This window comes from Streptopelia decaocto, assembly GCF_964273445.1.
Source record: "Streptopelia decaocto genome assembly, chromosome: 1".
Lineage (NCBI taxonomy): Eukaryota > Metazoa > Chordata > Aves > Columbiformes > Columbidae > Streptopelia > Streptopelia decaocto.
Genome location: NC_138663.1, coordinates 39,806,652 through 39,876,041, shown reverse-complemented (window position 1 = coordinate 39,876,041; position 69,390 = coordinate 39,806,652). Strand labels below are relative to the sequence as shown.

Here is a 69,390-nt window from a genome sequence, read left to right as displayed (position 1 = left end):
GATGATTTGCACCTTCCTACCCTATGCTACTGCTTTACCAGGTGCAAGGCTTTGAAGCAAAACATTGTCGTCTGTGTTTTTTTCAGGTTTTTGTGGCCAGGATCTATGACGTAGCCCTATTTTCTTCCTCTCGGGCAGCGCCAAAAGCGGGTGCCATGGGGCAAAAGCCTCCGGGTGGGGTGTCAGGCATGTGCTGGGCTTTACTAACCTCAGTGGATCCAGGTAGCTGCAACCTGCCAGCCAAAGTCAGGGGGTGGAAAGGTGCTTCCCCATCACTTCTGGGTGAACCCAGCTCACATCCAAGGGGCTGTGCCTTAGGGTTTGCTGCTACAGACAGAGGTAACTCTGCCAGCCCCTTTTCTCAGAGAGATTATAAACACTTCCTGTTCAATTGCTGTTGTGCAGCCGGTTTTCACCATGTGGCTATTGCTGATAAGCAATTCTCAGGCTCCCTGTGTGCGAGTCATTTGACATTGGGTTAACTCCTTCACACTGAGTTACAGAGCCGAGTTAATGGTCACAGAGCCAAACTTTCACTGTCGCCCTTTCCCCAGAAGATCACCAAAAGGTCAACTCTTTTCCACCTCTTTGGGATTACAGTCTTTTTAACATCCTTTCCAGCTAGACTCCGCAAACAAAGTCCTCCTTTGAGCCAACCAGTCTTGAAATCCGATGCCCTTGTTCATTTTGCGCTGCTGGTGGCAGGGGAGGAAAACAGCAAAGTGACATTTCTATCGTTGATCACACAGCAAACAGCATAAGACAATGATATTTATCTCCTCCTTGGGCACTCTAGGGCCTCAGATCTCAAAAAAAATACAGTTACTGACAATCACCATTTCCAGCAATCAGGCTGCAGTCAAGCAAGCGGGAAGGTGAACAAGTGCAGGTACAAATGCTCAAGGATTAACTCTAATAACAGGAACCACCCAGAAAAGACGCCTTGTGTGTAACAGCAACAAACAAATGCCTTTAAACTTGCGCTGGTGTTAAGTAATGTAAAACTTTGCCAGATAAGGGTTGTTTGTGCTCACTTAGGGGTTTCTGGCAGCCCTGCTCCTTGGATTATTTGCTGAAATGCATTTGGCTCTTTTTCAGTTTGCGATCTTAAAGGCAAAGCGATCGAGTTTCATCCTCATCTCCTATGTGATTCTGGGCAGCATGAAACATCCAATCTTTCCACAGCTGGGAGGGCCAAGGAGGGTGGCACACACAGCACGGTTGCCCAGGGTGGCAGATGTGGAGGTGAGTGTCTGTGGCCACTACCGTCCCGCCTGGCCCAGGTCATACCACTTGTTCCTGCTCATGCCATGCCTCTCCAGCCTGCACACGTTTTAGCATGAGGTTATGTTTTGCTGTGTGGTTTTAGACCACTTGATGTACGGGGGCTTCCATCACTTCCTCTAAGAACAAAGGAAATATAAATAATAGAAAATAGAAATATAAATAATAGAAAATAGAAATATAAATAATAGAAAATCAGTGTCAGAAGGAGGTTGAAGGAAAAGGTGAGCAAAAATTTGGCCTGGCAGTGACAGATTATATCTCTACATAAATTTGATAAAAAAACGCTATGCGTTCAAAGAAAAGCATGTGCAGGAGTGGCTTCAGAGGCCTTTCTGCAGCAAGGAAGGTCTCTAACAGCAATTTGAATAGAAGCTGCTAAATTCATGTATACTGCAATTAAGTTATAAAAGATGTACCCATCATTAACCAGTTGGCATGAGATAAATGCTTTCTGACCCCCTGCAAAACGAGGGGATATTTTTCAAGTTTTAGACCCTTCTGCATGATGAGAGGGAGACAGAAGATTAAGTGATACATTGTTTAGAAGCAGAGTGCTTCGTTTATATTTAACTAATGCTTAATAGATGTAAGTAAGAAACTAAACAATTATAACTAATATAAAAAATTATTTTTTAGTATATATGTATTGTATGTCAAAATTTTTAAAAATTGTAATGCATATGTAATAATTATGTGAATATAAGCAACATAAGAGCATGCAGTCTTTGGAGCACTTATGGAGGATGATCTCCAGTGTTCCCTAGTGCTGATAAAATAAAGAATGCTGCTTAACAGTATAATTGACTCTGCTGTTGAGTTTATTTCTCCATTTCACAATCAGATATAAGCAGTGGAGAGCACTGGGAGACCTGGTGGCACTGGGCGCTCTTACTCTGAATCATCTTTTCTGAGTGTGACAGCAAGGCCCTTCTGGCAGAAGAAATGCTGCTTGGCTGGGAGCTTTCTGGTGTCTTCCCCTCAGGAGCAACAGCAAACAGAAAAGCAGATCGTCACCTGCCTTCATTTCTCCAGGTCTTGTCACTGCTTGAGCTCAGGTTAGCCTGCACCCTCCAGATTGCAGGGGGTTCAGTACCTACCAGCTCTCCCAGTGCTGGACACATGAATTAACAAGTCGTCACCACTTGGCCATGGAAACCAAATAAACTATTTTCTTTTTTACCTGCAATGTGCAGAATTGGCCAAAACAAGATAAAGGAGAAGTCAACAGGAACATGTCTCTATGAGTGGAAGGGGGTAGAAGGGCCCTGGGAAGATACTGGATGCACAGACGTGGGTGCAGCAGCCCTCCTTCGGCAGTGCACAGACATGTGGACCTCTGTTCCTGGAGGGAGGCAGTTTGCTTCTTCCTTTCCAAGGCGGAGTTTTGCTCTTCACACTTGGAATGTTAATTTAGTCTTGCAAACAAAATTATCACCACATAGGGGAGAATAAAATAGCCTGGAGAAAAGTGAATCACATTTACTTTCCCTCCTCACACACAGCACTTCTCAGCCGTCACCCCTGACCCCTCTCCAGATCACAATTAGTGGTGTTGCAGACACCTATGCTGCATTTTTCCCCACGTAACCAGGCTCAGGTCAAACTGACCCACCTCCCCACTTCTCCGAGCCCACTGTCTCCTCATCTAATGTGCCCCTCGCATGTCACCTTCCTGCAGTTCTGGCCCGGTGGGAGCTCCCAAGGGAGGGCTGAGAAGTACCACGGGGAAAGCAGGGGCGGCATGATGCAGAAAAGGGGCTTTTCTCATTTGCCGCTTGGATATAGTTTCCAGATTTCACCCTAAAATGGAGCTGTGCCTACACATCAGAGAAGGAAGCCCTGGTCCCACAGGGGTGCTGAGGGAGAAGGCAAGAACAGCACGTCCTCTCCCCAACCTTGCTGGCCTTAATCCTCACCCTGAGGCCTCTTCCAGACCTGGGTTTCAGCATCTCCGTGTCACATTACTCACCGGACACAGTGTCTCCAGGCACATTGTTCCCCCCTGGCAGGATCTCAGGCAATAACCACAGCCAAAATGAGGATACGTTGAGAAACACCTTTTTCTTTCAAAGCCCCATTCAGCCCAGCAGCAGCTGTGTGCTTGGGCGTACTGAGATGTGGTTTAGAATCTTTTTTACCAGCATGGGAGGGAAGGAAAATGGTATGCTGGTGCATTTTGCCTGGTGGCCACAGTCTGGACAGGTTTTATTTTGTTATTTCCACTCACTCCTGATGAATCTTCACCTCCATTAGCTTTTGGGCTGACCCTGATGCTGGTGATGCTGGCTGCATTAGGAAAAGCCCCGGTGCCACTGCACTGCAGGGGACATGAGTCTGATCACCGAGGGTCTGACCCATGGGCTGGGGGTCAATCTCAGTGTTTAATGCAGCCAGTAGCTCCTGGGTCTGAAGAAGGAAACCTGCAGAAATGCAGGAAGGTGCTGTCAGATGGGACATGGCCAAATCCTGGAGCCCACATCCTCCGCATGACATGAAGCCTGAGTTGTAGTGAAACTCTTGCATGTACCTGCAGCTCGGCTGTTTAGCCACAAACCCCGCCTGGTGAGCGGGGTGCTCTGTGTCTGCTGTCAGAGGGATGCGAGAGGCATTGGGGCAGCAAGCGGGTGAGAAAGTGGTGGAGGGATGGGTGGCTGGGCAGCTCCAGGAAGCACGGTAAGCTCACTGTGCCTGCAGCGAAGCAGCACTTAACTGTTTGGTGCGTGCTGTAGGGGCTTAAAGTGCTTGCCAGCAGCACAGAGAGCAGGAGGGATTTGCATTGGGGCACCCAGGATCTGGGGCATTTTCTGTAGGAGCTGGAGCTGTTGGCCAGGACCACACGGGCTCACCAAAGCCAATGGATTTTCTCTGGCTGCCTGCTATGTGGGGATGTCCCCAATGCCTCTGAATTGTGACTTTTGCTCCCACAAGTCAAAAGCGGGGGAGCCACATTAAACCACAGCCATTCCCATCCACTTGCAGAATTCCTCCTGGAATGGTGTTTTCTGGAGTTTACTTTCAAATTGCCTCTCCTCTGAGGACAGGCTGAGAGAGTTGGAGTTGTTCAGCCTGGAGAAGAGAAGGCTCCGGGGAGACCTTATTGTGGCCTTTCAGTACTTAAAAGGGGCCTATAAGAAAGATGGGGACAGACTTTTTAGCAGCGCCTGTTGTGATAGGATAAGGGGTTATGGTTTTGAACCAAAGGACGGGACATTCAGGCTGGACACGAGGAAGAATTTTTTTCCAATGAGGGTGGTGAAACACAGGCACAGGTTGCCCCGAGAGGTGGTATTTGCCCCATCCCTGGAGACATTCAAGGCCAGGCTGGAAGGGGCTCTGAGCAACCTGATCTAGTTGAAGATGTCCCTGCTCATTGCAGGGGGCTGGACTAGATAAGCTTTGAAGGTCCCTTCCAGCCCAGACTATTCTATGATTCTATGAATTGATGAAATATTCCCCATGGCCTGGTTCCCACCACAGCCTGTCTGAAACCACGTCCATGCCTCAACAGTCTCAGGTGAGGCCCCAGTCCAGCTCTTCCTGCTGCTTTCTCCTCCTTCCCTCTTAGCCCTTGATGCTGATCTGAGGATCCTTTTATTCAGCATCTTTTTTGGCATCTTTCCTCACCTCATCAGGATTATATCTGTCAAAGAGCCACAGGCTGGACTTTGACCCACCCAGCCATGCAGAGACATGGCGAATGGAGTTGGGGAGGGGATGAGGGTAGGGCCAGGAGCACTGTAGCCCCCCGTGCAAGGAGAGGCTGGTTCACACTGTGGCCATCATCCCCTGAAGCACAGTGGGCTTCCCTCATCCCACCTCCAACATGAGCAAAGGCAAGGTGGGATTTGCGGCTGAATGAGTTAAAATGCTGCTGAAAACGTGCTTCGGCTGGGGCTGGATCGATTTCCCCGTCCCCTGTGACTGATACAAGCATGTCCAGCCAGGGAATTGTAAAGAAAACAGGCTTGAAACCAATTCCATTGCAACCAGCGCCAGCTGCGTGTGTTGATAAGGCCTTTGATAACATTGCAGAGAAGAGTTATTGATGTTGGAAAGAGCTGTCTTGTAGCTATGGCTTCCTCACTGCTGGCAGAGGGGAGCTGGAGACAGGTACCAGCAAGCACTTAGAGAACCTGAAAAACATCTCTTGCAAGTGGTGAGGAGCTGGGCCAGTGGTCAGGATGAGGAGGGAGACCCCAGCCTGTCCCACACCATGCTGGTGAGCTGCTTGCTTCATCCCTGCTTGCACCTGGGTTATATTGACTCACTCATGTCTCCTCCATCTCAGGAGAAGATGGGGATGTGGAGCAGTGGGATATCTTGGAGGGACAATAGCGGCCTGTCCCTTCAAAGGGGACCCCAAGGATGGGGCTGTTGTCTACGTGCAACAGCCAGCAACTACAACATGTGCGTCATTTTCTCTTCCCTGTGTGCCTGTGCTATCAGCCCCTCATTTTATTGCTCTTTTCTGAAGTACCTGTGAGATACAGAGGCTTATCAATGCATCCCAGAGGTAACCATTCAGACCACTGCAGGAGGGGTGACAGGCACAAGCGGGAAGGCCAGCGGGATCACCATCAGTAAGACTGCCCTGACCCCACAGCCTCTTATTTGGTAAATATGGCTGCGTTGCCTTAACTGTTGTGCTCACCCTGGCTGCACTGACTGAACCACACGGCTGGGGCGTGAAGCAGATCGGCTCTCCCAGGCTCATTAATCTGACTAAACCATTAAACCCTGCTCAGGGTGACAGCTTATTGCAGGGTTAATGTGGTTATGCTGCCACAAGCTGCTTGCCCTGCCTGGCACGGCACGCTCTTTGGGGGACCCATGACCCGTGCCTGTTTGGGGGCTTCGCTACCCCGTCTGGCTCAATGGGATGCTGTGAGCAGGCACAGAGCACTCACCAGAGATTTACTCATCTTCCAAGCCAGGATGGATTCCTGATAGCCCAGAAATGCAAAATTAGGAAAACACTCTGAAAGCAAAACAAGACCTGGAAAGGAAATGACACCTAAAGGTCTGATCGCATCTGAGCTGCCTGCAGCTGGGTGAGGTTAAAAGGTAACCAAGTCTGGCGAGCTGTCACTACCAGCCTCCCCACCAGCAGGCTCAGCCTCCTTCCAGACACTTTCCAAATTACTGGTTCAGCCTCTCTGTAACCCCTTTTGCTCAAGTGACTCAGGTTAATTGTGACTGTTTTGTTAATCAGCCTTCGTTCGCCCAGCTCGCATTGCCTGCAGTGGGGCGGGCAGGGCTGCATGTGAGGAGGGCAGCTGGGAGCAGCATCGTCCTGGCCAGGGGGAGGGAGGAAGCAGAGACTCTTTTTGAGGTGCAGCTGCCAACAGATTGAGTCCTGTGGGTCAGTCTGGGTTGCAAAGGGGGCCTTAGTAGTATGTGTGCCTCAAAGTGCCACATGGGTGTGCAGGAGAACAAAAGAAGAGGATGAGCTCAACCTGCTTTCATTTTGTACTCCAGCAGAGCTGGAAGGGTGCAGGGAAAGCACCCCGTGAGCCTGGCATTAAGAACTGTGAAGCCCTGCAGCCAGGGTCCAGACAGGCTCACTCCATCTCGCACCCAGAGATGGAGTGTGGGACCTAAATGATTGGGGCCATCTCCATGGGAGCAACACCTAAGTGGGTGCTGCTCCGGCTGGTTCCTATGGCGGGGATGCCTGGTTGGGAGATGCTGGGTCTCCATCCAGCTCCCTGGTGGGAATGAGCTCGGAGCTGGGACAGTAGAAAGTGCTCCGTGCAACTGCTGGCCCCTGGGTGCAATGTGCTCCAGCACTGCTGGGCTGCCACAGGAACAGGAGTACCTCCAATCCCAAGGTCAAGTCACCAAAAAAGTTTGCAGAGGGCTTTGTGCACCCGTTGGTGGTGCTCCCGCCCTGCCTGGAGAACAGCTTTGGGATTCAAGGACAGCGCGGTGACAGCACCACAGAGGTGGGTATGCGGTGAGCAGGGCCACTGCCTTGGCCAGTGTTGGAGCAGAAGAGGGGGCTGGTATCGTCTCTGGATGCAGCGCCGTGTAACTTTAGCTCTGGGCCATTCCTATTTGTCTTTGCTTCTTGCATGTTGTGAATAGATATTAGCTCAAGTTCAATGGGCTCCACGCAGGTCTTGGAACCAGATGATTCAAGCTGGGATTTGTTCCATATCTTGTGTTTCACGTGTTTTCTTTAGTTGCGTTTTAATTGTGGCGTTTTCCTTTTTGTTTGGTGAGCTGTTCTACCCAGGTGCTATTCCTTTGCAGCGGTAAATATCCCAAATAAATACCCTTCCCTGCTTTTGCAAGGGCAAAGAGGAAGTGCCCTACAATGTAGCAGGTTAGGTTTTTATCGCAGCTCTTCATCTGGAAAGCCTTTGGGAATGTGTCCACAGAAAATGTCTGGCACTAGTCCGGAAAACAACATACAATGTCAGCAGAGCCCTAGAGAGAGAAGCAGAACATGGTTAAACAAAACCTGGATTGGGTTTATCTCACCTTTATTTCCACCTTGAACCACCGAACCTCTCCTCTGAATGCAGGTGAACTCAGGGACAGCTGGGGACGGTAAAAAAAATTCTCCTTGCTTTCCCAGCTGCCTGATTTTTTTGCAGATCAGTCCTGACAGGCTGCAGTAACCCACAGGCTGTGTTATACATCTTAAGCTGCAAGAAGCCAGGAAGAGGCTAGCAGCCAAAAATGAGTGGTCTGGCCCTATGCAGACCCATCAAACCTCATGCAATTAATTCCCATTTCCTGCTGCTTCCTGACCGACTGCTGTTTATCGCCACCAGCTGCAGTGGTTGTGTTTGGGTCATGGAGCAGGAGAGCAACTGGCGGGTATCTCTGAGTAGGTCCTGTATTTGGAGGACCCCCCTCCAAACCAGCACCATTTCCATCTACAGGCTGGTGTTGGGAGCGCTCCTGCCTGGCGAGGGTTCTTGTGCCTGGGAGATGAAGATGCTTGGGAGAGCTATTGACTCTATCCCTTGGCTGTTGGCCCATGCCAGCGCCAAAGCTGCTCCATCCCTGCTCTCCATGGAGTGGAAAATCAGTTACCCAAGCTGTGTGCACCCCGCATAGGGAGGCAAGAGTGTGTTTGGGCCACCAGCCCCAGCCCCACATTGCTGCATGGGGTCTACATCCCACCCTGGAGCCTGCTGACAGCTTGTCCAGGCACGTACGGGAGTTACCGGCACTATTAGGCGTTCAGGAGGGACTGGTTTGACAGGCTCCTCCTGCCTTTTGCTAACTCCCCCTCCCAAATTCATTTGAGGCAACTTGTTATGGGCTGCCCCATCTCATGGGCAACCCAGAGCTGGGTTTCCCTGGTGTGCTTACGAACCAGGGGCCGAGGGCCAAACTCCTTGGTGAATTATTGCTATCCTTGCTGATGGGCTGTTTTGACACCACCCAACGTGATACCAGAAATGTCACAGCCCAGGGAAGTGAAGGATTGTCTGGTCCCCACAGATTGCCCCAGAGCCACCCATGTGATGGCACCCAGCTTGGGAAATCATGGCGATGCATTTCTGGGGTGCTGGGGGGCATATGGTCCCCTGCTTCTCCTACCCTCGCTGTTGGGGAAGAAAACCCTCCCAAGGAAGGCGCTGAGCGAGGAGGGCTTTGCATCCCCCCATGCCCGCGGTGTCCTTGTCAGCCTGCTGGGTCCCAGCTGATGGATAGCTGCAGGCAGCAAATTTGAGCAGCGTCTCGATGCCAATTTAAATAAATAAATTAGTCTGAATGCTTTGCCTTGCAGAATGGCATCTCATTCAGCCGTTCAAGCATCAAATACCTCCGGGATTCTTTGGGTCTCAATTTGCAGAACTATTTCCCTTTTGAGTGCTCTTTTATTTTTCTTTTTGCTTATTTAAACCTGTTTTTCCTGTACTGAACAATCCTCGCAGGTGAAAGGAGGCAGGTTTTAGATGTTACTGGAGCTTTCCTCCAGATTTAAGAGGGATCAGCAGACTCTATTTAAAAAGGTCTTCCCCAGTCCTTGCTTCCCTGGTTGCAGCTGGTGAAGATGCAGAGGGACATTCACAGAATCATAGAATAGTTTGGGTTGGAAGCTTATCTAGTCCAGCCCCCTGCAATGAGCAGGGACATCTTCAACTAGATCAGGTTGCTCAGAGCCCCGTCCAGCCCGGCCTTGAATGTCTCCAGGGATGGGGCATCTACCACCTCTCGGGGCAACCTGGGACAGTGTTTCACCACCCTCATTGTAAAAAAACTCTTCCTCATATCCAGCCTGAATCTCCCTTCCTTTGGTTTAAAACCATTATCCCTTGTTCTATCGCAACAGGCGGTGCTAAAAAGTCTGTCCCCATCTTTCTTATAGGCCCCTTTTAAGTACTTAGATGGGTCACAGGAACTGGAAGGTGGGAGGAACGTGCATGTGTCCAAAATACCTTAAAATGGCCTTAAGGACAGAGCAAGTTCTGGCCTGGTGAAGTTGCCTTTGGGGAAAGCACCAAGCTGGGGAGGAGGGTGGGGAGGTGACAACCCCTGGCTGCAGCCCCCTGCTCTGCCCATTCTGCTTCTCTGGGAGCTTTGGGCCATGGAGGTTGCAAAGAACCACCTGGAGAAGCTACTCAAGGCACCTCAGAGGCTGGAAGAGCCGATCACAAATGGAAAGGAGCTGGTATTATTTTCTTTTTATTTTAAGCCAAACACAATAATATTAAGGGATCTGATTCATGGTGTTTGAACACCTGGGAGTGATACACAGCAGAGCCTTCTCAGAGGCACGAGATTTTCTCTGCGTATAATCTAAAACAAATGTCTTCCTAGCCAATCTCTAATCAAGGCCTTATGGATCAGTGAATAAATATAGAGGCTTAGTTAAATTAGCAAGATTCATGTTATTGTTGGTGGTGGTTTTATGGCTACCTCCTCCCACCTGCATACCCCGTTACATAGATCATCCTCTCCTGCCTTCAGGTATCTGCTTAATGCAGTGTCCAGGTATGGTGTTTTGCAGATATTTTGGAAGAAGCAACGATGTTTCAGGGCAGGACGTGCACACAGGCTCAGGCTCCTGTGAAACAGCTGAGAGCAGGTCTCCGAACGCCGTTTCCCTTTGCTGACACTTGCCTCTTCGTGCATTTGCACCACGCTTTTGTGTGCAGCGGTGCCGCTCTTGCAAAGCTGTAGTGGCCTTTTGCACTGGTGTAGGGGGATTGTGGCAAGCAGAGGGTTTGTGCTCGTGGCTTTTCTATGAGTGTCTGGTCTCTCTCTAGCAGCAGTCACCGTGGTCAAAATTTTGCACATCAGCCAGACCATAAATAAATGGTTTGGCCTCATATTTTAGACGGATTTAGTTATCGTAGTGCAAATTCTGCTGCATCCCTTCAGCTCCTCCATCTTCCTGCCAGCTCCCTGCGAGCCCCAGCTGCCTTACCTGTGCTGCAGATAATGGAGAATTGACTATCTCCATTGCCCATCCTTCCCAGGGGTGGTAGGTCAATGCTGTGGGGATGATACGCTCCCCATGGGGCTGATCTCCCCTGGTCTCTCTCATTTCCAGCCAGCCCGTGCGCTCAGCATAGCTGGAGCAAGGGGGAGCAAAAGCATCTCTCTGATATGCCTTGATTAGCGAACGATGGCGCTTGCTCCCTTGTGAGAATGCCACTGCTGCTGGAGTGATAAACTAGAGGTATCTGGGGATTTGAGGGGACAGCTAGGGAACCGGGGATGAGAGAGATGCTGCTGTACATCTCTGTGAACAAACACAGCCAGTGCATGGGAGCTGAGAAGTTCAGGAGACCAGGGAGCCCTATCCTTGGCTCTGCAGAAACAGGGATGCCACTGATGGGGTGGTCTGCACACCTTTCCTCAGGTCTCAGCTGTCAAAAGGGGACTGAATCCATTTTATTGTCCTCAACCTGCCAAGCTCTCCCCAGCTGCTGGCTGCGGGGCACACACTGGCTCTCAGAGCCCTTTGATGGCAGGAAACTCTGGGCACCTTGGCCACCACCATGAGTGGCCAGGACCAGGGCAAGCAGCCCAGGCGGTCACTCATGCCCTCTCTGCTCTCAGTGCCCATGCTGTCCCTTTCTACCCTCCTGTCTTCAGCCCTTTCCTGCCCTCAGGGGAGCAAAATCCAGTTTTGCCCACATCACCGCCCTGCCATCCTCGGAGATGTTTCTCACTCTGCCTCCTCCTGCAAGTGGTCCCTGCAAGGTACCAGTTCGGCAAGGCTGAGTGCAGTTTGCTACATTTTCCTTGTGTTTCCCAGGTCCCCATTGCACCCCTCCAGCCTGCTGTCCTCAGTACAACCCCCATGGTGGGAATGGTTCCAAAATCAAGCACCGTGAGCAGCTTGGCCACACGTGTCCATTCACCAAATCCAGCTGGGGAGCTGATCTGGATAAAAAAATACCTTTTTGTTTTGTTTTCCTTGCTTTATTTGATTGTTTGTTTTTTAATCCAGCTCAGCTACTCAACCTGGTTTCCTCCAGTTCCTCCAAAAGAGCCAAAGGGCAGCCTGTGGGCAGGTGGGAGGACAAGGATGCTGCAGAGTTCAGGCCACCAGTGATAAAGCTGCAACATCAGCTGTCCAAGAATAGTTCAAACACCAAATTCCAGAGCTGTTTCTTTCCTCCCTTCCCCTCTTCAGACCAAAAGCAGCATCTTCCTGCAGAAGGGCAGGTGCCTGAGGAGCACGGCCACTGCTCCTGGCTAGCAGGAGCTGGCTTGGAGACGAGATTCCTTCCCCTCTGCCACTGCAGCCCTTCAAACTGTGTTTACATACCAGACAGGGATAAAAGTCAAAATTACGTTGGTGTTTGGCCAGGGAATCATTCCAGTTTGAAAACCCTTCGTGGCTTGTTTTTTTGATCGTGCCAGCAGAAAAAAACGGAGGGACTGAAACAGGCACAGAGCGGATGCTGGACCGGGCGAGGCTGTTTGACATGGTGTGTCCTTCCAAACCCTTTTGGTTTCAATGCCCAGTACATTTTTCTAACATTTCAGAGGGTCGTCCCCACCAACTCCACAGGGCACAGCCTCCTTTTGTGCTACCTCCTGGCCACATCCCTACCCAAGATGATCCACTTAATGTCATTCAGTGAATGTGCCTTCTAATACGGCCATCACAACACTGATGTTGCTGCCTGGAGGAGTTTCTGCGGTGACACTGCTGCAGCTTGTGCCTCTCAGAGCTATTTTCCAGCACCAGGAATTCACCAGCCCTGGATAAGCAGGGAGCCTGGAGCAGCTCCCTTTGCCATCCTCCTTTGAACTCATTAGTAACGATGCCAAGACTTGACTAGATATTTAGTTCGCTGGCACTTCCTTAGGCCTCCATGCCCTAAATAGCACTCAGCAGTCATTTATCACTGCGGTCTGGGTCCTCCAGGCAGCGTTCTTGCGCAAGGCTGTATTTATAGCTATGCCAATTTTCTTTGTTTTTCAGAAATACAGAAATACTTATATTCTCTGCCAAAACTTCCCAACGACTCTGCCGCACTCCTGTGGTTCAATAAACATCAGCCACCTCTCAAACGAAATTTGTGACAACATATTGTTCTCTCGTCCCTTGATCTCTGCTCGCTGTGGCTGCTCTTCTTCTGGAAATAGCCCTAATTTCTCCACTATGGGCATGAAGTTGGATTTCCCAGTGGAAGTGGAGCCTGGCTAACACTCAGACCTCACATCTCTCCCCTGTCCCATGTCTTGGTTTGTATTACAGGGTACTGGCCTCCCTGCGAACCAGCAAAAGGCTTGGTATGGCAGCATTCCTCGAGCTCCCCTGCATGGGGGTCTGGTTAAGTCACAGAATCATAGAATAGTTTGGGTTGGAAGGGACCTTCAAAGCTCCTCTAGTCCAACCCCCTGCAATGAGCAGGGACATCTTCAAATAGATCGGCTTGCTCAGAGCTCTGTCCAGCCTGGCCTTGAATGTCTCCAGGGGTGGGGCATCTACCACCTCTCTGGGCAACCTGTGCCTCTGTTTCACCACCCTCATTGTAAAAAATTTCTTCCTCATGTCCAGCCTGAATCTCCCCTCCTTTAGTTTAAAACCATGACCCCTTGTGCTGTGGTAACAGGCGCTGCTAAAAAGTCTGTCCCCATCTTTCTTATAGGCCCCTTTAAGGTACTGAAAGGCCACAATAAGGTCTTCCTGGAGCCTTCTCTTCTCCAGGCTGAACAACCCCAGCTCTCTCAGCCTGTTCTCACAGAAGAGGTGTTCCAATCCTCTCACCATCTTGGTCACCTCCCTCCGCGTGCAGTGGCTTTGGCAAAGAGCCTGCGGAGCCATCTCTTTCTCCAGGAATCACAGCCCCCCTGCAATGCCCCAGCTCGAGAGATCGGTCTAATTAGAGGAGAGAGAAACGCTTCTCCTGCTTGGGGAGCTGCAGGTCCCCAGCCTACTTAAAGCTCCACATCAGCCCATCAGCAGGACAGCGTGTCTCCCCAGAACTACGCATTAGCTCGCACGCTTGGCAGGCAGCCGACCAGATGTAGCCAGGCTGTCTGGAGGTGCCAAGCGAAACAATTAACAGCCACTTTGTGGTAGGATTGGTGATGGCAGCTGCAAATCTCAGGTGCATTTGGCTGCCCACCTTGCTTCCAGGCACGGCATCGTCCTCTTGCACCTCTCTGAGGGGCACTGCCAGGGGCTGAGGAGGTGACAGTGAGGGTCCTTTGGTGACAAACAGCTGCGGGACCTCAGTGACTTACCAAAAGTGAAGTCCTATGGTGAAGGGCACCAGCTGATATGCATCTCAGCTAAATCATTGAATATTGTACCTTATTTCTGCCAAGGTGCTGTATCTGTTTGGGTTTTTTCATGCTGACACAAGCTGCAGTTCTGCAAGCACTGAGTAACTTTATCCAGGTGAACAGCCCTGCGGAGGCTGGGAGGGATGCTGCCACCTTCCTCGCTTGCAGCAGCAGGCACAAGCTGCTTTACTAGATCTTAATTACTTCTTTGCTATCCAAAAGTCTTGCATTTGCCACTAAAATCAGATAGAAATAAAAATGTTGCCCATTTGCAGCTCAGATATTTGCAGCCATGAATAATGCACTCACACACTCATTTACTAATGGATACACTTCTCTAGTTCTTTTCCCCCTCCAGACATTTGCAAAAGCTCTTTTCATTCCCATCACACCTTTAGCGTGCAGCAAGCCATTCTGGTTTTTGTTGCTCTTATCTTTGCTCTGGAAGCTTTTATTGACTGCTTGTTGGTTTTGTCTCCTCATCTTTTGTATTTCCCATCTAGCTTTTTTTTTTTTTTTTCCCCTGTTTTTGTTTCAAGGCTTCAGATTTCCAAGCAGTCCCTTGTGGAGCCAGTTTGGATATTTCTCATCACAGCAGCTGAGAACTCATGGAAGAGCTAATGAAAGGAGCAATAAGGAAAAGCAGAGTTGGCTCCAGAATATGTTTGGATTAGGGAGGGAATTCAGTAAATTATTGAACTACCTGGATAAAGAATTCATATCCAAAAGCTATTTTACCTTACTGCCTGACACTCATTTACATTTAAGAGCTGTAAGCGTTTTAAGGACGAGCTCTGAAGCTGCTTCTCTGTTTACTTCTTGCTTCAAACAGAGGGAAGAGCCTCTTCCCTGTTCATACAGCATGTGGCTGCAGGTAAAAAATGCTGTGGGTCACAGGAGGGCCAGCTGGGGCCAGTGGGGACCAGCCTCCGCGCCAAACCAATGAGCAGCGCCTGACAAGCCTGTTCAGAGACAGGTTTTTGTTTCTGTCCTTGTACCCACGCCACGGTGGGCACCCACCTTCTGCCTCGGAGCTGACGGATGCACCAGTTTTTTGGCCGTTTAGCTGAGCAGGTCTGCAGTCAGGACAGGGTTGAGCAATCAGGCACCGACCAGGGCAGGAGGAGCCCACGGCACGCAGGCAAATGAGAGCGGCTACCTGCTTTGCTTTGGCTGCCACTCGCCCTTGGCTGGAGCAAGGGACTTTCCGAATCGCTGATGCATGAAACCACGAACAGCTTGCCTTTGATCCCCCTACTTTGAAAAGAGTCCTGAATTTTCCAAAGCAAACAACTCTCACCAGAAGTCGAAGGCGGCCACGTTTGCCCAGGTTTGCTTTGGGCTGGGAGCTCTGCGCTGCGTGTTTGGAAATGCCCAACTACCTTGCGGAACCTCAGTTTTGGATGAGTGGTCTTGTGGTTGCTTTTGGCAACAAACCACAGTGGCTCCCCAAGATATTTTGGTGGCTGTTGGCCACCTTTATGCCACAGTCACCAGAAGGGCTTCATGCCCTCTACAACAACCTGAAAGGAGGCTGTAGCGTGGAGGGGGCTGATCTCTTTTCCCAAGTAGCAAGAGATAGGATGAGAGGAAACGGCCTCAAGTTGCACCAGGGGAGGTTTAGATTGGATATTAGGAAAAACTGCTTCGCGGAAAGGGTTGTCAAGCACTGGAACTGGCTGCCCAGGAAAGTGGTGGAGTCACCATCCCTGGAGGTGTTTAAATGACGCAGAGATGAGGTTCCAAGGGACATAGTTTAGTGACAATATTGGGTTAATGGTTGGACTCAGTGATATTGAGGGTCTCCTCCAGCAAAAATGATTCTATGATTCTATGCAGAAACATTTCCACAGCTCCCAAACGGAGAGGTATAGGGTTGCCTGCCTTCCAGAGCCTCCGGCTCTCCAAGCCTTTCCTTGCTACCAGTCCTTGCAACACCAAAGCAGCTGTTTTCCTGATGATCTTGCTCTGCAGAAAGAGGCTGGTGTCGCTCCCCACTATTGCTTGTAAGGCAGAGAAAAGCTCTTTGCCCAGCTCAGGCAAAACCGCAGAAGAAATGCAGAATTTCTAGGTCACGGTGTTCTCGAGAGATGAGTCAAAAAGAGAAAACAGGTTAGGAGATTCCAGGAACACCTAGCAGACAGAGCCAGGCTCAAGCATTGCATGGCCCAGAAGTCAAAGTCCTCTCTCAGGCACCCTGGAAACAGCTTGTTCAACCAACCTCCTGCTGTGGCCGGGTCCCTTCTCACAGGGCTTCTGCTGCTGGCTGCCCAACAAGCCTGTGGTTCAGCTGCTGCTGGTTTCGGGGAAGCACGGAGGGTAAGATTCACCCCTGAGCAAGAAGCCATAATGCTGCATCCATCCCATCCGCCCTGGCTCTCTGGAGCATTCCCAGGCTTTTTCTTTCCATGCTCCACTGGAGTCTAATCCTGCATGCAGAAAATTCCTCATGCTTTTTGCTCTTATTCCTCCAGGGCATCTGTTTTCTCTTCCATTCTGTCGGGCTGTTCAACAGCCTGAACTCAGTTACTCTAATCCCTCCATCTCCAGTGATGTTCTCGGCTCCACATAATAAATATTAACAGCTTACATGTATCTTGGGGTTCTTACGCAAGGACTCCAAATAGCTTTATGGTTCATATGCACATGGGGCTCACTTTATTTGCCAGCAAAATACAGCCACCGATGAGACAGCAGTTGTTTAGCAACCTACAGCGACAACACACAATAGTTAAGATGGCAAGTGAAGATAAATATCGTATCCATTTGAAACTCCAGGAGGGGATTTGACTTGGCAGAATATAAGTACTTGTGCTGAATTTTAGCCAGAATACTCTCAATAGCATTCCTATACTTACAGAAAGAGCTATAGGATTTAAAATACCTAACCCATCCCTGGTGGTTTATTTACAACTCATATTAACAGCACTGACGCTTTAGGATGCCAGCGACGCTCTTAACCGGAGAAAGGCGAGACACTTGAGCGATGAACTATACAGGATTACTCTAATGCTCTTCCTCAGAATTTCTAGAGAAGGAAAAATTGAACTATTACATATAAACAACTATCTATTAGCTATCAAATTAAAAAATATTTATATATTCTAGGCAGCTTCACCCTTCAGCTATAGCTGTCTCTGGCCCACAACAGCAGGAGGCCAACTGCAGGATTTTTTTTCAGCAGTGTCACAAACCCTCCTGCTACCTCCTAACACTCTCAAAAGCTTAACACGGAAAAAAAAAAAAAAGGAAGAGGGGGGAGGAACATATTCCTGGCTCTTCAGAGCATGGCAGCTGAGAGAACAGAGACTGGTCAAGGATGCTGCTTTGCTTTCCCCTTGCACAGTCCGGGGACCACTGGTGGCACTAAGTGGCACTTGCTTGCCATGTGCCTCCTTCCTACTGGAAAGTCCAGGTGCGCCAAAAGCAACCAGGTGCAAAGAGGTGAATGTGAACAAACCAGCCCATGTTAGCTTCAGCTGATGCCTGGGCTGCCGAATAAAACCCAAGTCCTGGATGACTTGCCCACAGACCACGTGCCAGAGCCGAGCATGAACTGCCGGCCACGAACCCTGCCCAGCCATCCTTCCGCCATTTAAAGATTTTCTTATAAACGGGTGTGCTGCTCAGCTAATGGAAAGCTTAAAATAAAGCTTAAAATAAAGGTGATCCTTCAGCAGCAGAGATGGTGAGGACCTCAGTTTTAGGTGGCACTGAAGGGTCCCCTGTGACTGCAGAACCCTGTACCCCGAGGAAGCCCAGGAGTTTGCAAGTCTCCCTCTGATGGCTTATTTCCACCCCAGGCTGAGATGGACAACCACCATTTTTTGGAAACCTCCCTTCCCCACTGATGCAGAGGCCCCTCTGCTTGTCCTGGAACTGTGAGATGGGGGCGGCGGGGGCAGAAGGTATGGACAGCTGTCAGCAAGGGCAACACTGGCCGAGCACCCTCCACTGGCACTGGGTGCTTCCCAACAGGCTGTTGGGAAGGTCTCTCAGGGGAGCAGAAACAAGGAGGGACAGAAAATTATGGATGGGAGGGACAATGAGGCATCTCCTGTCTCCCACCCAGGCACCTCCACTTGGTGAGGTGGTTATCAGTGGTTTGGGGAAGAGCAAGCCTAGAGAAGGCTTTTGGGGATTGCTCAGGACAGAGGTACTGCTTCAACTCCAGACAGACACAAGCCCTAGCCCCATACTAAGACCAGCCCCAACAAGGCCTCCTCTTTCAGTCGGCTCTTTCTGGAGGTCCTCAGTGGCAGCAGGGTGTCTTTCCTGGGTTTTCTCCATGCTCCTCATGTGCAGCAAGGAACATTTGGCTTCGGTCCTCCACAAGAGCACCCGGAGTCTTTGCATCATCTTCGGCCCTACCGAATCCTCAGCACGCAGCTTCAGCTCAGCTGCCCATGAGCATTGGGACCAGGGACCGGAGAAGGTCTCACCAGCCTGTCTCACCAGTCACAGCCTGAGCACCTCTAACCACGCTCAGCCAGCACCCACGGCTCGGGGACACATGGGGCATCCCTGCTGCTTCCATTCCAGGGACAGGGCTTCTCATTTCTAGCCTTGTCTCAAGGAGGGATAGCTCTTGAAAAATAAGATTAGCTGCCTTTATGGCAGACTTGTTCTGCATATTCGGATCTTAATTTGCCAGCTCCTCTCCAGCAGTCCTGTGGTCTGTAGCTGCACTGTTTTTCTCTCTTTCTGCCTAGGACTTGCTGGTGGTTTTGGATTTCACAACACTGCAAAAAGGCCCCTGCTCTTGTTTCTCCAGATCACTCTGGTTCCGACTTCTTCCATCCACTCCATTTTAAATGGGCAGGGGAGAAGAGGTTTTTCCACTGTTGTTACAGCCTGCATCTTCCCATTGCTCCCTAAGGACAATATTAAATACCGATATTTGCTTACAAGCCTTCTTCCCACATAAACAACATTCAGTCTGTTTCCTTGTCCTGGACTCCTAAGCCATTGTGCACATAGCGTGTACAGAAAACTGATTTTCCTTGTCTTTTTTTCCAGTGGCTGTACAGACACAGCGCAGTGCAATCCACTCACTCCTACCAACTTTGTTTTTCCATACTTCCCAAACTAGTAATTATGCCAAAGGGTAGGTTTGTTTTGAGTGATCTGCTTTATGTAAGTGCATTTGGCAATTCTTAAACTTGTATCTGGAGCATCCACATGCTGGAATATTTCCCATTGGAACTGTTCTTGGTATAAGCTACCAAATACCATAGATAAATGGGATGTGGGAATAAGCAAGAAAGACTTGTTTGTACAGCTATCGAAATCCATGCCAGGTTAGGCGACACAGAATAGGATAAAACCTCCTCAATGCCATTTTAGTCTGTATCGGTTTTGCACCATCCTATTAAATAGCCACAGAACAGCCTGAGGGAATGGACAGGGATCCTCAGGTCAAATGACATTCTGGAGTGGTCCTGGATAACCTGGCCAGGATGGGGTCAGATACCTGACCTCCCTGTTCCTTGAAGGGCAGAGGCAAGCATGGAGGGACCACCATCCCCTGCCTAGGGGGCAGCTCTAGGGATGAAGCACCAAACCTCACACAGCTCTGCTCACAGCTCTCCCCATCACTGAATGCCACATCCCTGAAAGGGCCTCAACATCAGGTGCCTCTGCCGCCACATACAGCCCACCCAGCCTTCCTGGGAACTACGGGAGGGCAAGGAAAGGAGAGTTTCTGCAGGCAGCTCAGCAGCCAACAACCCCACATGATTCCCACAAAACCCTACAGGGCACAGCCATGCTAGCAGGACCTGGCGGGAGCAGTGGCAGTGTCACCCATCTACCTGCCAAGAATGCCTGTCATGCCTTCTGAGGAAACAGGCGTTTCTTACTGCTCTGATCCTGCCCACATATTTCTCACTGAACTCAGATCTTGCCTCAGGGCGCTCGTTGCTGTTTGATTTATCCAAAGGGATAAATCCCTCTCTGCTCTTTTCTAAGCTAGCACACCATGAGTGCCCTGAACCTGCATGCACCAGGGCTTGGCTACACACTGACCTTGACTACAGCATCCTCTGCTACTTCATCCTGAACCCTTCCCATTACCCTTCTCCTTCCCAAGGTGACCAGCCTCCAAGCAAAAATAATTCTGGGAAGGAACCCAAGCTGTTTCCCTCACTGGCCCTTTTCTCTGTCATCTCCTCCAGCCTTTGCTTGGCTTTGCCCAGCGCTTTATCACACCTCCCCAGGGAGGCACCAGGCACTGCGGCACAGCGGTCACCCGGAGGCCTCCCCGTGTTTGCGGGGAAAAGGCTCCTTCCCCCGGGGAGCCAGCGAGGCCGGCTGAAGGGGAAGGAGGCTGGAGCAGGGAGGGAAGAGCCTCGCTTGCCGCCTGCTGTCAGAAGCCTGAACTGAACAGGCAGATGGCTGCAATCCCGACGCCTCTGCCAGCTCGTCCCGGCCTCAGCTGATGAGATGGGCAGCCAGCAGAGCAGCCGGACCCCTCCTCTCCTCACTGCCCACCTCTCTGCTCCAACACCAGGGTGCACGTCTGTGTCTTCAAAGCAGCCGCACTGCAATGTAGTTTCAGTCCCCGCTGTGCACTACCAGAACCCTCTACAGGAAAACTGCATTATAAACTCCACCTGCCCTCTACAACTCCGCAGGTAGCCTGCACTGAGGGAAACGGTGTGCATTTTGCCTACAAAAAACAATAATCTGAATTTATAGTTTAACTCCAAGCCATAATCCAGTGCCAAAACTCATTGAATAAATATAGGACAAAAACATGACACTTTTAAGTCACCTGCAAGGGCTCAGGCCGCTTTTGCTACAGCAGCTTGTCTGCTGCAGGGTGCAACCCCTGATTCTGGAGGAATAAAGGGTTTCACGAGGAAGAGCTGTCACGCCCACACATGACATTATAAGGAAGAGAGCAAGCCACACAGGTGCCAATGAGTGTAGCTATAAGTTATTTATTCTGGAAAATAGAGGTATCTTCTATGGAGTTGAACACTGGAATCACAGCATTATGAATCGAGTTGTGGAAACATTATGACAGCACACACACCCGCAGGCACACGCGCGTACACCTACACATACACACAGCCTTTGTACAGGCCCCTACTCTTGCATTATCCAGACAGAGCCCTCTCTGCAACTTTATTTGCAAAAACCTGCAGCGAGAGTTGCATTCAAGACCCCTTCCCCTATTCACAGGGCTTCCATGGGGAGGAGGTTGGTGGGGATTGGGTGCGTGGCACAGGCAACACGTGCTCACTGCTCACGCTCCCAGCCCAGAGTTCAGCACATCCTGGAGAGGAGTCAACTCCTGGCAGAACACAGCCCTTGATGGAGCGCTCACTTCTTGCCTCAGTCTTTTCTCAGGCAGCCAAGCACAGGGTGGCTGGAAGAGGCACCTTTCCACATTAGGATACAGTCAGTGCTCCCTGCTCACCATGGTCCATGTTCCAAAGCCGGTAAAATTCTGCAAAATCCACGTAGGGCTCCACGCGCCCATCTTCATCTGGCTGGAGCGAGTGGGTGGGTCGGGAGCGGAAGAGACCCCCATCTGAACTTGAGCTGCTACTCTGCGTGTGAGTGTTTGTGGACTGGAGTGTTACAGTTGGGCTTTGGCTATGGAGAGAGAGAGAACACAAGCATCTTTATTTTTCCCCCATCTCATGCTTTGCACAAGAAAAGCACCACAACAAATGCTGTCTTCTTCACTGATCAAGCTGTCCTTAACAAACAGGTAAAAGAAGTTGCAGTCTCTTGCTCTATCAGAGCACTCAAAGTGTTGAGAACTGCTTGGAATGAATGAATGCTAAAGATATTTGATGCACCTTTAACTAGAAGGCCTTAAGTATGACCAGGCATCTGAGGAACAGAGCAAGCAGGAAAAAAAATTTAAAAAAGAGGCATGCACTCTGCTGGCCTCCTCAGACCCGTATGGGAAGAGCCTGGAAGCAAGGAAAACTATTCTTGCACGATCTGCGTTGCAGCCAAAGCAGCGCTAGTGCGTCAGCTTCATTGTTTCTGGAGCTACCAGAATACAATAACCAGAGAGCTTCTTCACTTAGCAGTGTGTACACACACCACCCCGTGCCAAAGGCTAAACCTAAACCAGAGCCACCAACTAGTATGATCCTGCAAAGTGGATCCAAATAGGACCCAGTTCTAAACTTTATAGTTTTTCCTATCCTGGCCTCTGCCTCAGCTTGTGCAGTGCAGCCTCTCCAGCAGCCTAACCTGCAGAGCCCCTCTTCCTTATTAAAATTAAGGGCACCCACACTCCCTCCAGGCACAGCACCCAACACACTTGGCACACAAGATACAAAGAGCAGGGCTGCTCGCTGCCAGAGCGGCCTCTGCAAACAGCAGCAGATGCTGCTCCCCAGGCACGTTCCCAGCGCTGGCTTCAGAGCCGCTTGCTTTACTCATTCCTGGTCCTCACAGAATTGCTTTCCAGCGAACATGTTGTGCTGGCTGTCAAAACTGCAGTCAGGAGGGCCACGCTCCAGATAAGAGAATGATTGACAGGTAACTGACAGCTGTCTCTGCTTTTCAACCACTTGGCACAGTGTGAGGCACAGGGGAAGACTGTGGGTAGCAAAAGAGCAGGACATTTACTTAGTGAGCGTGGGGGTGGCTTCATCCAGAGTTGAGCTGCTGTGGGCACCGTTGACCATCTGGCCTTGGGAAGGCATGACGAGAGACAGCGTGACACTCGTCTTGCTTGTGCTTTGGGAGCTGGAATACGGCACGGAGACGGGGTAGACACGGCCTCCTGAAGAGGGAGAAAACAAGAATTACAAAATGCACTTGAGACATGAGTGACTGAGGGTGCACAGTGACAAAGACAGGTCAAAGGAAGGGCCAAAGAACCCAAGAATTTATATTAAGCTGCCTTTCTTAGATGCTGTACTGTATTCTGTCGAATTGTCACAGACTCTAGGTCTCAGGAGCCAAAAATTCCTTTAATAAGAAAATTCCTTCTGACTATCTCTTCTCCCAGTGTCAGGTCAGCACTGGATTGATGAAGAGATTTTATCTCCCATCCTCCATTTTGTTTCCTTCTCTCCCCAGCATACCTTGTGTTGGCGTCAGCGTGGGCTGGCTCATCTCACCCAGGGGGTACCCAAAATTCCTCACAAGCAGTGTCATGTCTTCATGCCGGGGACAGAACTTGGACCGTTCCCCACCACTGGCAAATGTGTCACAGTGGATCCGTTTAACCCGGTCCACAACCGCTTGTGCCACAGCATCCAGAGACGTCTGCTTGGCAAACTCTGTGGCGATCATGGCTGCAATTTCCTGAGCCAAGAAGGAAAACAATCAAACAAACAAAAGATGTTTAGGAGAACTTGGAGGAAACCTTTTCCATTCATCCAACCTCAAAGTTTTTACAGCAACTCATCCAGCTGTGAAGCTTGCCAGTCTCAGATACTAATACATGCCCTTGGGCCTTGAATCATCCCATTCCTTTTAATGGGCTACTCCTGAAGGACAGGGCAATTGCCCAGAAGAACTGGCTTGGCAAACCAGGTCCCGTATTATTATAGACTGGAATGGAGTGGCAGAGGACAGAGGAGGACGAAAATCTGTATGAGAGCAGTTGACACTGCTGGAGCAGGTGAAAAGTCAAGGGAACATGTCCCCAGCGAGCAGGCTCACCTGGTTGGCCTGCCCAGGCCCATGAGCTGCCTCCAGTGCTTTGTAGAGCCCTTCAGACATGAGCACCAAGAAGCCCGTCACCCCATCCAGCGAGTGCCCTCCATGGATTTCAGGCTCAGCTATGATGGGCTTTGATTTAGCAGCACTGGAAAGAGACGGTATTATTTAGTATTTGATGGTGACACAGTAGGTGAGAATTGGAGGGTCATGAAGAAAAGGAGAGCTGGAAACCACAAAGCTGAGTTTTTCTGACCTGAGCAGTTCAATATCAGTATAGCCGTATTTGACTTTGTAGTCTCCAATGCGCCGAGTGCTTTCCTGCCCTCGAATAGTTCCCACTTGTTTTATCTTCCCTGCATCCAAGCCTGCCAGATTGAAAAAGAAAAAAGTTTAAGTGACTTAGAAATTAGCAGGACTTCCTCCGATTACACTGTCAGGAGAAAAGAAATATCCATATCTAAAGAGAACTGTAAGCCAAAATGAGATGCCAGAGAATCATCAGAAGCCCATCAAGAAAAAAACGAAGAGCAATTTGCTCTGTTCCAAAGGACGCCCTCTCATTAATTGTAATCTGGGAAGGAGAGAGAAGAGAGAGATGCACACAGCCTGACGTTTGCACCATGAATGCAATGGTTGGCCCTGAGACAAAGCCCACATCCCAGTCCAAAGCCACCAGCAGCAGCTGGCCTGGGCACACAGGCATTCGCTGAAAAGGCAGAGGAACATCTGTGCCTGTCAGCTCCGGACTGTGCGATGGGAGGAGGAAAGCAGGAAGGGGGGAAAACATACATGAAGGATTCTGCTTTTTCTTCCACCTATTATTGATCCCTGCTCCTGAACTCCACCCGGTGATTTCACTAATATGCTTGTTTGCAGAGGGAGAACAGGAGAACTATCAACAAGAGCCAGTGAATTTGCTCAAGTGCTCAAATCGGCGTTGGCTACTCCTAAAATAAGGACAATGACCAAAAAATACTTATTCCAATAAAATTAAGGGGATATACCTCCACTTCAGTGTACAACTCAAATCTGGCAGGGGCTAGGAAGGAAATCCATCTTGAATAAGGTCCTAACAGGGACCATATGGGCGAAGCTACTATTTGAGGCAGGACTCAGAGCAGACGAGCCACTTACCTGGTCTGTTCTGGCAATTCCCCCTTCCTGGCTATACCTAAAGCTAATAGGCAGAAAAAATGTTGAGATTTTTATCTAGGGATGACTGCCCTCAGGACAAGGTGAAGGCAGGGATCCAACTGAAACTCTTTGAGTCAAACCCAGCTTCACCACACAGATGGCTCTGCACCTACCCCAGCAATAAGACACAACTCCACCATCTGCTGCAGACCAAGGCTGACTCACCAACACGGCCTGGCTCATTTGCCAGCTCCTGGCAGGGGATACACGCTGTCGACAGACGCAAACACAGGGAGGCTCACAACACACCAGAGAGGTTGTGTCTGCATCACAGTACCTCTCGGGGAGCAATGAACAAGCTGCAGTGCAATGAGAGAATAACTATGAAGGCGCCAAGACCTTTCCCCAGGAGAGGTGTGATACAGGCACCATCATGACAAACGCTATCCCTGCTACTTTTCATCGCTGTGCTTCAACCTAGTCCTACAACAACCTCTTTTGGGTCCCCCAAACAGCCTGTGCACACTAAGTTGTTCCACATGCTCTCTCTTCTGCTGGGACTGCCAGCAGGAGAGCCACTGCTGTGCCAGGTTAAGAAGGCCACTATTTCTAGTAGATCCCTTTTCTGCTGTGAAGTGCAGGTAAAATCTGCAGAGCACTTTTGGCAGTAGAAAGGCAGTCAAAGGGTCTCTTTCCCTGGATCCTTGTATGCAGTCTTCTGTTTCATAGCACATACCACTTCTGCAGGAGTATGAGTAAAAGAGGAAATTGAAGAGAAATGGAACAAAACAACACCCAGCAGCAGAAAATTACATGAACAGCCTCATTACGTAGGAATATGTCTACTAGGTGAACCTGATGAAGAATGCCAAGGTACGGAACATAAGTAACTCAGTAAGAAGAATTTGGTACTTGCAGTCACACAAGTGGTCTGGGCTAGTTCTAGACAAAGAAAGAAAACGTGAAAAGCTGTAAAGGAAAAGGCAAATTGCCTAAAGCAAAATGTCAGCATTAGAGTTCAATAGTTACTGATGTGAGAACAGTAAATGCCAGTGCTTAGTCTAGCTCTGTCTGAAGCTGCGTTTCTTGCAGCAGCTTGTACAGAGGCATATTGAAACGCATCATCCCGAGGGTGCAGCATCACACAGAACATAACCCAGCATCACCGCGGTTTGCCTCCAAAGGAGCAGTCACTTACTGTCCATCCTGCATCTACCCTCCGGCTGTGTGCTTCCACTCCTGCCTTCCTACTACCTCCAGCAATCACACAGCTGGAGGGCAAATCAATGTCCGTCTGGCAGTCAGACACAAAACTAACTCTTGAAACTTGAAAAAAAAAAAAAAAAACAAAAAAAAACCGGACAGTTTTCTGCTAGTTCAGTGAGTTGAATTTACTCTATAGCCTCGCAATGGCTAAATATGCAGAAAAAGGCAGTGCTAAACTTGTCACTAGAAACCACAGTAAGCTTCTTTTTGTGGTCATTTATTGCTTCCAGTGGCTTGAGTCATTCCTGGTGCCCCAGATAAATGGAACCATACAATGTTTTCAGACAAGAACACAACACCAAACACTCACCCAACTGGGAGAAGCGAAAAAGTTCATCCTCATTTTCTGTCGTATGGTCCACATTGAGCTGAGTCACCTGCAGCCCATCCACCGTGGACTTGCATAGCAGTGCCCGATTGGTACCTGCAGTGGGAGCAGCGAGATGAGGCACCAGATAGCTCTGCCGTTAAGAGGGAGAACATATCCAAACAGAAAAGGAACAGGAGAGTGGAACAAAGACAGAAAAGAAAAGAGAAGAAAGGCTCATATACTGTCCCATCGTGATCTCCAAACAGTAGCCTTGCTAGCAGCATAGCAGGCCTGCCAGGCAACTCTTCATCCAGGCCTGAGAGCAGGTACCTCACAAGAAAGCTCTTCCCTTCCCAGTGAACCTGCACTGTTGCCTCTCAGCCCACTTTCCCTCTACTCTTTGGTCATACACATGGCATCAGCCAACATCTGCAGAGATAAAAGGTGGGCTGGCTTCAAGTGCTCCTGTAAGTAAGAGGCCACAGACCAAAGAAACCATCCCCCACATTCAAATTTCTATTATTTCCTAGAACCACAGCCATCCTCAGGAACACCTCGACTGAGGTGCTAACGAAAAAAACACTCACCCACATTGGCGATATAGAGTCTGTTGTTGAGAACAACAGCCACAATAGCCATGGCTCCTCCAGAGATCTCCTGCTCTACAGCCTTCAGTCTCTCCACAATCTTCTGGTACTGAGGCGGCAGCTGGTGGTGAGGGACACCCTGGAACCCAAAATAAGGGAGAAGCTTAAACACACAGCCCATAATACAGAAACTACAGCTGGAATCAAAATGCTGTAGGGCAGGGACTCATCTTGGCATTTCTTAGCCTCATGCCAAGACTGTGCAAGATGTAAAATTATTTGTTCAATCCTAACAAATGACATGGTTCCAATAAGGTTCTGGAGACAACAGTTCAGTTCACCTGAAGGACACAATCCACATCTGCCCAGATGTTGTGCAAATCTGAGGCCTTGCCTCTCATCTGCGTCATATGGCTTTGTACTGGAAGAGCCATATATACAGATTCTTCTTTCAGTGGTGCCTAATGATGGGATGAGGGGCTACAGGCGCAGACTGAAGCACAGGAGGTTTCATCTGAATATGAGGAAAAACTACTTTACTTTGAGGGTGCCAGAGCCCTGGAACAGGCTGCCCAGAGAGGCTGTGGAGTCTCCTTCTCTGGAGACATTCAAAACCCACCTGGACAGGTTCCTGAGCAATCTGCTCTAGTTGAACCTGCCTTAGCAGGTGGGTTGGACTAGATGGTCTCCAGAGGTCACTTCCAACCCCAACCATTCTGTGATTTTGTGACTGAACTTCTCGCCATTATATTTTCAGTTCCCTACTAAGATAACCAATGGTAAGTCTAAGTAGTGCCACTATGAATAGTGGGAACTCTGGGAAATGCACTAAGACGCTCCACTTTATGCAAGCTCCCAGAAGAGAAACACAGAGAAATAACTTTCAATTACAGCCTCCTGTGGACCCCAATAACTCATATGCCAAAGACTCATCCAGCAGTCTGGAAGGTGAGAGCTCCAGCAATCTCTGTTCTCAAGGCTACATTACCTCTGGTAGCTGGGACTGCAGACTGGCCTTCTCTGCCAAAGCATCATCAATAGACTCCAGGAAACTTCTTTCTACCACATCAAAAGCCTAAAAAAAGCCATAAAGAGAAACTGGGTTCTTATTCAATACCTACAGACCTTGGAGGCTACCCATCTGCACCTCCCTAAAACTGGCTCTTAGTGGCTGATCAGTGTACATACAGACATTCAAGGATTGCTGTGTCACATTGAAACACAATTATTTTAGTGCAGCTAGATAACAGCTTGTAAAAACAATCTGCAGCTACTCAAAACAGAAGACAAAACCATAAAAATCACATTCAAAGCAATGTCAAAGACCTATCTGATTTTGCGTGTTGATGGTAAGAACTTGTCTATCACTCAAGAAAGCACACTCACAAATCCATCTCCCCACACATTAACCTCCTCCTTTCACTCACTGTCATCTCCTTCACTGGCTGACTTGTTCCTACATGCCCAGTGAAGACCAGCTGCAGTTTCCTGAAGAGCTCTCAGCACTGCGCTGACAGAGCCAGGGGGACAGATGGGTACGAGATGGGAGTGAAACAAAGCACTACAGCTGCTCACAATGAGCACAATCGCAACCACTGGCAGATGTTACCAAGCCCCACAGAAACCAGATGCTGCTCCCCTGGTGCCAAAAAGAGGAGGTGGGTTGCGTGAGGAGCAGGAACCATCCCCAGCCAAAGCTACTTTACCTGCAGCAGAACTCGACGCACATCAGCATCACTGTGATCTGCGCGCAGCTGACCCAGCAGCAATTCTGCAGAGAGCCTCTGACCCACAAAGTTGGTGACTCGATTGCCATCATAGCCATTGAAGACACCATAGAGGTAGCAGTTGTTCTCACTCCTGTCAAAGAGGTCACAAATGTCTGGGATGATGTCTGATGTTAGATATGTAACAAGTTCCTCCAGACACCTCCTGCATACTTGCACCCCACCCTCTTCTTCAAAGCCCTATCTGACAAACTAAATGCCACTTTTACCTGCTCTAGTGTCTGAAGGAATCTGTATCCCATGTGCAACCCCCTTACCTCAATTTTAACCAGTTATCTTCCAAGGGGTGACCCTCCGTCCCCTTTCCATCTGCACTGTAGGAACGGTTTGGAGCTGAGCCCACCCCAGAGAGGTGGCAGGATGGTAAGTCATCTGTCCAACTGGGCTGCTGTTCCTGGGAGATGGAAAGATCATGAATACCCCATGCAGCCTGAAGTGAAGACCCTGCTCCAGTACAGGTTACAAGCTCATCTCCACCCTCTTCTCAACCCTTTTGCACCTGAGTTTTACCCTTGGTATGGCACAGCACTACCCATTCGTGTGGTGAATCAGACCCTCACATGTCCATGGCGCACGACCGTGGGGAAGGCTCTGGCTCCCGGCTGCAGTACCTCACCAGGACAAGGGGACGGGGGCCCTGTTGCTGCCAGCAATGCCAGAGGCAGCCCTGGGGCCACCATCTCCCTGGCACACACTGCCAGGGGACACACTGAAACACAGAAATAAACTTAACAGCGGAGTCAATTATGCTGTTAAGCAGCACTCTTTATTTTATCAGCACTGAGGAACACTGGGGATCATCCTCTGTAAGTGCTCCAAAGACTGGATGCTCTTGCATTGCTTATATTCACATAATTATTACATATGCGTTACAATTTATGAAAATTTTGACATATAACTATACTAAGAAATCATTGATGATATTAGTTACAATTGTTTAGTCTCTTACTTACAATACATCTATTAATTATTAAAGATAAAGGAAGCACTCTGCTTCTAAAAAATTTATTACTTAATCTCCTGTCTCCCTCTCGTCATGCAGAAGGACTGAAAACTTGAAAAACATCACCTCGTTCTGCAGGTTGTCGGAAACTGTTTATCATGTCAATTAGTTAACGATGGGTACGTCTTTTGTAACTTAATCTTAGGGTACGTTAATTTAGCAGCTTCTCTTCAACACACACGCACACACAAGCACACTCTGCCAGGACACGGACGGACGGACGGACGGACACACTGACACACACACTCTCAAGGGCCTGCGAACGCCGGCTGCTCCCCAAGCCCGCAGCCCAGGCACGGTCCCCCCGGCCACCTGCCGCCCCCCCCGGCCACACAGCGCGGCTGGCCGGCCCAGGTTGGGGATCCACGACCACGCAGGGCCACCCCCCGCCCCAAGGCTGGGCGCCGCCGCCCTCAGGCAGCCCCCGCCCCCCGGCTGAGGGGACGCGCTCCCCGCTCTCGCCGGGCCTCCCCCTTCCCACACGGCGCCGCGGGGAAGCGGGCGAGGAGGAGGCCCAGGTTCCCCCCTCGCACCCACCTGGGGGGTGCGTGTGCACGGAGGGGGGGAAGGTGCCACTCACACTCTGCAGCAGGCTCCTCCTCTGCGCCGCCATCTTGGAGCAGGAGAGACACCCCCCCCTCCTTCTCCTCTTCCCCCCCACCCCCGTCCTTCTCCTCCAGAGCAGCCGAGTCTGCTGGATAGAGCGGCCGCTCCTCAGGAACCCGCCTTCCCCGCCCCGCCCGCGGCGGTGTCGGCTCCGCCCCCTTCCTCCCCCCCGCCGCCCAATGGGTGAGAGCGGTGAGCCGCGCTCGAGCGCACCCTTGAGGCTCCGCCCCCTGCGCTGCGGCGGCGCCGTGCGGGGGGCGGGGGGATTGCTCTGAGGTGGTTCCCGCTCCGTGGATTTTTTCAAACTTTAAAGTGGCGTCGGCGTCTGGGCTTTGAGGGCACTTGGAAACGCGGCCCGAGAGATGCGGCGGAGCTCTCTGAGCCTCCCAAAATGATGCCCTGGGGAAGAGCGCACCGCACCGCAGGCCTGTGCTGCAGTGCCCGCCTGTGTGGCTGGAGGAGGGAGCGCGGTCAGCTCACCTCCGTGAGGAAGGAAATCCCTCGGAAGTTAAATGTTTTTAAACTTTCCTATTGTCAGCAGTCCCTTTTGTCTAGGGGGAACAGTGGCAGCTCTGTTTGTTGCCTTGAAGCCTTCAGCATGGAGAGGAGAGGGAGGGTGGTGAGGATCCTGTGAAATGGGCTCACCTTGGGCACCAGAGAGCCCGGGCTGGTGTTGAAACGTTTTTCTTAGCACCACAGCGTGCTCTGTTCAACCTCTAGGGAACACCAAGCCTAGGGAAGACCTAGACCAGGTAAGCCCAAAATGTTAGCTCACAGCTGCACTGCTGGTCTGTAGGCACCACTAGAGGTGTCCTTTTGTCTCAGTTTGAAGCCCATCCGCTGCTGAGGCACCCCACAGCCCTTTCCCACTCTCTTTTGCAGGCCATCACAAGGACATAGTGAGACCATACGCTCAGCCCAGCAATGGGAAGGAATCTAGAAGAGCTGACTGATGGTTCTCAGTACTTCTGCAATTTGGAGCAGTCCTTGGTAGTCTCCAGTCAGGCACAACAGTAAAATCACTTGTGTGCCTGCCTGAATTATGCAAATAAAACCAGAGATGGCGGATTCTGCTCCTTAAGAACCTTAGCAGGCTGAGGTAGGCTTTTTCAGGAGGGACAGTTTCTGTAGAACCAACTCAGTTGGAGCAGGATGGGAGATGCAAGCATCATTCCCACTGCTTTCTTAACGTTTGAAGTCAGTGGAAGGACCCTCCAGGTGTATGAGTGGCATGTCTTGGAGTTAGTGATGGCTGGCAGACAGGCTGCAGCAGCAGGGGGCTGGGGAAAAGTGTGTTTCCCTGTGTCAATTGAGGCTGAAGAGGCTCCGATATGGGAGACTTGCAGTTTCAGTCACGTAGCAGTGCGATCGTGATGAGGGTAGGAGTGTTAAGTAGTCTTGACTTCCAGCAGTGGCTTGATACTCTTTCAATGACATCTTTGTGGCAAATACATTAGATTCAGGTGCACTTCAGAAATAATTGCCAGTTAATTAACCTAATTCTATGGAATGATGGATTTTGCTGCAGGGGATCCTGTAAGAGGATTCCAGCTCCTTTTCCCGTAAATCCTTTGTCAATTGGTTTGTTACATGTCTTTCTTCCAAATATATGAAGTTTACAGATACTTCCCCTTCACGCAAGGCTCACAAATATTCAGCCGTTCAAGCAGACTTAGGTACACAGGCAGAATTACTTTTTTAAAAGGTTATATTGGCCAAAGATAGAAGAAAATTATAAATTTAGAACCTCAGTCTACAAACAAACTTCCACATGTTTAGCTTTCTGTATAAGCTTTGTTTCACTAATGTCAATTTGGAGTATTCCCATGGGTAAAGCTGTGAGTGGGTACAAGTAATTATAGGAATGGGGCTTCAGTCTGCATTAAAATCAAGAGTAGGATGGACAGATTTAGTATTAATAAAGATTAGTTTTCTTGCCAGCATAAAAGAGAGTTCCTGGTGCTGCAGAAATCTGCGTAGTACAGCATTGCCCGTGTCATTAAAAGCAACAGGCGGGTTTATCAGCTTTAAAACACGATGTCACTTTTTCAGCATTGCAGCAGAAGCTTATGCTTATTTAATGACATTCAAGGTTGCAGTCACGCACCTTGGATGAGCGCAGGCAGACCCTGTCCTTGCACAGAGCGCCACTGAAAGCAGCAAAGCTTCAGGTGTCCTCAGAGACTGCCAGCATCTATCGCATTGCAGGACTGGGAATTTAGGAGTAATTTCTGTCGTCTTATATCCCCAAGGGAGTCCTTTTGAGATGAACAAGAGCAGAGTCTGTGCATGAATGCAAAAGGGCAGAGAGGGATGAGTGGGCAAAACAACTCCTAAAGATACAAGATAGCAAAGCTGCCACTTTCCTTGTTTGTATGTACAATGACTAGCCATCTCTTGCAGTATTTAAAAATGTGCCCTGTTCCTCATTTAAATGTCTGGCTTCATCTGGTAGTCACTAATCATTGTCATTCTGGTTTATTTTTTTCCTGCCTGTTTGGGCTGGAACACAGACCTGGTGCAAAATGTGGTTTTTTCTTGGTGAAAATACTTACGCCAGATTCTGTCTTGATATTCCTATGGTTCTGTCACTGAGTCTCTGCCGTAACCTTGAGTGAGGCAATTAACTGCTCGGTCTACAAAAAGTGAATAGTAAGATTTACCAAACGAGGCTGCTTGCAGTACTAAATAAATATTTGTCCAGCATTTCACGGTGCTCCAAAGGAAAGTGCTACTGAACCTGGAGTGCCGCTTCATGAGACTGATAGCTTTATGCAGCACTTGCAAGATGAAATACTGCACCGGCAGTTTTTGTTGGCTGTATTGATTGACCTTATTTTTTCCCTTTTTAAAATTCATGCTTCTTACTTTCAGCAAATCCTCTCAGAAATTACCATGCTGTATTCTCATGGAGCCAAAATCTCCCCAAGAATGTGGGATATCAGTCTCTGAACCTCATCATCTATGCACCAATAAGTTAATTGTATGATTCAGTGACTACCAGATCTACAGCTCCCTCTCTCATGTTTAACTCCCATGTTTCTAATTTTTCCCTCTCTTGATATTTATTGCTTCTCATTACTTATCTGTGCCCAGTGCTAAGGGGTTATACACCCGGTATTTCTGGTGCCAAGCTGTACTACTGCCTTCCTGTTCTTACTAATGTTTTCTCTGTAGAAAAGGAAGAAGCGTGGTCTCTGCTGAGTGGATAAAAAATGAACACCAGGACTGAACAGTGTGCCATGGGGAGCAGGGAGCACAGAGCAACCCCCATGCGGGGCTGTTGTAGGCACTCGGAAACTGTACATGATGGGAAGCAATTATGGGATCGCCGCTGAAGCCATCACATCATTTAGTGTCTCTCTACTGATCACATGTGAGATATGTTTAGAGACTTCTTTTTCTGCTTTGTTTTGCTGACGATGAAGGCTGGGGCTGGAAAGGGAAGTCATGATTTTTGGCAAGGTTTGCAGGAGGTGATATGGAAAAAAAGAAGGGTCTCTGACCCAGCCAGATTCTACCACAGATCATTACAGAAAGCGGGGGTGGAAGGGGTGGCACTGCAAAGCCTCACCCAGCTCCAACCTGAGCTCCCCCCAGCTCCCTCTGGCAACTTCAGCCCGATGCTGCCCGCAGGCACAGATGCCCCAGTGCTCCTCGTTCCCCTACAGGCCCCTATTCCCAGGCATGCTGGAAAGGCAAAATAATAGAGGTAGTGCAGTTAGAGAGAACATGCATTAAAGGAGGGCTGGAAACAGCAGCTTCCTTCCCCCAGCACCCTCCAGAGAGCTGGAGAGCTGCTGCCAGGGGGGGTGGGAATGATGAGGGAGTGCTGATCCCCCCAGGAGAGAGCCAAATGTCACTGCAAAAGGGAGTCTGTACAGAGCCTTAGGCCAGTGGGGCTTTTGAGGGGGGGAATGGGGTTGTTTCAGTTGTGTAAAAGCATCTGATTTTATTGAATTTTGAGATACATTAAAGAAAGTCTCATCTCCTCGAATCCTGGGATTATGTGAACTTTTTTTAAAAAAACAACTTTTTAATAGAATTGTGTTTGTAGATGTCATGGCTGCAGGGAGAAGCTTCAAAACATGACTCATAAGTCATGAAATACCAGTTGAAATACCAGAAAGCAAAATTAAAGAGATTTGACATGATTACAAGAAACAAACAAACTGGTGATGTTGGACTCTTGCTCATCTTGCTTTTGGCAACATTTTGTCTCAGCAGTTTTTAACTCCAACTGTCGCCAACACAGACATTTGCCTGTCTGTTGGCCTGGTATCTCCACAACACTTCCACTCCAAAAGCTGGGACTGTAGGAAGGGTCTTTGTCCAAACAAAGATTAATCAAGAAACAGATGGGCCTGTCAACACTTTTACCTATCATCTGATGTGATGCTACAGCCTGTGTGTGCTCAGTTGTGTCCCCAAGAGGGGAGACATTTTGGAGGGGCGGATAGAGCCTGTTGGCCATCATGTACCTCTGCTCACCCTCCTCCAGCTGCACAGGGGTTGGGAAATGGGGTACCGGGGTGACAGGCTCATTTAAAGGGGATGAGAAGGAAGCTTTTCCTAAGCATTGGCATGGGATGGGATTTTGAATTTTATTTTTGTGGCAGAGCCCATTGAAATTAGATCCTTTTTTAATGGTGGGCTATCAAGTCCTGAAACCCCCTGTCAGCAATGCTGTGGAGCTCTTGTTTCCCTGTGTTTGATTATGTTTTGAAAACGTGTGCTGTGCTGAACAGCCAAGCAATGATCACACATAGATGAACATAGGTAAAGACACATCAAAGTAATGAACAGATCTTCCCTGGGTCTGGAAATACTGACATTTTATTTTCATTTAGGTTTTTAGCCTATATGCCTCTGTGTCCCACATCCATACCTCCTGTAGCCGTATACCTTTCACAATGAGAGTCCACTTTTAATATGGCACGTCAAGCTCCTTCTCATGTTTTCCTGCTGATTAGGTAAGAGCCACTTGATAGTGTATGTGATTTGAAACTTAGGCCAAGCAAAACAAGTAACCATTAGCTCCCCCCTGAAATATAAGGGCAGATCTTCAGGTTTCTTTCCACCATTCAAGCCACTGATTGTCACTAAACTTGCTGGCCGGCTGTGCAGGAGCATGGGAGCTGTGGTTTCGTAGCTAAAAAAGCCATCCCTCCCCAGAGAAGAACATCCAGACCACTTTTTTTTTTTCCATATAGTTTGGTTATTTTGAACATCATAACTTTATTGAGACACCAGTAGTTACCACCTTCACTTTGTTAACCACAAATATATAGGACATTGTAAACACAGGTGCCGAGGTGGCGGGGTTCACTGTAGTTGGGTTTTGGAACAGACGGGGGGGAGGGGGAGGAGGAATGAAGGGACACTCTGGCTTAGACAAGACCACTCAGGGGATCCTGTACGCGGCACACCATCCATGAGTCACCGTATATACGTATATATGTATAGCTTTATATTATACATCTTTTTAAATATATATATATATAATATATATACTATACACAGGCAGTAATGCGGCAAGGGAAGGGGCAGGGCAGCCCAGGTGGTGTGACAGATGCCACGCAGGCAGCAGGGAGGATGGTTTGGACTTTGCTGCAGGAGGTGGCTGGGCTCCCTGCCTTGTACCTGCTATGGGGACCGGAGCTCAGGCTCCTGTGGGGACCACTCTGCAACCCGGGACTCTCTTCCCGGGAACTCCTATGGGCTCCCCAGGGTGCAGGGGACAAAGACACCTCCTCCTCGGAGGGACCTGCCAGGAATAATGTGGAGGGGAAGGGTGTGTGAGGAGGTGAACGGTGTGACGGGAATGTGGGTGAGCTGGGAATGCGGACATGTCAGGAGGCTGAAGCCACAGGTGGAATTTGGGCAAAGTTTCATCATCCCTTTGCCCTTTGCAGCCACTCTTGCCACAGAACAGCCCCTTTCTTGGGGGCTTCATAAGATAAGAATTCAAGGGGCTGTTGTTCCCAACGGGAGATGTGTAATCCTCTGTCATGTGGACAAATGGCAGAGGGGAAAGAAAGCCGCCTTATCATTTTCGTTATTCAGCCTTCCCTCTGATCTCCTAATCCCCAGAGTGGGGCTGATGTCACTCGTGTTTAGGATCTAAAAGGGACATGTTCCAGCCAGCTGCTTCAGGTCTTGCCTATGATCACTAGAAAAAGCCAGCACCTTATCAGAAGCCCCATAGATGAGATAACCAACCCTTTGGGTAGGTCCATATCTCTTATCAGCTGCAGAACCAGCCAAATGCCATTGGTAACTGCATTTTAAAGAGCGACTGCAAACAAGGAGAGTCCTGTCCCCAAGGTCTGTCACCACCAACCCTTGACTGCAAAGGCTGAAAGCAAGTAAACACAAGGAGAGTGTGTCCTCCTCCCATGAGCAAAAGCAAGAAGTTGCCCGAATATCTACTGTTACAGTGTTCCCTGCTACACCATTGCCTTTCCTATGACACAAAGCAAGGAGGAAAGGGACACAGAGATGGGCAGTAACCCATGATGAAGCCACCTGGCTCATCTATCACTGAAGTGCCAGCTCTGACAGGGAGGCCCATTCCTCCTCCAAGCCCACCAGAGCCCATCAGCTGGTTACATGAGGGAAACAAGCCAAAGGGGATAAAGGAAAACTTGCTCATTAGTCAGCCCCAAATGGTGTTTAGCTGTCTGCATAACTGACGGGAGAAGGGGCATGTAAGATGCTCCTGTGCTACAGACCAAAACAGAGCACCAGATTAAGACCCCCACATGTGGCCCATACCTCTCCTCACATGCCTGGTTCCTCGCACCCTCACTAATGGGAGGGGATAGATGAAGGGCAGTTCCTTCCAAAAAGTACAACACATTTTTGTACTGAGAGCTGGTTATTTATAGCCTCCTGCTCCTCCTCTCGGTTCCACCCAAAATGAAAGCCATAAGAGTGACACAGATGAGTCTGGGTGAGTACGACTAATTTTTTCTCCTCCTTCAACTTGTCATTTGTTCTTTCACCAGCAGGAGAGATGGACTGGAGGGAGCTCTCCCCACAGCCACAGTCATAACAAACCTCTCCCAATAAAGTAACCCCCTCCCAAGCCTAAATATTAGGCTGAGCCCACAGAAAAAGAAGCCCGAGGGGCTTCCCTCCAAAAAATACCCCTCCTATTTACAGTATTGCTTTCACTCACAGACACAGAGCAAGAGGTGTGACTACAGGGCTGGCTGGTCCCCCTCTCCCATCCTCACCAGTGGTTAACAAGGGTGGGCAAGCCATGGGGACAAGCCACAGGGATGGTCAGCAGCAGCACAAGTCTGCTGGTAGGAGCAGATAGAAATGGTGCCTATATACAGCAGAGAACAACTGTTCCCCCTTCCCTCTTGAGGCTTGCAGCTCTACATTTTTCTACCCCTTCCCTATGGTTGTGGGGCAGCTGGAGAGGAGTTGCGTTGGGAGGAGGGGAAGGACAGGTAACCTCAGTGTCCTCCAGATGAGATGTTCACACAACCACAGGTCAGACCTGTGTCCCGTCCTCCCGACTCCTAAGGGTGCTAGAGGGAAGAGGCTGGATGCTCAGGGGAAGCACCTGTGGATTTTGGATCTGCTCCTGACCTCTGCTACTTGTGGTCAGCATTGTGTGGAGCAGGGTGGCTGCATGGGGGATAGAGCACCTCACTGCTGCAAGGCTACCCTGCTTCTTGTGCTCTGAGAGATGTCTGTGCTGGGGAGAATTGCCCAGGTGACTATTGCTGAATTATTTCCCCTTAGGGACCGTCTTCACACATAGACCTTACTTCAGCCTGGAATAAAGAGTGTGCTTCCACAGCTGTGTCTTTACTTGAAAGCAAAATCATGAAGAGTGTGGAATGATGTCCATACAAGCTCTATCTGAGAGTCACTGCTGCCACCTAGGTGAGGCTTTAAAAACAGGATTTGAGATGCTGCAGAAAATGCACTAAGGTATTGTCTATGTAATTTACAATAAGCCCAGTTTTTAGAGAGCTCAGTCTGGCCCCAGCCAATTCTCTGCACACCAGGACCCCCTCCCCATCTGAGTGGGAGGCAAAGGCGCAGGACCCCTCCCCGCTTGGTTGCACGCCTGTGCAAGAGCCAGATGCATGCTGGCCATCACAGCAGTGGTTATTTCCAAGGGGAGTATTGCTCCATTCCTATGCTACAAAAATGGTGTCAGCGAGTGGCTTTGCTCTCTGGTAGCAGAGGAATGCAGGAGGGGTTCAGCAGGGCCTGAGGAGCAAAACTGGCCTTCTTCTCCTCCTCCTGCCCAGGGTGAAATGTCAGCTCTTCTGTCCCCCTTGAACCAGCCCAGCTGGGGATGGGGGCTCTCAGAACCACCCAGAAGCCCACCTCCTTCATCCTTCCTTGCACAGGCCCTGCGCCTGGGGACCAGGGACTGGGCGTGGCTCCTGTCCTGCCTCACCAAACACAGGTCTGAGTGGTGAGCAGGACGTCCAGGTGAGGGGAACCACCTTCACCTCAATCCAAGGGGGCTGGGGAAGAAGCGACCCTCATGGCACTGTCCCTCTGCTCTGCTCAGTCTCTTGCTGTAACCTACAGACGTGCCTGTGGTTTTTGATTGTACTTGCAATTCTTCCCCACCCCTGATACCACCTCTCCCTAAACCCTCTAAAAATAAAGCACCCCTTTCTCACTAGTGGGTGGGACAGAAAAGCCTCCCCATCTTTGCATGGAGGACACTGTCCCTGCTCCCTTCCAACCCCCCCACCCCCCTGCACGCCTGCATGCTGACCCCAACACCGTCCCCCTCCCTGAGCCACCAGGCCCTCTGGCCCTATTCGGATGCTCGCATGTCTACTCCAGCCTCTCACAACACCGCCTCTTCTAGGGAGGTCCTCGGTCCCTCTCACCCTTTCCCTTCTGCCTCCAGCACCCCCTCCCCTTCCCTGCTGGTGCCATCCCCCCTCTCCTGCCCACCAGCCAGACTCTGCCCTCTGCAGTGAGGCAGGAGGGACAGGAGGGAAGGGGGGACCTTCCTGTCACAAGGTAGTGACATATTTTGGAAGAAATTTGGTGCTGGCGGGTAGTTCTGAGGGGAGGACACAGAACAGGTGATGGGAAATCCTTTTTTCTTTTTTTTTTTTCTTTTTTTTTTTTTTTTTCCTTTTTTAAAAACAATAAATAAAAACGGATGACCCAGAAGGCTGGAGCATAGCTGAGAGCCACCTCTTGTGCCACTACGCACATGTCTGGTTTGTACCTCGGCTTTCTGCCGGCAGTGGGAAAGGGGGCAGAAGGGAAAGGGGGAGGGAAAGGGGCATCGGTGGCTCAGTAGTTCTGCGTTTGGTACCCCTGTGTCTCGGTGTCGAAAGCATCCGCCGGAGGGGGCTGCTGGTACGTCCCCACCGCATCTGTAGCATCCTCCTCGTTCGTGTAGGGAGCATAAGGCATGCCGGAGTCCTGGCTTGGGTCCATGTAGTCCTGGGAGAAGAGGGCCGAATCGGCACCCAGCCGGAATCGCTGATACGCCAGGAACGCCTGGCCCACCTTTATGGGAGGAGGTGGGAGGAAGAGACGGGAAGCAGAGAGGGGAGGGGAGAAAGAGAGGGGGAATGTACCCAAAGAGAGAAACAAACAAAAGTGGGGTTAGTAGTGGTTACTGATTAGTGTGCAAAGCCCGCCTGGCAGACCGCCGATGAAACACCCTTGAGAGCGTGGAGGTCCAGGCTGCCCCACAGAAAGCACGAGGGATGGGCAGGGATGGCTGCGAGCCCAGCCAGGGCTCCCTGCTGCCCCTGGGGTGTGCTGGGCACCTCCTGCCCGGCCATGGGCTTTTACCAACACAGCGCAGGTCGCAGAGACTCGGGCAGCCCATGGTTATCCTGTTCAGGACCTCCTGTCCCTGGGAAAAGCAACCTGTCTTGGTTCCAGTGCAGGAGGTTCATCTGCCAGACTGGACATACACAGACATCTGCCTGCAGAGGTCAGGAAGGAGACCAGGATTTGACCTGGAGTAGCGAGGTAGTGGTCACCTCCCATAATCCCTTCACAGCATCTGCACGGTGCGGCACAGATCCGGGGAAGGAGCAGCAGGAGGCAAGGTGGCTACTGCCCAGGCCAGGGGACGGTTGGCATGTGTCCCGCTGCCTCCTGCCCCAGGCACTGCAGGCAGGACACCCTTTGGTGGCCTGAGGGAGCCTGGGCACAGGAGTCAGCATCATGGACCCCAGCAGGCATGGCTCATCACCCCAGAGCATCCCTGATAGAGGTAAGTGGTCTAGTAGGTGATGGGTTAGAAGTTTTTGGGGAACGAGGGCTGGGTGAAATGGAGGAGATACAGAGGTGGGGGCAGAGGGCATCTCCTGGCTGAAGTATTAGGTCTGAGCAGTCACCAAAAGAAAGGCACAGCAGTGTTACACGTATTAGTTAGGGTACAGGTGAAGGAGAGAAGGGAGCAGAGGAGGAGGAGGGGAAACTCGCAGTTCCAGTTCCCTAGAGGGAGATTCCCTGTTCAGTGAACAACCCACTTCAATCGAATGGTCCATCTCTTCCCACCTCATGCCCTACTGTGACCACACATGGACACCTGTGGTAGGGGCATTGGAACCGTCTCTGCTCAGAACCTCCTCCAGCTGCATCCCTTTACCCTTCCCCTGAATTCCCCCATCACCAAGGGGCACTAAGGCAGCAAGGATGGGGAATTAGGGAACAGGGTGTTGTATTCTTCCTGAAAAGTAATTTCTCTGAGTCTCCGGAAAGCCAGAAATGTGAGGAAGCCCTGTGAGGAGAGAAAGGGGTGTGGGGAGGAGAATCAGTAAGGAAGAGCAAACCAGAGCATGATTGAAATAAAAACCCCAAGAAACTGGATGAAGAGGATGCCTATTTAGCCACTTGCAAGCCTGGGGATGACCACTGCAGCTGGTGGCACCTCAAAAAGGGTCCTGGGGGACTCCTTGCAAAAGCCTTGCTCCTTGTCACACTTTCTGCTGGAGCTTGCAAGGGGCTTTTGGCAGCACTCAAGTGCAGGACACAGCTTGTTGGCGGACACACACACATGCTGCTGTCCCTTTGTCTCTCCTTGGTGTCATCTTGGTGAGGGTGCTGACCACTCAACCCTTTGCAGCCCCCCTTCCTCTCTGACAGCTCTGAGATCTTACAGCACTCTTCCTACCTCGTCCCCACCCAATGTTAAGGCCTGTAGGGAGAGGAGAAGATAAAGCCACAAGGACTTACATATGGAGACTGGCCTAAATTGCTTTCCTGCTTGGCACTAACCTTGTCACTTCAGACTAAAATCACTTGGGCTCGGTGCTTTCAGAGACGGCAGGGAATTGTGGAGGACATTTATATTGCACACCACAAGTTTTTCCAGGAAACCAGGCATTAGGAACTGCTGGGGAAAGGGTAGAGACTGCATCATCACCCTCCTAAGAGGTGATGCAGTGAGGTGGAGCTGCAGTCATGGGTGCAGAAGGAGAGAGCCCAGAGAGATACTGATCACAGCCTCTCGTGGCCACTGATGATATTTCACGTGATGAAGGCAAAGCAGGGAGGGAGATGGGTGCAACCCCCAGCATGGAGCTCCCTTCTCTGCTCGGCGTCTGTGTGCTGAAAATGCTGTTCAGCTCTTCTGATGCACAATGAAAGGGATGCTTGGGGGGCTGGCTTGCTCAAGGTCATATCAGAGGTTTGTCAAGGACATTCCTGACTGGGACACAGGACCCTCTTTCCTATCAGGGTTATTAACGCTCTAGCACTTTCTGCCACAATAGTTTGGAGTCCTTGTTTCCCAAGGTTACCTCCTAACCACCTCGCCTCCTGCTTTTCCTTCTCAGAAACCATGGGAAATGGTGTCTCAGAGGAAATGACTCTTAGGCAGTCACCTTCCCTTCCCCACAAGCTAATACACCACAGAGGACACAATACAACATCACAGCTGCTTTACTCACCCAGGTAAAGATGGAGAAGAACGAGAATGTGATGGCTGCTCGGGCTGCATCTGCTCCCTCATTCAGTGGGTTGTCCTCTTCTTTTGAAGCTTGCCACTGGTTGGTCAGAAAACAGAAGCCAACAAACCAGAGGAACGCCCAAAAGGCTGGGATGGACCGCCACCAGCATGCCACCAGGGGAGAGAGATCAAGAAGGTATGTGTGAACAGAACATAAACACACCATGTTTCTCTGGAAACTTCAATCCTGCAAGACCCACTAGTGTGTTGCAGACTGGGCCAAACTCTGACTGCGCAGCCTGGCTTAGCCCAAGCGAGCTGGCAGGCTCGCTGATGGCTGAGTTGTCAAGGTGACTGTAGGTGTCTGCAGAAAGTACCTCAGGAGACTTCATTTGCTTGCATTTGGATTGATCACAGGACTTGCATTTGGCCTTGGGAAAGAGCCTGAAGGGCTTCCAGTACAGGAGCAATCACCTGGGCTTTCTGAAACAGCCACCACTTCGCAACCCTGTCCTGGATGGACAAGCGAAGAGCAATTCCTTCCACAGGAGCTGCAGGAGAGTGTGAGCAGCCAGCCTGCAGCTGCACAGGGACCAGCCTTTACTCAGGACAGTGCAGGAGAAGGGACTCATACCAAGGAAAGGTGCTGAAGGATCATTAACATGCTGCACCCCCAGGAAAGGGGTGAAGGTAATGGGGAGCCCTGAGTCCAGACTGGCAGCTGGTGGGGAGGAGTGGGACTGTGGGACTCACCCCCTTTGCCAGGCACAGCCTGATAGCCGGCAGCGAGGGAAATGGGAATTCCTGTGACAGCAGAACAGGGCTCAGTCACAGAATCATAGAATGTCCTGAGTTGGAAGGGACCCACAAGGATCATCGAGTCCAACTCCTGTCCCTGCATTTGACAACCCCACAGTTCACACCGTGTGTCTGGGGGCATTGTCCAGTCTCTTCTTGAACACTGTCAGGCTTGGGGCCGTGACACCTCCCTGGGGAGCCTGTTCCAGTGCTCCAGCACCCCCTGTGTGAAGAACCTTTTCCTAATGTCCAACCTAAACCTCCCCTGGCACATCTTCCTGCCATGCCCTCAGGAATCTTCCCTCCCCTTTCTCTTGTCAGCTGCACGCAGGACTGCTGGGCGAGAGGCTAACCCTGAACAAACTTACAAGCCAGAAGTCCTAAACAAGCTCAGATGTTGCACCTGATCCTGCCCTTTGACAAACTGGGGTGGGGACCCTGACATGCAGAAGTTTGCCTGTATGGCTGCAATACGCCAGGAGAGGGACTTGAGATCACAGCAGGACAGCAAAGTGCTTCCTCCTGATGCTGCTGACTGGCGTGACACATGCATGTACCCATGCACCATCATTCTGTCACTTCCACACACTACTGGGGATGGAGAGATCTGACTGTGAGTCAGAATAAGCCTCAGGGCTGGATGAGGTCCTGCACAGCTATTTCCATGGGGAATGCCAGGTAACCTAGGAGGACTGGTTTAGTCAGCCTGCATGAAATCCTCTACACTTTTTAACGTTAAAATATATAGGGCTCAATCACCTGGAGCTGGATAAGAAGGAAGCACCACCTTCAGAGGCATCAACACTTGGCCATAGCAAGCACAAGCATGCAGGGAGGCAAGACCTGCTGATCCTGAAGGGCTCCCTGAGCTATGCCTATGGAGAACAGCAGGGACGCATCAGCCAGACTGGCTCAGAGGAAAATGGGTAAGAAAAGGAGAGAGAGAGAAGGCCTGAGAGAGTAAGGAATCCAAAGACCTCTATGCTAGCAGGGATCTGGCCTGTGAGGCGGCAGAAACTCCCTCCCTCTCACTTGCTGGTGGAGGAGCCACTATGGCCAAGCGGCCGGGAAGCTCACCCGAGACTCCGATGTCTGAGAGCACTGCCTTCTTGCGGTCCTTGACGCTGCTGATCTGCGGGAAGTAGGCATCCAGAGCCAGGTAGAGAAGGCAGCTGAGGAAGGCGAGGACACCCACGGTAATGCCATAGTTGCAGGCATTGCGATTGCGGTTGAAAATGCAGTGCTCTTGTGTCTCATCCAGGCGGTTCACATACCCTTCATTGACAATGGAGCCAAACACCACGATGGAGAACAGCTGGTGGGGAGGAAGGCAGGAGACACATCAGGGCAAGCCCCATCTCTGTGGACCAGCACAAAGGAACAGAGCTCTGCAGGGGACAGACACCTTTTGCAGGCACCTTTCTGCTCTGCTGAGCTCCAGTCCCACTGCCTTGCCTGGGCTGTAGCTGCAGGGAATTTACTGGGGAGACAATCTCGTTTTATTTCTGAGGATTAACTTAAAATAGGACACTTTTAGATTGAGCCTTTTTATCCATCTGATCTAAAGCGATGTAAAGCAGTCGCAGTCTGGAGTAAGGGTGGCTTCCCGCAGACACACAGGGAGGCAACGTAGAGTGTCATTTGCGAAATAGTTTTGCTGTGGGTGCCTGCGTACAAGGGCTCCAAGCAGCAGAAATTGTCTCAGTCTGCACTTATTCTCCCACCCACTCCTTTCCCTTCTAGGAATTCGTTGTTTCTACCACACATTTGTTGACTAATTTTATCTATCCAGCTACTACGCTCTTTTCCTCATCCACCCTCCCACAATTCACAGCTCTGCCGGGCTCCCGTGCTCCCATCTCCCTGCACATCACACACCTCTCCACCAGTTCTGCACCAGCCCAAACCATGCCACCACCTACCCTTCTGCACCCTCACCCACACACTGACACTCTCCAACCTTCTCCATGGGATTTCAGGGGCCAAACATCCCCCTGCCAGGTCCCCTTGGCAGGGCCACCGTGAGTCCTCCATATCCGTCACAGCCACTGACACTGCATGTTATTTTAAGTCAGGTAGAATTAAGGATGAGTCCAGGTAGAAATGCCATAATCTGCAGTTGCTGGTCTAATCTTTGCACACGAGCTTAGCCTTCATCACCTGCCACAAGGCCATCACTCTTTGACACAGCAGGTTCACCAAAGCAGAGAGCTATTTACAGCAGCCCCAGTCCTGCATCTCAAATAAACAGCTTTCCTTGAAGGAGAAAGAGGGGAAGATTAAAGTGGCAAGTACAGATTTTTCTTTGTGGGGCATCTTGAGACCCTTGGTAGGAATGGCCCATCTGCAGGCTGCCTGCGATGGCCCCAGGCAAATGGGAAATGGGACCTCAAGCATGGGGTGAACACACATATTACAGAGTCACAGAATGGTCAAGGTTGGAAGGGACCTCTAGAGATCATCTAGTCCAACCCACCTGCTAAAGCAGGTTCACCCAGATCAGATGGCACAGGAATGTGTCCAGGTGGGTTTTGAATGTCTCCAGAGAAGGAGACTACACAGCCTCTCTGGGCAGCCTGTTCCAGGGCTCTGGCACCCTCAAAGTAAAGAAGTTTCTCCTCATATTCAGATGGAACCTCCCATGTTTCTATGCCCATTGCTTCTCATCCTATTGCTGGGCACCACTGAAAAGAGTCTGGTCCCACCTTCTTGACACCCACCCTGGAGATATTTATAAGCATTGATGAGATCCCCTCTCAGCCTTCTCTTCTCCAGGCTGAACAGACCCAGCTCTCTCAGTCTCTCCTCATAAGAAAGATGATCCAGAGCCCTTATCATCTTCATAGCCCTCCGCTGGATTCCCTCCAGTAATCCCTCATCCTTCTTAAACTGGGGAGCCCAGAACTGGACACAATACTCCAGATGCAGCCTCACCAGGGCAGAGCAGAGGGGAGGATGGCCTCCCTCGACCCACTGGCCACACTCCTCCTAATGTACATATGATGTGCACTAGGACACCAACGGGGCACTCTGCTAGCCTGGGAGTTATCCATGAAACAGGAGCCTGGCATCCCTTAAAGCATCCCTTGGAACCACTACTCTGTCCGCAAGGAGAAGTAGTACACAAGAAGACTTGGTGGCCAAGTCTCCTGCAGGGAGAAGAGGTAGGTCTGAGAGTTTGCTAGGTCAGAAGGACCACAGTATGACTTCATCCAACCAAGCACCAGGAGACAACATGACAGATAACCCAGAAAGCAGAGAAGCAGCTTTGTGAGTGCAGGGAAAATGAACTGTTGATTAACGCCAACCTAATATGCTGTCTGTCCTTGGTGGGGTTGGATGACTGAGATACACAGCACAGAGAACTCTGCTGTTTGACCTGTGGCATCAAGAACCAGAGGAAAATCTTACTTACGGTCCCCAACAGCCCTTGGGCAAATAATGCTGCCAAACTCTAAAAAGTATCCGCTGACACGGATATTATTTTTTTCATTCCAAGGCTCAAAATTGGGCCACACTTGGGCTGCTGAGATTGGGCATACTTTTGACATACTAGAGCAAACCAAAAAAAGCTGGAAGCTGGTGCTCCTAATCATGAGGGCTGTATGGGTTCTCTGAAAGTTCATAAGAGCTTAAGCTTGCAGGTAATCAACTGATTTGTTCTCTTCATCCTTCTTCTTGAAAACTGAGATTGATCATACTTTGCAGAAATTGCCCATGAAAATTAAATAAAAATCTCTTCTGCCTGAAGCAAAGGTCTGGTCTTCAAAATTTCAGCCTGGATGGTTTGGAAAGCAGCAAAATTGCACACAAATACAGCCAGGCTCTTTCAGTGGGAAGTCTCACACACCTTCACAAGAGGCTGAGCTGACAGGTCTGCCTAGGACCACTGACAGCACCACCATGTTCCTCTAGCCTGAAGGAGACCAAACAGACTCCTTGAAGTGACATCTGGGTCACTGGCTTGACCAGTGCTGATGCTGCCACCTCCAGCCTCCTTATACTGTGATTACAATATGGGTTCTTGGTTTTCCACAGCGTGAGACAAAAAGCATGTCTTCTCTTTGGAAGATGAGAAGAGGTATTGTCTGGTGTTCAGTTTTGGTTTAGGCCTCAAAACTGGTAAAGTGTCGATACCCTGAGTCAGGCCAGCCCCTGCTGTACTGTGAGTCTCTGCTTACTCATCGGGATGAATGAGCTTCTGTAATGGCCTCTCCCTGGAGACACCTCTGTTTACTCTGCTCATATCCTGATACACATCTTCCTTCTGCTATTAGCTTTGGGTTTGTTGCTGGCCTGGAAGGGCTCTCATCTGCAAGTGAAGAGCCCTGGAAGGGCTCTCATCCCTTTTTGCATTTGCCCCTTTATACCTATCTGTGTCGGCCCTTCATAAAGATAGCGCTCAGAGTCATGAGACCAGGGGGACATATCCGTCTCCCTAAATTTCCAAGCTGAGGTGGCATTGCTAACTTCCTTTCTCCATCTTCAGTCAGCCAAGATGCCACAACTTCTCTCCTATGAAGAGAAACCTATTTTGCAGCCTGAGGTGCCCAAGGCATGATTTACTGGCAAGCATCTGATTTAAGATGATCTTAAGTGTTTTCTGGGGAGGTTCCACTCAGGAAAAATACAGGATGGTGAAACACTGGCACAGGTTGCACAGAGAGGTGGTAGATGCCCCATCCCTGGAAACATTCAAGGCCAGGCTGGACGGGGCTCTGAGCAACCTGATCTAGTTGAAGATGTCCTTGCTCATTGCAGGGAGTTGGACTACATGAGCTTTGAAGGTCCCTTCCAACCCAAAATGTTCTATGATTCTAGGGTATTCTCACTCATGAGCAGAACAAGTCAATGCAGATGCTTATCTTCCGTGTCCTGAAACAGCCATCCCACAGTGCTCTTTGTCCTTAGGAAAGCTTTCTACATACCCAAGCACAGTAGCTGAAGGGCTGACTCCTCCTTTCCATGTTTTCATCACTACTGGTATCAGTGCTGGTCCAAGGGCAAGGTCAGTGGCAGCAGAGAGGGCCTGCTCCCTTTGCCAGCCCACCATCGCTCCCACGGCACAGCAAAATGCTGTGAGGATCTGCTGTGCACAGACGCCTTGAGCTGGACTGGAAAACACCGGCTGGGCAAGAACAGGCAGGCTCAAACCAGAGGTTTCAGACTGACAAGCAGAGCTGGACGGCAGAAGAGGTGATTGCTGCTGCTGCTGACAGGCAGCGTCACCCGCTTTATCCCCGTGATGGCTGTACCCAGAAGCTGTTGCAACGGATGCACAGACAAATAATTTTATAGAAAAAAAAGGAAAATTATGAGAGCCCAGATCTCGCAGCCCTCGGGAGAAACTGCTGTACTCGTAATCCATGGCAGCTAGTTCTTGTCAGTAAGGGTGCGGGTGGGTGGAAGCTCACTGACATAGCAAGTCATCTTAGCAAAACCAAGTATTTTTTATTTCCTTATTTCACAATCTGTGCTTGTGCAAAGATGACCCAGGCAGCAGGTGCAGTATGAATGTCTGCCTGCATTACAAAAAAATCCACAAAGTCTGCAAGGATGAAGCATCTGCGTTCCTGTTCCCATCACATCTGCAGCACTTCAGAGGAAATGCTGGCTACCAGCAGTGCTGGCACAAGCCTCCCGTCCTTCTGTGTCCCCACCGCTTGTTCCTTCTACCCCCTCTGGGTATAGCAAATACCCACTGCACCTATAGCCACTGATAAAATGGTCCAAAATATAAATCCAGCTACAAAGAGGAGGCGAGGAAAAGATGGTATGAGTCTTCTCCTAACTGAGCACCAAGATGCAAGGCAGCACTGCATCCTTACACTCCCAAAGACAGCCCATCCTACTGCTCCGCAGGGGGAGATCATTCATCAGCTGCTTTCCTGCACTCGGTGATGAAACCTAGCCAGCCATCCCCAGCTCTGTGCACCTGAGTGGCCTCATTTCTTCAGCAAGCCTGCTTAAGTTGGTTAACAGGACTTGAAGTACTTAGATTTTTAGGTTGAGAGGGTTTCCTTAAGCCTCCAAGAGCAACGTTAATCGGGCTGGCGTGCAGCCTCTCTGGAGGTGCTCATTTAACAAGCAGCAATCTACTCAGCTACGCTGTGAACTAGAAAAAGGGGAAGAAAACAGCACTTGGAGAGGATATGGCCAACTTAGCATTGCTGTTGGGACCCAGCTTTTCTCAACTTCACTGCTCTTTAAACATCACATCAACACAGGTTGTTGCGATGATTTTCTGAGACTTGTGTTTTCATCAAAGAGCTCCAAGACACCAAGCGAAGCCCAGGGCCAGGCAGTTTGCAAAGGTGACAGAGACAGCAGCTTGCCAAAAGACACAGCAAAATGAACTCAATACTGAGTACTGGGGCAAGGAGACAGGGAGGGGCTGAGAGTTTTCCTTCCCCGGTTTCTCAAGGGGCTCATGCTGGCCATTACAGGTGTGTAAGGGCTCATTACAGTGAGAAAAGCGCAGAATAGGCAAAAGGCTACATCTCACCATAAAAGGCCTTTTTTTTTTCTTTCCTGCTGAACTGGGGGACCTGATTTTGCCACAGGCGAAGGCAAGAGATAAGCCCTCAGAAGAGAGACTTTCCGGTCCCTCCCCACCTCCCCGCTGCAGGCTCGGCTGTGCAGAAAGCCAGCCGAAACCTCCTGAGCATCATGTGAGGTTTTCCACCTCACTGCCCATCGCCAGCCGAGCACTCAACGCTCCCAAGCACCATGTGATGGACACACAGCAATGCCAGCCCAGCCTCCGGCCACGCGCTAGGATTTTCCTGCACCTCATCCCAGGAGCTGGTCACGCTGCCTCCTGACTTCATCCCCGAGATCCCCATGATGGTCCTGGCAGGGATGAGGCTGAAGAAGAGGGTTTCTGTCGAGCCACCTGCTTGGGCTTGCCGTGGTGCCCTCTGGTCACGGGGTCTGCTGCACTGCATGTTGCCTCTCCCTCTCCCACACCCCCTTTTTATTCTATTATAGAGAGGAAATAATCTGGTGACATAATATTCCTCATGGGACTTCAAATCAAATCCACCTCAGGCAGAATGAAGCAATGACCTCTTCTGTGTCTGATCTGGTAACGACCAGGAATAAATCTGTTTAAAAAGAAAGCAAGAGCAGAGGAGAAAACAAACGATAAACGGGCAGAGATGATCTGACTTTACTTTTTAGCTACTCGCAAATGGAGTCTCTGGAAAGCTTTGGAGAGCCCTGCACAGACATGGATTATTATGAATATTATCATAATCATTAAATCTACTTGTATTCAGCCCGTTTTGAAGAAAACATACGCAGCTTTTGAAACGCATGGGACTGGCAGCTTGGAAACAGGCGGCCTCTATTTATTCCCTCCAGCCGGCATCATGCAGGCAGCGAACGACTCCTGCCCACGGTCTCGATGGTGTGTCTGGGCCCTGTGCAGGTGCGGGAGAGGACCAGCCTCCCCACACCCATTTGTACCCAGTTCCCCTGAGCACAGACAGGGGAAGAGCAGACGGGTATGCCAGCACCCCCCTCCCACCTCACCCTCTCCAGCCAGGGCTGAGCCGGAGCACGTGAGGGAGGGGAGAAAAGCTCCACATCCCTAATTCCTACCACGGGATCTGGGACAGGCTTTCCTGGCCAGCCAGCCTTTTTTTTTTCACACATGGCTTGGCAGCTGACAGGCCGGTCATTAACCCTTCCACCTCCCTCCAGACCCATGGTTGGGAGCCTGGGTCGATCTTCCCCTCTGCAGCGGCCCAAGCTCTGGGTGATGCTGGGGCACCCATGGGGAGAAAGAAAGAGTTTTCCCATGGGAACGTGCCCACTGGTCAAAGAGGGGGTTGTGGCCCAGAGAGCATCTTCAGGAAACCCCATCCAGTCCTGCAGGTCTCATGCTCTTCCCATGGTCAAACTGCATCTGCTGTCCCAGCGCTCCTAGTGATGACTCCCCATGGCCAAAACTCCATGGTGGCATCCAGGTCCTTCTGTGCTTTCCAGATGGTCCCTATATCACCTACATTCACTGCTTAGTGAAGCAACTCCCCAAAAGTTGCATCTTTTTCCAAGGGGAAGTGTTCTGCTTTTGTTCTACTAACACATCTATCCCTCCTTTGCTTGGCTGTGCCAACCTGGGTGGAGGATCACATCTACTGTCACCTGCACCTGCTCCTCTCACCACCACACTCGTCCACTCTGCTGTCCTGTCTTGCTGCAAATGTTTGCATCTATGTTTCATCTCCCTGCAGTTCCTCTGTTCCTCACCTATGTGCCTCTCACATTTTCAAACAGCAGATTACATATGTTTATCTTATTTTTTTGCTAATTATTTGTGACTGCCTTTGGCTCCTATGTGCTTTTTCTCAGATTTTTATCTGCAAATGCCATTAATGAGAGGCTTGTTCCTCCTCCGAGATCCTTCCTGGAAATGCTATGCTGGAAACAAACGCGACCTGCTGTATCCAACCCCAAATCACCCTCTGGCTCTGCATATCTATTGCTCATCTGATGTGGCCTTTCACCCAATCCTAGTAACAGCAATCCCCAAAAATCTCTTTTGAAGCTGACCCAAGGAAGGGGAAGCCATGAAGAACTGTACCTAAGGCTTGCCCCAAAGCACATGCTTTGAACCGCTGTGTTTCTTTCATTCTGTGCCAATGTATCTCACAAGCATGCAGCCTGCGAGCATGGGGGCTGGGGCAAAAATCACGTGGAGGAGCAGAAGCAGAGAGCATGAGCTATGGTCCACTAAAACAGGGAACACTTCAGCTAAGTTCAGCTGGAACAAAAAGAAGGCGGAGGGTGCAGTTGGTTCCAGACCAGTGTGGCCTCTTGTCTCTAAGGCTCAGTTTAACTGTCACCACAAGGCCATGCTGGGTATCATTCCCATACAGCAAAGGGTGGAAGAGGCAAGGGACACCATAAGCCAAGCATCAGCATGGTGAGCCAGGGACCTGCTGGCCAGGCAGGAGATGGAGCTCCCTGCTGCACCAGGGCTTGTCCCTTGTCCCTGTCATAGCAAGGCCAGGGACATGGTTCCCGTCCTTCACCTGCCTTGTCTGCTCAGCCCGAGCTGCCTGGGACATGCTGTGCCTGCAGAGACAGGAGACAGAGCTTCTCATCCCAGCTCAAAACATCTGTGTGCTCCAAACAGACTGTAGATGTGGTAATAACGGCAGCAGATGATGGAAGAGGAGATGGAGGGCAGGCAGTGCCTCTCCTCACCAAACCTCCCTCTGGAGGGGCAGTGCCCTTGTCACTGTAATGGAACTCAGCATCTCTGTCCATGTGGCAACTTTTAATGAGCTGCTTTGCCTGTGTGCCTCTGGTTGGAAATACTCTCGCTTGAGCCACCTAGCCGGGCCTGCTTCCAAAAAGCAAGTTACTTTTGCCTTGTTAGGCTTTCACGTCAAGTAGCGCTTCAGCAAGCCAGTTTCCAAGCAGTCAGGAGCACCTGGAACAACCTGTTTCAATTAGCATTTTACTTATTTATGGAGGCAGTGCTACATCCCTACATCCAACGCCTGCAGGTTGCAAAGGAGCCTTCCAGCTGGCCTGTACCGGCTGCAGAGAGCACTGTGGGTCAGGGCACAACAGGATTACACAGGGATGTGCCCACACTTGCCTGCTTTATTTGAAGAACGATCCTGGAGCCACAGCTGTGCCTGTAGCACAGCTCTAGCTCGATGCAGGTCACCCAGTTCCACTGGCTCCAGCTGTTGGGTCACCTGAGAAGGCTGAAGGCAGGTCTATACGTCAAGGTCACCACAGAGAGGTAGGGAAGCCTCCGGGATCTTTCAGTAGCACATTGCTTTTGTCAGCAAGCCTCAATCCAGCTGGAGTGGACAAGCCTCCTGACTGCAAGATCCAGGCACTGCCAGAGGCATCCTCAGCGGAGATGCCCAGGAGGGACTGCTCCACAGGGCTGCCTCCCTGCGCTACCAGGTGCTGCTTCATCCAGGTGAGTGCATGTGGGGCTGGCAGCAGCAGAGAAATGCCTTGTGCTGAGGCTGAACATCCACACCTAACATGGGCGCTCTGCAGGACCACCACCGCTTGCCAACACCCATGTCAGACAACCTTTCTTTAGGAAGATGCATCCTTACACTGCTGTGCCTGACCTCTGAAGCACCCGAGAAACCTGAGCTGCCTCACAACACCGTTGCGGTGGACAGATGCTCCAGAATTGCTGACCTCTTTCCATAGTTTAGCAACCTCCTTGTCAAACCTACCCCCATCTCCTCCTCAACATAAATAACCTTCAGTCACCCCATCTGCTCCTGATCCTGCAGCTCTCCCTGCATTATTGCTGCCATCTCGATTGGGCTGCAAACTCCATGGGCAGAAGCCTGTTTGCTGCCAACAACATCTGTACCATCATACAACCTTCTAAGAGGCAGGATGAACCGAGCACAAGGTCACTGCCTGGGGAAACGATCACGAGAATTTCTGCTCTCAGTGAAAGCTCATCATGTGAAATCGGCCGAAAGGAGTCTCCGGCTTGCTCTGGGGAGATGATGGATCATCCAGGCCACGAGCAGGATAAAGGCAAACAAGATGTCAGGCAAGGTGCTTCCAGCACATGCCAGAGTGGGTGGAAGGAAGGACTCTCACAAAGACCACGGGGAGGGAGAGCCCTTCACCACCAGAACTGTTTGGCTCGTAGAGCCTGGTGATGGAATGGCTAAGTGCGGATGTGATTGCAGTCTAGAAACATACCCAGGGGAAAACACCAGGGAGGGGAAAGCACCATTTAAACTGAAAGGCACCAGAGCACAAAAGCAAATGGATACAAACCCAGCCACAAATAGATTTTATGGTGGAAGGCCCTGACCGTTGGAACTGCTGAACATCCTCCCAGAGGGAGTGAGAAGGGCAAAAAAACCCCACGTGCTAGTCTTTCTTCAGCAAAGTTCAGTCAGTTTATGGAAGGGGTCATAAAGGGTCTGATGCTTGTGACAGCCTGAGATAGGACTTTGGTGCCCATGAGGACCCCTCTTGGTCCTCCCCAGTTAAAAAAAAGACCAAAACCACAACTAAATATCTGAGGTGAGCTTGTCACTCCCTGGCTTTGTGGAGGGCGAGATGCTCAAGAGGACAGACAAGACCAATCTGGTAGAAAAGCAGAAGAAAGAACTCATATTTGGGGAGAGAAGATATGCATGTGTAACCTTGCACCATGGTGGCCAGGCCAGCCTCCCTTGCTGGACTGTTGACCTGAAGCACCTCCAGCTCCTGCAAAAGGACGTTAATTTCCACAGTCAAGTGAAGTACCCAGGGTAAATCCAGTCCTGTCCTCTGTCAAGGTCAGATGGGCAGGGGGAAACAACACGGGGTCCCAAGGAGATGCTGGGCCTCAGGAAGCACTCCCTGCCTGGGGAGACTTAGCAGGGCGCAGAGCTGAGCTTGGAGAGCGAGATGACAGCATCTGAGATACTCTGAAGCAGAGTAGGTGACTAATTAAAAAATAAACGTATTTCCTCTTTTCTCTCCTTCACCTGGTGCCTCTGGGAAGCCAAAATCCCGCAGTGCTTGGATGAAGGGGAAATAAAAAACCACCAGACTGAGAGGGAGAAAGAAGAAATTCTGCCACAGAGATTAGCAGCAGGAGAGCCTTTGTAGGTCACATCACGTCCATCATCCTCAGGGACGCAAGCTGGCTCCGTTCCACCTGCCGGGGAGTGGGGCACACATAACCCCTTGTCCAGCACCCAGTGGCAGCCCCAGCACAGCCAGCCCACTCCCAGTGTGAGGTCCTGTACTGTAAACAAGCCCAGGCAGATGGACACACCGCCCGCATTAATCACGTCCTCAGCTGTCTCAGGGCTCTCCGGCCACCCTCCAAGTCACGACACCCAGGGGGGACATCACCCACCCAGCCGGGAACACAAAGATTGCCTCTCCACGACCGGCAGCAAGCTGGGCCACCTTCCCTTTCCCTCCTCATTTTCCCTGCCTGTCACTGCTTTTATTTTATTTTCCCAAAGCCAGCCTGACGCCTCTCCTCCTTGCTCCGGTGCGCATGTGTCTCCTCCGCTCCCTCTCCCTGCCCTCCCCTTCTCCGCTCCCGGCTGAGACCTCAATCTCTCCATCGCCGGCTCGGTTTTGCGGCTCTCGCTCCCTTAATCCCAATGACCTTCTTGCACATACGCATCAGCCCCATGGGCAGCCATGGGATCATCAGCGTCACGGAAGAGGGAGAGACCTTCCCCCTGGCACCCCATGGCCTCCCCACTGCCCCCCTTAGACCCCTTTTCCCCCTACCCGCTTCCCCACAAATTACCGAGGGGAAAGCATTACGGGGAAAGAAGGCTGGTGGGTGAGAGGATGAGGATAAAATGCAGAGCGCCGTCCAGCCCCCACAGCCGCCCCCCAACTCACCCTGGCACAAACAGAGCCCAGCAGCCCCCAAGCCCCAACCTGCTGGGGAGCTGCACCAGGGCTTCAGCATCACCCGCAGCTCCCCCCCGTCACCCCACATCCTGCTGTCTCCCCATGCCTGCCATATACCCACCGGGGGGGGGACGTAGAGGGGGGACAAGACCCCACCACCATCCCCAAAACAGTAGATTGAGCTGGTGGGTGAGGTGGTGGGTCACCCAGCTTACTCCTTCCCTCCCCAGGGAAGAAACCCCAAAGCACAGTGCTCTCACCCCATATGGCCCTACGTCTATATGGCCCTATATCCATACACACAGATACATACATACATACAGCTGTACATCTGTGTGCACAGACATATGTGGATATATACATGGAGATATATACATACAAAAATATATGAACCCAGATATAGATCCATATATCCAAACATACATGCATATACACAGATAATATCCATAAATACTTATGGAGGCATATACAATATATATCTCTGTGTACATGGATCTAGATGAGTGGAAACATATCAACGGACATATGCATATATATATATATATCTGTGGATACACATGCATACACAAGCATATATAAAACGAATATAGAATAGTAAATATGTAATAGTATATCATCGTAATAATATAAAATCGTATATAACATAACGATTTTAGGTATGTAGAGAGGTGGGGGTTGGGGCCGGCCGTGGCCGCCCGCCCCGGAGGGAGCCCCGCGTCCCCCGCAGCCCGGTGAGACGCCCCCCGCCCCGGTCCGGCGGCAGCTCCGGTGCCGGCGGGGCCTTACCCAGGAGACGAACCGCAGGAGGGTCTGCGGCTGCCGGATGAAGGCGTGCGGGTCGAAGGCGCCGCCGGCTTTCCCCGCTCCGAAGGCGCCCCCGTCCATGGCGGCACGGGGGTGGGCGGGAGGCGGGCGGGGGGCTCGGCGGGCGGTGCCGGGCTGCGCCGAGCCGTGCCGAGCGGAGCCGAGCCGCGCCGAGCGGAGCCGAGCGGAGCCGAGCCGTGCCTGGCAGCCCGGCGGCGACGAGCCGCGCGCTCCCGCCCACGGGGACGCGCCGCGCCGGGAGCGCGCACCACCCCCTTTCTCCGCGCCGCCGCTGCCCGCGTCACATCGCGGGGGGGTGGGGACGGAGGGGACACGTCTCGGGGGGAAGGCGGGAGGTGTCCGTGGGGCAGCAGTGTGAGGAGGAGGCGCTTGGGGGGTGTGTGAAGGGCTCGGGAGGGTGAGGGCACGGCAGGTGCAGCATAGCGGGGAGTGTGCTGGGAGGGGGGTGTGAACACCTTCCCGGTACAAAAGCAGCCCACCCCTCCACCACAGGGGGAGAGGGGTGAGGGTGCTGCCCCGGTTTGTTTTGGTAGGGCCTAGCAGAAATGCGGGGCCAGCCCCCCAGCTGCTCACACCTTCGACTCCTGTCACCCCTCTGCCACACAGCCCAGCACCAGTATTTCGCAGCCCCCATAGAGGGGTGAGGCTGGTCAGCTTGGGAGAGTGTCCAAGTGGAGCAGCCGGTGGTGCTCCCTGTGTGCAGGCAGCTGCCTGCACCCTGCTAGGTGCTTGCTCCCAGACAGAGGTGCCTGGTGAGCCCCGAAATCACACTCAGCAAAACTTCCAGCTCTCATCACTTACCCTACAGAGACCACATCCCTGGGAGGAGGCAGCAGGAAAAAGGTCCTTTTCAAACACGGAGAGTCCAGATTTTGGGGAGAGCTCCTGACTCCAGGTGACAGAGACTGCGAGATACCTCGCATCCCTGAGGCTGCAGCCTCCAAAGTCACCTGGGCTTTACCAGAGCCCACAGCACCACCATGGCCACCAGCACAGCCAGGGAGGGATGTCTGGGGAGAAGCCATCGCTGAGCCTTAGAGGCGGCTCAAGCTCCTTGGCCTGTGCATTCTGCACAGAGTGGCTCCGTACTGGCTTCAGCAGACTACCTGATAATCTGTATTTATGTGAGTGACATTAAAAGTAAGCCCGTGGGTTGTAGCATGGTTTCCTAAGCTCAGCAGCAGAAGACAAAACCATTCTGAGTTTGCTCATGCGCTTCAGCCCGAACACAACCAAAGCCCAATTACCCAAATGCTTCAGCCAAGCAGAGATCCTCTGCACCACGTTTCTGGCTAGCAAACCACAGGATGACTCTAGTTCTTCATTACAGACATACTCAACTCAAACCAGGCAGCAGCTTTGCTGGAAGCAACTGTCCAAAGGAAGAGGTGGCTACACTGTGAGCACTTTGTAAGGACTTACAGCGCCAGGACATCTTTGGAGGGCCCAGAAAGACTAAAGTCCCCAACTTCAAAGCTAAATCTCCATGAAATGGGCGAGATGGATCAAAGAGGGGAGATAAATTAAGAAGGGAGAGATTTGGTTTTGCTAATAGGTGTTCAAAATGCTCCAGTGTTCTGGATGAACAGGGTTTGGACATGGCCAAACAAGCCAGATACTCAGCAAAACCAGCTGCTTCCACTCTGGACCCAGGCGGCACGATGGTGCTGCATGGAGCCTGATGAAGCAGAATGACCAGTTGGATGGCTTATGTCCCACTCGCCTCCGGGTCACACCTATTGCAGGGAGTCAGGTTAGCAGCCAGGGAGCAAAGAGCACAGCAGTGGGATGGGGAACGTGCTTGACTTCCTCTGGCACCGCTTCATACTGCCCAAATCTGAATCCATGTTCTTGGAGGAGTCTATGAATAAGCTCCCTGATTCCTCAGTGCAGGAGCTAGAAGCAAAGTATGTGGAGATAAAAGAGCATTTAAATCCACTCTTGGTCACTCATTAGGAGTAGCATCCTAAAAAGTGAGCAGCCATACTTCATTCTTCATGTGGCATCTTCTGAGGGGCAGGTTGGAGGTGGAGAATGGTTGGTCCCCCATCACATCCAGCCATAGAATCACAGAATAGTTTGGGTTGGAAGGGACCTTCAAACGCCACCTAGTTCAACCCCCCTGCAATGAGCAGGGACATTTTCAAATAGATCAGGTTGTTCAGAGCCCCATCCAGCCTGGCCTGCAATGTTTCCAGGGATGGGGCAGCTCTGTTTTGGGAAGATGCACTGTAGCACTAACATGACTGAACCCTCAGCCCTCCAGTTCATACTGGTTCCCTTCCCACCGTCTGCCAGGTTAGGGCAGGCCATGAAACGTCCTTCAAATGCAGTGCCTCTCAGTCTGTATGGGCTTTTTCACACAGGTTTCTACACAGAGCCCCTCCAGCAAAGCCTCCAGTGTTGGGTTTTACTTAACCTGCAGAGACCGGAGTTGGGGTGGGGAGGTGGAAGGTCTCTGGGAGTTGATTAAGCATGTTTAACACTTGGAAATGCCCTCCTTTATTATTTCCTGCTAGCTGGGTAACCAGTCTCCCCATGGGGAATGGCTTAGCTCTCTTCCACCTCCGCAGCTGGTGGCAGGATTTGGCTCTATAGGTAGGTGTTTGCTTGAACTGTTTAACTGACGTTTGCAGTAACTTGATAGAACCATAATGTGCAGCACTTACATTGCATGTGACAGGTCAGCATCCCCACGATGGGAATTGGCATGGCTTCTGCATGGTGCCATGGTCCCTGGCAGGGAGGGAGGAGGCAGGGCAGGAGCCATCCCCGGGGCACTGATCTCCCCATGACGCTGTGTTTGTCAAACACACCCTTGTCTGTAAGGCCTGGGAGATCTTGGGGGCAAACTCTGTGTTCCTCATGTGTGGGAAGCTCCAGCTCACCCTGCTCTGCAGACCATCATCATCACGGCCTTGGGTTTGCATCCCCTTCTGTACCACAAGCAGTGGTGGATTAAGGCCCATGTTCCTTACAATAACACGAAATTATCTACTTATTCCCTATTTATTCAGCCTGTGCATGTGCTGGGCGTGGATTTTATTATTCGGCAGTTTGGTTATTTTCCACAGATAACCCTGCTGATATATCTAATACCATCTCAACCCTCTCGTGGCTTCATTGGGTTCCTTGGTTTGCTTGTGTTGTGCATCCTTACCCCAGAGAGGGGCTGTAGGCCGCAGGATGTGGCCATCAACAGAACTGGCTGGGCTCTTGGGTTCACCAGCCACCCACATATCAGATGCTACGCCAGTTATCCAAAGCCTGGGTTCAGCCCCTATTACCTCAGATGCGGCTCTCAGGCTGACCCAGGGGCAACATGACACCCCGACATTTTGAGCGAGTGCCCAGGAGTTGTTCCTCCAAAGGGACTGGACTTTGGCTGCTGGAGCGTGGGATGGATGAAGCCCCACGCTCTCCCAGCCACCAAATGCATGTCCCAAGTCTTCAGTGATGTGAAAAATGGGGTGTGCAACTCATGAGGTCTGGAGGGACCGCATCTCACAGCATCGCTTTCTTGATACCTCCTCACCTTCTATTTTGCCAGCCCAGCCCAAGCAGGCAGGCGGCTGGGCAAAGCGAGCAGCTCTGCCCGGACCCATTACCATTTCCTGCCCCTTGGATATGGGTCCACTCCAGATCCTTTGGGGTGGTGCTCTTTCCCCCTTTTTGGCCGGGCAGTGCAGGATTTCTTTCTGACCAGAGCCACATCAGGGGACATTTCAGCCAAATCTGAGTGTCACACCAGCTGTCCTGCATGAGTGCTCACACTCTTCCCAGTCCAGGGAAGTCTGAGGGAGCTTCTTCAGCCGGGTCCTATCCAGTTTCCTGACACTGAGGGACGGAGAGTGAATAATTTATCTCGTGTCCTCCAGCTCCCTCCCTGTTCAGGTTTCACCTCTATTCCGCTTTGCCCCTACCCTGAAGAGGCGCTCCAGTGCCAGCTCCTGTACTGGCGAGTTTCTGATGTGGGCTGAGCCGGCCAACATCATCCAGAGACACGGCTGGTCCTGGTGGTGCTGATCTGTGTGCCAGAACAGCAGCACATGGAGCGAGAGAAATAACAGCGTGCAAAATAACAGCAAGTCTGATTTTTGGTTCCTCTTTTGCGGCATAACTTTAACATTGGGTTTATTGTTTATTATTAATTCAGCAGGAGCACACACAGGCCCTGATTGAGTCTGGGGCTGTGCTGTACCAAGCACCATGGGGATACGCAGCAGGACACAGCCCCTGGCACGCACGATTGGCCCGAGAACGTGTCTCTGCATGAAAGAACAGAATTTATTTGGCGTCTTTTTTTATTTGGAAATACATGCAAAAGTAACGGGTGCCAATGTTAGCAGTGAAACCTATTTTATCATGTTAATTTTTAAAATTACTTTTTTCTTGTGACTGCATTTCTTCACAGTGTCTAATGTATTTTGCAAACTACGGTTAAGATTTGCCAAGCACCTTTGGACACAGGCATCACTACAGCTTCCTATCACTCCGTAGCTTCTTAATAAAACCGATTAAACACCGTGTTCGGATGCTCTGCTGAGGCAGGTACATGTCCCACCTTAGAACGAGCACATTATTTATGTGGAAAGGAAACATCAGGCCTATTCTACGGGGAGGACTGCAGTGGGACACGCTTTCTGACGCTATATGGATCTGAACGGTGACCCGGGGATGTCACGGCTTTGCATAACGTGGTATATACTTTTTCCCCTGGCCGAGCGGCAGCAGCGCGAACCCCACCAGCCGCGCACTCTTCTGGCCGCGCTCCCCACCCGTAGCGCCACGCGCGCACCGCCCCACGGCGCTCTCGCGAGACCGGCGCGCCGTACGTCACCGGGGGCGGGGCGCCTATAAAATCAGTGCGCGCGGCCGTTTCCGGCCCTTCCGGCCCGGCGCGGGGACAAGATGGTGGGTGCTGCGGGTGCAGGCGCTGCCTGGGCCCGGCCGCGCCATCCCTCGGGTATCGCCGCCATCCCGCCCCCGGCGGCTGCTCGGCCGCGCTCCTGCCGTCCCACGGCACTGCGGGAGGCGGCGCGGGGCTTATTGCGGGGCTCGGCTGCGGCAGGCGCCGTGGGCGGGCGAGGCTGTGCCTTGGGGACGCCGGCCGGGCCTGCTCGGTGCCCGAGGGCGCTGGGGGTCTTGGTGGCGAGCGGGCGGAGGCGCGACCAGGGGGACGCTTTGCCCACGGCGGGGTTTCCATTCCATTTTTTAAGAAAGATTCATTTTCTGGGGAGTGGGGTCTGTCCAAGCAGGCGGCCGGGTCAGGGCCGGGAGCGGGGTTAAGGCGAGACGTGGCTGCTCTTGTTCGCCCCTGCTGGGGTGGTGAGGCTGTGCTGGGGGGTGCGAGCACATGGAGCCATCAGTCTAATAATGCAGTTCACCCTTGTCATCTGTAGGATGAAATTTCGTGTTTGATTATCTCACTCATGAGACGGTAATTGTGGTGGCAGCCTTCAGTCTTATGTAGGTGTCAAAATTTAGTTCTGCTTGGCCCTGCCACCGGATTGTTAATACTAACAGCAGACCCGTTGGGGGCCGGTAAACTTTGCTTAAGGCAACTTGAGTATTTTTTAAAAGTAAGATGTATTTCGTAGCTATTGTTTAGCTACACAATATTTTCCTAAACTTGGATGTGAGATTGGATGGGTAATTCTTTGTTGGGCTTAAGAGTTATCTGGATAGAAACCAGCCTTACTTGGGTTTTGGGTTGCGGAGAGAAGCTGCAGGGCTGGTAGTTAAGGAGAATAACTTAGAAAAAAAACCCTGCACTTCCTCCCAAAGTGACTAGCTCAAAGTTGGATGTTAAAAATAATCTTCCTGCAGCTTTTCAAACTGAAATTGTTTTTATGATGCTTATTTTCATAGTGGTGCTGATTCATTGAAACGTATTGTAAGTTGTCTGTGCTCCTCTATTTTGTAGGCTTCTGGGGTGTATTGAAGTTCTGGTGGCATGCTCTGATCAAACTACAGCTTGTGTGGTTCCCTAACTAGAGTAGCACTTAGTAATGTCTTAAAATAAGCTTGAAAGGAGATCTAAGAACTATGTGGTTGGGGCCTGAGGATTTTGTTCTTAAAACATAATGAAATTCAGAAGCCAAACAGCTGATAATGAGAAGGTTTTCTAGAATGCAGAATGTCTTGTATATACATAATGTTAAAAGGCAAGAAGAGAATGGGCCCTGGTCCTTTAGTGGGTATAAGTGAATCTCTATAGCAAGCACTAAATGTTTATTTTCTGTCTCTAGTCTCACCGCAAGTTCTCGGCTCCGAGGCACGGGTCTCTGGGCTTCCTGCCCCGCAAGCGCAGTAGCAGGCACAGGGGCAAGGTGAAGAGCTTTCCCAAGGATGACCCCAGCAAGCCTGTCCATCTCACTGCCTTCTTGGGGTACAAAGCTGGCATGACCCACATTGTCCGTGAAGTCGACAGACCTGGTTCCAGTATGTATTAAAATTCTCTGAATAGAGGAGGTAGTTTTCTTCTTACGATTGGTGAAAGTTGACTTCCTTGTTGGTAACTCTGGATATTAGTCCTGGCTTGACTTCACTGTGTTCAAAGTCCTTGAGTGGGTGGGGTATAAAGCACCCAAACCTGTCCCACTTCAAAGCAAGTGATGTATCAGCAGCAAGACTTCACAGCAGTGGCTGTTACGTTAATGGTCCTGTTTGAGATGTGTAGTGACCTGATGGCTTGGTTTAGCTGTACTGTAACAGGCTACTTAGGATACCCTTTTCTTCATGGGTGGACATAAGCCACCTTTGGTGTTTTGTTTTTGTTTTTGTTTTTTTTTTCCTGGTTGTAGAGTCCTGAATATAGACTTGTTACTTGCTACCATCCCTTTTGCCTGTCAGGCTTTGTCTGTGCTTCCTGCTGAACCAGCCTCAAATTTTTGCAAGGCATTAAGTTACTACTCACAGTTGGTCTATTTACCATGTGTCTTCTATATCTTTGTGTAAAGAATTTAAATCATTTGACCTTTCACATGAAGGATTTGTGAGTGAGAAAGGAGGCGTTTAGTAGTCGATGCTGGTGTTAATTGTTGTGCTGTATTTTTGTCTTAATCCAGAGGTGAACAAGAAGGAGGTGGTTGAGGCAGTCACTATAATAGAGACACCTCCTATGGTCATTGTGGGCATCGTGGGCTACGTGCAGACTCCTCACGGTCTCCGCAGCTTCAAGACCATCTTTGCTGAGCACATCAGTGATGAGTGTAAGCGTCGCTTCTACAAGAACTGGTAAGTGAGCAGGACTTCATTGCCTTAATCTCATACCATGCTTTATTTTTTTTTCTGCTAGGTTGCACGTTATGCTAGTACAGTTTTTTGAAAAGCCTTTACAACAATTAGTGTTTGGCCTTGATGAACCGACTTAATAAGGGGGTAGGCTGTAGAAATGGCTCTGGGAGGTGACAGCATAATTTTAGTTAGTGTCCTTTATGGCAATGTTGTTTTTTGCCTGAGATCTCATTAAAAGGCTACACGTGATGATACTTCGACGGGCGGACATAAGGAAATCGCCTTTGGCGCTTGTTGTTGAGTGTCGAGTCCTGACTGTAGCCCTGTTTTCTCAGGAAAGTGGAAGACAAGTGTTATTTCTGATGACTGTTCCAGGCACTGTTGTGCTTCAAAGCTTGCGCACTTGCCAAAGTGCGGCTCCAGCATGTCTAGAGCTTGCAGCCTGTTTATGAGCTTTGCAGGCTGAAAAGATGTCAGAGTAAAGCAATAATGATCTCAAGTGTGTTAGAGTAACAACCCTACTGTCAAGCATAGTTTAGGCTTAAAAGGGGGGAAATTACAGTATACTGAAACAACTGGCAGTCATCTGATAATTGCTTTAAAGATCTGTTTTTTTTCTGTTATTGTTCAACATCTCTCTACAGTCTTTTGTCTTCTGTACTGTGAATATTAATGTGCTTTGGAATTCATGGCAGCTCCGCTCAGCTCTGGCAACTTTGCCTCTGTCTGATGAGCTCCAGGCTCCGCTTGCCAGTGTCCTTAGAACCTGGCAATGAGCCAAAACCAGCTGAGGTGGCAGCTCCTTCCGCTCGTCCCCATTCCCCAGGGGATTGATGAAGGGCTCAGCCAAACCTTGTCTCTGCTCTGCTTCTGAAGGCACAAGTCCAAGAAGAAGGCCTTCACCAAATACTGCAAGAAATGGCAAGATGAGGAGGGCAAAAAGCAGTTGGAGAAAGATTTCAATAGCATGAAGAAATACTGCCAGGTTATTAGAGTCATGGCTCACACTCAGGTAAGTGTGGGACTCAGGTGTACAGCTAAGAGAGCAAATGTAAAACATGATCCATCTCTGTAGGGGAGACCTCTGCCTTCCCCCTGCAGCCTGTTAAGCATTATATAAATACTAGTACTTTTCATTCTGTATGGTGTGAGTTCACAGGATGGTTGAGGAGTCTTGAGGGCAACTCCTACCAGTCTTCTGAAGCAGTGCTCAAAACAGACTGCCCTGTAATAGGAACTTCTTGGATTCAGTCATGTGCAGATACCATGTAGATCCCGGCTCTCTTAATTAACAGGCTGAACACTTTGAGGTTTGTGTGGTCAGCATAATTTCAGGCTGGGTCTGTCAAGACTGCAAATACTCAGGCTCTTTGTGGCTTCTGTTGCTCAGCTGGAGGAGGTGTATCACTGAGTCATGCAGTGATGTCTTAAACATCAGTGCTCTGCCACATTTTTTGGGAGACTTAAATCTTTGTCAGTGCAATAAGATGTCTAGTTATGACATTGCTAATTTTACTAGAATTTGTTTCCCATGCTAGACAGCAAAGGTAGTATTGCAGCTGCTCTTGATACTCCTATCAGTCCCTCTCTGCTAATTATAGTAGAAGTAACTGTAAAAGTGACCCTACCCAAAGTGTCCATTGTAGCAGGCTTTATTGTAGTTTGGGTTGGAACAGACCTTAAGAGATCTAGTCCAGCCCACTGCCATGGGCAGGGAGATCTTTCACCAGATCAGGTTGCTCAAAGCCCCCTCAACCCTGGCCTTGAACACTTCCAGTGATGAGGCATCCACAGCTTCTCCAGGCAGCCTGTTCCAGCATATTACCACCTTCATAGTAAAAAAAAGTCTTCCTTATGTCCAATCTAAGTTTACCCTCCTTCAGTTTAAAACCGTTGCCCCTCGTTATCTCTTGTCCTTCCTGGATGAAGTTTGGCTGGAGGAGTATATTTTGGAAAAGGATCTGTTTAGCTAGAAAATCAGATAATGACTGGAATGCTACTGGGATGATTAATGTGTTCCATCTTGGAAGAGCAGGAGGTAAATTTCATTCTTTGTTTCCTAGATGCGTTTGCTTCCCCTGAGGCAGAAGAAGTCTCACCTGATGGAGATCCAGGTGAATGGTGGCACTGTTGCTGAGAAAGTGGATTGGGCACGGGAGAAGCTGGAACAGCAGGTGCCTGTGTCAACTGTCTTTGCCCAGGATGAGATGATAGATGTCATTGGAGTCACTAAGGGCAAGGGATATAAAGGTAAATGTGTGGAAGTTCTCTTTGTGATCTGGATACAGATTTTAATTAAGTTTTCACAAGTTTGGGGGCTAAGAGCTGAGGAGGTAAATCCATACTGCTGTCACAGTTCAATGATGAGACCATGGAATAAGCGCTGGGCACAGCGCCTGATATCTGTGAGGAGTCATTCCATGCTGCCTTCCTTCTGAGAACACAACCCAAGACAGCTGAGGAGGGAGCGTGGGTGGATCAGGGACAGGCCACTTCACCAGGAAATCTGGTTAATTCCTGGGATGCTGGCTCTGGGTTTCTGTGGGTTGCCCAGGTACAGCAGCTTCAAAGGTGGCTTAAACTCTGATTAAACAGTTTTGTCAACATCTCAGCTTGACAGTGGTTAGCAACACTGCTTTTGTTTCTTCCAGGTGTTACCAGCCGCTGGCACACCAAAAAGCTGCCCCGCAAGACTCACAGGGGTCTGCGCAAAGTGGCCTGCATTGGCGCATGGCACCCTGCTCGTGTGGCTTTCTCGGTGGCCCGGGCTGGTCAGAAGGGCTACCACCACCGGACTGAGATCAATAAGAAGGTTTGTTTCTCTGAGCTGCTGGGAGGAAACGAGAGCTGGCCAAGGTCACTCGCTGCAGGAGAGCAAATAGAGTGGAGAGTTTTGCTTTGGACATTTTGCTGTGTTTGTTCGAATGTCATCTTGGGGGCACTAGCTGTAATCTCTGATATTGGATAACCATAACACTCTTGTATGGCCAGGTGTTTTCAAAGTGTGATTTTTTTTCTCCAGCCCTGTGTAGAATTCTTCTCATTTTGGCTGATGATAGCAAAAGGCAGGAGAAAGTGCCTAAGTAGAAATTCTTGATGTTTTCAGATCTACAAGATTGGCCAGGGTTACCAAATCAAGGATGGAAAGCTGATCAAAAACAATGCATCAACTGATTATGACCTGTCTGACAAGAGCATTAACCCTCTGGTAAGTTAGTTGTTGGAGCTGTGTTGTGAGAGTCTTGTTGTGAGCTGCAACCTAAAGAGCAAGTGGGCCTGGTACAAGATGCAAAATGATTGGGTGAAGAGCTCTTGAGGAAAAACTCGGCAGCTGTGGGAGGTGGTGTTGCTGAGTCATTCTCAGTATTGACTTGTGTAACTTGCTAATTGCATTCAGTGTGTGGCAATAGTATAGAGGGATGTCACAAACCCAGAAATAATAAATAAGAACTAGTGTAGCAGGAAGAGCAGCTTTTGCTGTTTTGTCACCCTCTTCCTGCTGTTCTTAGCAAAAGTCTTACTAGCAGCCAAGTATGTTGCTGGAGACAGGATTTCAATGAATGTGGGAGTGGCCAAGACACAGAAGTGGGGTGAGAACATCAGGCTGTAGGCAGATGTGATCACTGGTCATGCTTTATACAGAGCACTAACTGTTCTCTCCTTGCTCAGGGAGGCTTTGTCCACTATGGTGAGGTGACCAATGACTTCATCATGCTGAAAGGCTGTGTTGTTGGGACCAAGAAGAGGGTCCTGACTCTGCGCAAGGTGAGTACTGCAGCCTGCTGTCAAATGGGCTGGAGCAGCTTCAGTTGGCTGCACTGCCTCTGCTGCAGGTGGTGTTGCTTGCTGCCATGGGGATTCATGCAGCCAGCTAGAAGGAAAAGACTAGAAGGCTGTTGTTGGACACATGCATGTGAGCCCACCTCATGTTAATGACCTCGGGAGGAGCATGAGGTCTGTTCCCCAGTTAATTCAAACTGTAGCAAAGGGTTGAGAATTCCTGTGGATCCTGAAGACATGGGCAGGCAGACTTGGGCTCTCCTGCTGGTGTGAGCTGACCAGCCTTCAGCCTTGAAGGCCAAAGGTGTGGGCTGGCTTATGGGCAAGTGCTCCCTACACACAGTAGTACGTGAAGCATGAGGTCAAAGTGATGTTAGGAGGGTGTTACCCAAAGAGGTGATAAGGAAAAGCAGCCAGCAGTCTGAAAGGATGCTGCTGTGTACTCACCTGGCATCTCTGTTGCAGTCCCTGCTTGTGCAGACCAAGCGCCGGGCCCTGGAGAAGATTGACTTGAAGTTCATTGACACCACCTCTAAATTTGGTCATGGCCGCTTCCAGACAGCTGAAGAGAAGAAGGCTTTCATGGTAAGGACATTTTCTGAAGCTGGCAGCTTTCTGTTGCATTTTTCTGGATTAGTCTTTCGACTAATGGCAGTTGGTAGCTTCACCTTTGAGCTGCCACAGGGCCAAATTTCTGTGAAACAGAAACAGCTTACTCATAGAATAGTTTTGGTTGGAAAAGACCGTTAAGGTCATTAAGTCCAACTGTTAACCTGGCACTGTCAAGTCTACCTCTAAACCATGTCCCTAGGGCCCTCCTTTATCTGTCTTTCAAACATGTCCAGTGATAGTGACTCGGCACTTCCCTGGACAGCCTGTGCTAATTAATCCCTGACAACCCTTTCAGTGAAGTTTTTTCCTAATATCCAATCTAAACCTTCCCTGGTGCAACTGAGGCCGTTCCCTCTTGTCAAGATGGTTCATCCTGCCGGCTTGGTTATAACCACAGGAGGGGCTGGGGTCTTCCTTCCCCTGTGACAACACATGGTGCCATGTTTTGGCACAAGTCTGTGATGAGGTGAGGAACAAGCACTGAGAAGTGACACCTGTATGGAGTGGCTCTGCACTGCGTTTCTGAGAACAACTCTGGAGGATGGTGCCAGGGGTGGCAATTTGTCACTTGCTGGAGAAGGGAGGGTGGAAGTCCTAGGTGTGAGGCTCTTGCTGGCTGGGTCAGAGTGTGGTTTGGCTGCTTGGGGTTGCACAGCAGCTTCTCCACAAGGTGGCACCAGCATTTCTTCTGTCCCTTCTGAATTCGGGGCTCTGGTGCAGCAAGGCTGTGCTAAGCTCAACTTTCCCCCAAAATCTGTGGCTCAGGGGATGGGGCTTGGGATTTCCAACAGGCTGCCACGTTGAGGGCTTTTTTTTTTTTTTGCCTTAATTTCTTTTCAGCAAAAGGAAAAGAAATTACAGTGTTATGACTGGGATGTGATGTGGTAGGCTGCTGTTTACATGGTTTCTTTTTTATTTTTTTCAGGGACCACTCAAGAAAGATCGAATTGCAAAAGAGGAGACAGCTTAATGTGTGCAATGGTCTTGTGATCCGTGTGCTCTCAGACCAAAAAAATAAATATTTTAAAGAAATTAATTTTGTCTCTTGGTTTGTACATAGCTGTGTCAGTCTGGCACTCTCTGCTTGCTCTATGTGTGGGACTAGCCAAACGAAAGCAGCAAACTCATGAGCATTCAACTTGTAACAGGGTCCTGTAATGAGGAGGAGTCTGTCATTGCTGGTTTTGGAGACTAAGATTTTAGGGCATAGGCTCCTCGGCCTGGTTGTACAAAATTGTAAAGCAGCAGGAGCTCTCAAGGTGTTTTCAGTTACTGACATATTATTCCATATGTTAATTCTCTGCCAGGAAACTGGAGAACTTCTTTGAATCAAACTGGTTTTGGAATTAATGAAACTACTTCAGATTGCTGAAACATCACTAAAATTTTAGGTAGGTGGCTGCTGCTCACTGTTGCTATGGAAACCTTCCTGTTTCCATATGAGGGGATGTAGCTTGCAGGCTGTTTGCTAATGCAGCTTGTTGCAGTTC

The 69,390-nt window shown here is 50.4% G+C and overlaps 3 protein-coding genes across 5 annotated transcripts; 1 reads left to right on the top strand and 2 right to left on the bottom strand.

Annotated features, from left to right (window-relative positions):
* Window positions 1–20,936: 20,936 nt before the first annotated feature.
* Window positions 20,937–30,372, bottom strand: TAB1 (TGF-beta activated kinase 1 (MAP3K7) binding protein 1). Its single transcript, XM_082071344.1, has 11 exons — window positions 30,320–30,372; window positions 28,994–29,130; window positions 28,656–28,809; window positions 27,938–28,024; window positions 26,950–27,088; window positions 26,363–26,476; window positions 23,906–24,017; window positions 23,653–23,797; window positions 23,070–23,292; window positions 22,609–22,765; window positions 20,937–21,612 (listed from the first exon to the last, which is right to left on the bottom strand). The coding sequence occupies exons 1-11, from the start codon at window positions 30,350–30,352 to the stop codon at window positions 21,405–21,407; spliced, it is 1,509 nt and encodes a 502-aa protein (XP_081927470.1). The 5' UTR covers window positions 30,353–30,372; the 3' UTR covers window positions 20,937–21,404.
* An 8,740-nt stretch (window positions 30,373–39,112) lies between these two features.
* On the bottom strand, window positions 39,113–56,463 carry SYNGR1 (synaptogyrin 1). Of its 3 annotated transcripts, none has more exons than XM_082057353.1 (4): window positions 56,231–56,463; window positions 44,138–44,375; window positions 42,264–42,409; window positions 39,113–39,861 (listed from the first exon to the last, which is right to left on the bottom strand). In XM_082057353.1, the coding sequence occupies exons 1-4, from the start codon at window positions 56,327–56,329 to the stop codon at window positions 39,643–39,645; spliced, it is 702 nt and encodes a 233-aa protein (XP_081913479.1). In that variant the 5' UTR covers window positions 56,330–56,463; the 3' UTR covers window positions 39,113–39,642. The 3 variants fall into 3 exon arrangements, with proteins under 3 accessions (XP_081913479.1, XP_081913480.1, XP_081913481.1); XM_082057354.1 differs by having other exon boundaries at window positions 39,113–39,795; XM_082057355.1 differs by having other exon boundaries at window positions 39,718–41,092.
* Window positions 56,464–61,103: 4,640 nt separating this feature from the next.
* RPL3 (ribosomal protein L3) lies at window positions 61,104–68,936 on the top strand. Its single transcript, XM_082064887.1, has 10 exons — window positions 61,104–61,183; window positions 62,521–62,713; window positions 63,340–63,508; window positions 64,385–64,520; window positions 65,572–65,758; window positions 66,160–66,320; window positions 66,615–66,716; window positions 67,178–67,273; window positions 67,754–67,873; window positions 68,826–68,936. Exons 1-10 carry the CDS (start codon window positions 61,181–61,183, stop codon window positions 68,868–68,870), a joined length of 1,212 nt encoding a protein of 403 aa, XP_081921013.1. The 5' UTR covers window positions 61,104–61,180; the 3' UTR covers window positions 68,871–68,936.
* Window positions 68,937–69,390: the final 454 nt, after the last annotated feature.

What these genes read in the sequence shown, in the direction of transcription:
- RPL3 (XM_082064887.1), top strand. An exon ending in AGTCGACAGACCTGGTTCCA is followed by an intron (nt 62,714 to 63,339) that starts GTATGTATTAAA and finishes GTCTTAATCCAG; the next exon opens with AGGTGAACAAGAAGGAGGTG. An exon ending in GGGTCCTGACTCTGCGCAAG is followed by an intron (nt 67,274 to 67,753) that starts GTGAGTACTGCA and finishes TCTCTGTTGCAG; the next exon opens with TCCCTGCTTGTGCAGACCAA.
- SYNGR1 (XM_082057353.1), bottom strand. Translation starts at nt 56,329, where the DNA reads ATGGACGGGGGCGCCTTCGGAGCGGGGAAAGCCGGCGGCGCCTTCGAC. An exon ending in CTCAGACATCGGAGTCTCGG is followed by an intron (nt 42,410 to 44,137) that starts GTGAGCTTCCCG and finishes GGTCCATCCCAG; the next exon opens with CCTTTTGGGCGTTCCTCTGG. An exon ending in TCTTCTCCATCTTTACCTGG is followed by an intron (nt 39,862 to 42,263) that starts GTGAGTAAAGCA and finishes CCTCCCATAAAG; the next exon opens with GTGGGCCAGGCGTTCCTGGC.
- TAB1 (XM_082071344.1), bottom strand. Translation starts at nt 30,352, where the DNA reads ATGGCGGCGCAGAGGAGGAGCCTGCTGCAGAGT. An exon ending in TTTTCGCTTCTCCCAGTTGG is followed by an intron (nt 24,018 to 26,362) that starts GTGAGTGTTTGG and finishes TCAATCTGGCAG; the next exon opens with GCTTGGATGCAGGGAAGATA. An exon ending in ACTGATATTGAACTGCTCAG is followed by an intron (nt 23,798 to 23,905) that starts GTCAGAAAAACT and finishes GTCTCTTTCCAG; the next exon opens with TGCTGCTAAATCAAAGCCCA.